The sequence below is a fragment of the Tiliqua scincoides genome, chromosome 1 (genome assembly GCF_035046505.1).
Source record: "Tiliqua scincoides isolate rTilSci1 chromosome 1, rTilSci1.hap2, whole genome shotgun sequence".
Classification (NCBI taxonomy): domain Eukaryota; kingdom Metazoa; phylum Chordata; class Lepidosauria; order Squamata; family Scincidae; genus Tiliqua; species Tiliqua scincoides.
The window spans coordinates 307360157-307432245 of NC_089821.1; the positions used below are offsets into that span (position 1 = coordinate 307360157).

General features: G+C 45.5%; 2 protein-coding genes across 2 annotated transcripts in view; one reads left to right on the top strand and one right to left on the bottom strand.

The window, feature by feature from the left end:
• Nucleotides 1-11534: 11534 nt before the first annotated feature.
• Nucleotides 11535-43795, bottom strand: C1H14orf39 (chromosome 1 C14orf39 homolog). Its single transcript, XM_066624240.1, has 16 exons — nt 43747-43795; nt 42778-42834; nt 41302-41428; nt 40616-40705; nt 38438-38625; nt 36153-36195; nt 32897-33017; nt 31463-31595; nt 26644-26723; nt 23151-23236; nt 22951-23015; nt 21544-21611; nt 18325-18359; nt 16094-16223; nt 13771-13828; nt 11535-11725 (listed from the first exon to the last, which is right to left on the bottom strand). The coding sequence occupies exons 1-16, from the start codon at nt 43793-43795 to the stop codon at nt 11535-11537; spliced, it is 1521 nt and encodes a 506-aa protein (XP_066480337.1).
• A 21475-nt stretch (nt 43796-65270) lies between these two features.
• SIX6 (SIX homeobox 6) overlaps nt 65271-72089 on the top strand; it is a 13428-nt gene continuing 6609 nt past the window's right edge. Inside the window, exon 1 of the mRNA XM_066613727.1 lies at nt 65271-65842. Coding sequence (XP_066469824.1) covers nt 65271-65842 — 572 coding nt within the window. The remainder of the gene's footprint in view (nt 65843-72089) is intronic.

Consider the following 72089-nt stretch of genomic DNA (forward strand, 5'->3'; position numbering starts at 1 on the left):
TGTGTTTGCCTTGTGCCTTGCCTTGTGTCAGATTCATTGCCAGGTCCTGTTCTGAAGATGGAATAAACTTATTGAGTTGTTATCTCTATGCCTTCCTTTATTTCGCATGGACCCACTATATAACAATGACCACTACCTTAGACAGTCTTCAAAGGGATGAGACAAATTTATGCCATCGTGATTGCTAAACAGAACTTCTGTGTTCAGAGACAGAGGGAACTGGGAGAGACCAAAAAGTTGAACACCAGCTCTGGATTCCTGTAGGCCTTCCGTAAACAAATGCCTCTGGAGACAAATGCTTGGTACATTGAACGAATGGCCCATTCCCAATCCACTGCCATAATTCCTCTTTTAGCATCATATATTTTGCACAGCCGTCATGCATATTGAAACTGCAAGTGCAAAAGGCCAAAGGCTCTGCATGCCTGCCTGAGACAGACCCAGCCCTTGTCAGAGCAGATAAGGGACCGGTGGAGACAAGTCATGGGCGGTTCAGGGGAGGATTGGGGAGGAGAGCAAGGAGAGCAGGGGCAGGAGTGGGTGGATCTTGGTGGCAGCAGCTCCTGCTGAGATCTTATCCACTTTTCCCTGGCACACCCCCTGCCTCTCTCGAACTTACACAAGCAAAATATTGTATAGGTCCAAGGAGACACAGTGACAGCCCGGCAGCCTACAGAGAGTAAAAATATTTTTACTTACATATTGCAACAGGTAGAAAACATCAAATAAGGCATTAAAGCATTGATTTTAATATTACATAGTGCAGTGTTTCTCAAACTGTGGGTCAGGACCCACTAGGTGGGTCACAAGACCATTTCAGCTGGATCCCCATTCATTTCAATATCCTATTTTTAACATATCAGACTTGATGCTGCCATGGTATGTGACTGCATTTGGGAAAATGTTACAGCTCTGTCCTTTTAACAGGCTACTACGTATATGCTTTTAACAATGATAAGTCAATGGGACTTACTCCTGGGTAGGATTGCAGCCTAGGATTGTGAAAACTATTCCTGCTTGATGGTGTCACTTTTGGTCATGACATCACTTCTGATAGATTCTCACTCTACAAAGTGGGTCCCAGTGCTAAAAGTTTGAGAACCACTGACATAGTGGAATGTAACCAAAACAGAGCAAAATCTAACAATTATCATTGGGTCAATGGGGAAACAATTAAGTCCAGGGAGGCAGTTAGGTCACAGCAGTATTTTCCTGTACCACTTCATTCATGCCAGCTCATTGCGCATACCAGTGGATGTAACTGGTGATGACATAATCATTATTATTATTATTATTATTTATTCACATTTTTATACCGCCCTTCCTCCAAAGAGCTCAGAGCGGTTTACACAGCTGCTCCTCCCCTCCTTCTTGTCCTCACAACAACCCTGTGAGGTAGGTGAGGCTGAGAGAAAGTGACTGGCCCAAGGTCACCCAGGAAGCTTTGTGGCTGAGGGGAGACTTGAACCTGGATCATCCAGATCTAAGTCCACCTCCCAAACCACTACACCATCCAGTTACTTCCAGGTTGGGAGGCTGCAAGACTGGGATACAATGATGAACCAAACAGTAAGAGGCTCAGAGAGGACCAGAGGACTTTTTCAAGCATGCAAAAACTGCACCTGGAGCGTCCTACTGGTGTTTGGTGCATCGCAGCCTGCTTTTGCTGCCTGGTGATAGGTGTCTGGGAGTACTGTGCATACCACAGGATACCACCTCCCACCACTAATTGAGAAATGGTGATCTAGTTCTCAACTGCTGTTGAGTCCTCAACTTCCACCCTAGTTGTTGTTAATCTTATTTTTCTTCACTGGAGTAATTATTGATTAGCTTAAGGCAAAGCTAGTGGCTGACCATATGGGGATGTCTGTTATCCGAGTGGATTAATGTTGGACTCTAACTGCCTTCCACATGACAGTCTTTAGGATCAATAGATGAGGCGGAGATGAGAATGATTAGCTTTGTAGCCTTCTCTTTTGCAAATCTTGCAGCATGGCATGGGGGGGGCTGCAGAGGTGAGGGGGTGACCTAATGAATGCTTTAATTTAGAGGCATCTTATATTGTCAGAAAGCCCATTGTTCCAGTTTCCCATAAGAGAGGGACATGTTCCCACAGCCAGCAAATAAAAGTCAACAAATCTAACAGCTTGAATATAAGTGATTTTATAGCAGGAATTGTAGTTTGGCTTGCTACAATGCCTTGTGCATTGTAGGTGTTTAATAGCCAGTCCTAAGAAATTTAACTGGAAGTGGTTGAAAGTGGCAGAGGGAGGGGGTCCAAGGTTCCTGTCTCCTACCTGCATTCTCTCTTCCAGCTGCTTTTCCCAAAGCCAAAGTTTCCAGGGGGAGGCACACTATGGAAGCAGTGGCATTGCTACTGGGGATCTGTGTGGCAAGTATTGCAGGTGTTGCAATACACCATGTAAGCAGCCTCTTCCACTTGCTGTGGGAGCCATTCAGGGTGCTTGCACAACCCCACATGCAGTATTATAGCACCACATGAACTCTTGTGCAAATTCTCTTGCAATTGTTGTGGAACAGTGCTAGCTGCGATCTTCCTTCCATTCACATGGTTCTTTGGATCCATCAAACCCACTGAATGAATTAGGGTTGTCCTCTGTGGAAAGAGTTTGGGTGGCTGAACCTTGCCACAAGTTTTTTTTATTGTCCTGCATTTTGCTAATGGTCTCTACAGCAATGATGGGTGGTTGAACATAATTGTCCTGCTTAGAAGTGAGTCCAATTCAAACAAATCCATGCACTGAACAACAACAACATTGTAATGATGCAATGACAGGTCTTGAGGTCACTAATCCTCGGAGCAGATGTCCAGGTCCTGTTAATCAAAGCAGATTGGCAGGCAGGCGTTAATGACACAGGAGCTGAATAATTGCTTGGCTTATCTAAACTGTTAGAGGAATGAGGGGTTTGTATTTTCTTTTCTTTTCTTGAGCAGGATAAGCTGGTTTAAATGATATTGTGTATATGAATTGAAAGCAGCACAAGAGCTGGAGCAATCCACCAACATTCACCAGCAGTTACATAAAAGCTGCCCACACTCACAGAGAGAGAGAGAGAGAGAGAGAGAGAGAGAGAGAGAGAGAGAGAGATATTCATATGAATGATGCCTCTGCACATAAGTATTGTCTCGCATGCTCAGGGGCATTCAGATGGGGGGACACAGCAGGGCTGGCCTATGCACCAGAACAAGCAGCAGCAACAAGCCAAGGTCTGATGGTGCCTCACGCAAAGTATGACACTTGGAAGTAGGTGGCAGGACAAGATGACCAGACCGGGGGGGGGGGAGCCATCCAACAGCAACACTCCACTCACCACACTCTCCTTGTGACACATGGAAGTTACATGGCAGCTACATAGAGAAGTGCCGGTTGCAGCTGCAGGTGCTCCACTCACTGCCCCAGCGTGGGGGTCCTTCCAGGAGCAGTGTCCAATTCAGCCAAATTGGTCAAATTGCCCTAAGGCCAGGCATTGGCTCTGGGGCCAGGAAATGTGTAATTTGCTAGCTTTGCAAGTGCTCAGATCCAGGTCTACAGAGCTTGCGTCCTGAGTACACTTCTGTACTGCAGCGAGTCATGGACTCTTCACTCACAACAGGAGAGGAAACTGAACGCATTCCACATGCGCTGCATCCGATGCATCCTCGGCATCACCTGGCAGGACAAAATTCCAAACAACACAGTCCTGGAATGAGCTGGAATCCCTAGCATGTATGCACTGCTGAAACAGAGACGCCTGCGTTGGCTCGGTCATGTCGTGAGAATGGATGATGGCCGGATCCCAAAGGATCTCCTCTATGGAGAACTCGTGCAAGGAAAGCGCCCTACAGGTAGACCACAGCTGCGATACAAGGACATCTGCAAGAGGGATCTGAAGGCCTTAGGAGTGGACCTCAACAAGTGGGAAATCCTGGCCTCTGAGCGGCCCGTTTGGAGGCAGGCTGTGCAGCATGGCCTTTCCCAGTTTGAAGAGACACTTGGCCAACAGTCTGAGGCAAAGAGGCAAAGAAGGAAGGCCCATAGCCAGGGAGGCAGACCAGGGACACACTACACTTGCTCCCAGTGTGGAGGGGATTGTCACTCCCGAATCGGCCTTTTCAGCCACACTAGACGCTGTGCCAGAACCACCATCCAGAGCGCGATACCAGCCTAGAAAAGAGACGCTTGAGGGGGGACATGATTGAGACATACAAAATTATGCAGGGGATGGACAGAGTGGATAGGGAGATGCTCTTTACACTCTCACATAATACCAGAACCAGGGGACATCCACTAAAATTGAGTGTTGGGCGGGTTAGGACAGACAAAAGAAAATATTTCTTTACTCAGCGCGTGGTCGGTCTGTGGAACTCCTTGCCACAGGATGTGGTGCTGGCGTCTAGCCTAGACGCCTTTAAAAGGGGATTGGACGAGTTTCTGGAGGAAAAATCCATTATGGGGTATAAGCCATGATGTGTATGCGCAACCTCCTGATTTTAGGAATGGGTTAAGTCAGAATGCCAGATGTAGGGGAGGGCACCAGGATGAGGTCTCTTGTTATCTGGTGTGCTCCCTGGGGCATTTGGTGGGCCGCTGTGAGATACAGGAAGCTGGACTAGATGGGCCTATGGCCTGATCCAGTGGGGCTGTTCTTATGTTCTTATGTTCTTATGTTCTTCCGAGACTGAAGGTTGCCAACAAGAACATAGTCCAGGCAAAGTCTCTTCTGCCGGCTTGATGTGGCACTGCCTGAAAATGATCTTTCAGACTCAGGCAAGCGCCACGATCTGCTGGTTTAGCGCAGGGCCCTCCTAGAAGCAGGGCCCAATTTGGTCAAATTGTCCTAAAGCCAGCCCTGGGCCATTGTCTGCCAGCTGAGCCTGAGTGAAGCATAAATTTCCTCAACTCTTATCCTACGTACTTTATTCATAGTTTATCATGGAAAAACAATGACCATCATCTGTCACTCCTGATGCGAGATTCACAACAGGGAGTGTAATGTTTCTGAAGCCCTGGAAAGAACTGCGGAGCTGGCAGCAGTCCCTTGTCAAAACCATCACCACAACCAGGAAGGCAGGCTGCAAAAGACAGAAAGCAGAAAGACAAAATCATTACCTTCCTTTCTGCCAATACTTGCAAATGATCCAAGTGTTTAACCCAGCCTTTGACAAATCTCCTTCATTCTGACAGTGTCATTTGCGATAAGCCTCAGCAAAAGGCAGGATGACCCTAATAGCTCCTTTGAAAGCTCTCTGTCCCTTTTTGAAAAAAAGAGACACAGAATGCTATAATCTGTACTAACTGCCACAAACCACACTCAGTCCAATACATAGTGGTCACACAGAACCAAGCAGACCACAAATACAGCTGCCTGCCCCAGGAGGAAGAAGAGTTGGAGTTCAGTGGAAGAGCACAAACTTGGCATGCAAAGGCCCCAGGTTCAACTCCTGCCATCTCCAGGGAAAACAAATGGTCAGGTAGCAAGTGATGGGGAAGGTCTGAATACCCTTAGAGCTGATGGCTTCTTCCTTGCCTGATCCTTGTTTCCTGTTTCCCAAGCTGTGGAAAGTTCAGGGCACACCTCTGCAGATTTGTTGCTGAGATAGTACACTGCCATAACTTTATAAGAGTCTTTATTTACAAGTCTGGTAGGCCAAAAGCAGAGGTTTATAAAGAGCTTCTTCAGCAGAGGCCTTCATCCATGTTCTGGCACTTGGCTGGGCACCTTTCTCTGGCTCGCTTCAGTAACTTGACTGAGTAGCCCAGGCCAAACTTCAATGGATCAGTTTCTTGTTACTCACACAGACTCAAAAATGCATAATTATTTATTTACAGAATTGAAAATAGTTACATATTACTGAAAGGCATTTAATTACTTGAGAGAATAGCACAAACACACAACGCTAAAACAATAAAGCTAAGCTAACAATAAAGCCACTTTTTCACCTGTCATACCAGGAGTGGTACAAGCAGACAACCATGATGGAATGACACAGAGCAGTGCTAGCGACTGGCTTTTTTTATAACTTGAAAGTAACTTTTGGGCCAATCAGAAGCTCAGGCCTGCTGAAGCTTCTGGACAATGACCTCACCGGCTGATGCAATGCCAGGCAAGCATGCTTACACACATCCCAAAAAACTGGAGATACTCAAATGCATCTTGTCGGCTTAATGAGAGACCTGGGTACCTGCATAGCTTATCAGACTTCCAAGCTCAGCTGTTGCAAGAGGAATGCTGAGGCTGCAGCCTGTCTCATTACATGCTGTTTAAGAGTGACTTCAAAATGGTTTCTGACCTACAAGTTGGAAGCAGACCTAGCCAATGATTTTTGCCATGTTCTTAACATTTCACACCCCAAGACAGAGTCAATGGAGCAGCACTAGACTACACTGAAATGCACTGGAATGGTTATGAATAAATTATTAACATTAGCAACTGCTAAGCTCAAGCCCCCAATTGACTTGTTTTATAGCCAACCCTGCTGCCCAACCATCCTGAAATCAGACCCTGATATGGAGCACATGTTTGTCCTGGCCTTCTCCCCCTGCCCCAAATAAAGCTCAGCAATGAGAGACCTCTTACTGTCAGATCCACACTGTGCACTCTAGTCTGGGTCTCTGCTCAGATTCGCTACTGCCCTAGCTCCTGGAGTTGCGGGGATTGCTTTGGAGGGTCTTGGGCAGGTTGGAGGGGGGAAAACTAGATGGTATGCAACAAGTCCCTGAATCTGCCACCTCCTTGAGTAGGGTACCTTTCTGGGTAGTGGTTGGGGGGGGAATCTCAGTGTTTCTTACTGCCCTTAATCCCCGAGTGCTAGAGCTGCCTTGTCCTTCAACATATTCTCTGGTTCTGGTCTGGTTCTAACAGGAAGATGAAATGTATCAGGTGAAGTTAGTTGGAACTCTTCTGATGAGCATTATTTGGTTTAAAGGCCCTACCAAATAATATTGGAGCACAACACCGGAGAACCTAGGAAAGGGGATGCTCTTGGGCCATTAGTCTAGCCCAGTAAATAAGCCTTGAAGATTTTTCTAGGGCATGGGGAAATAAGTAAATTTATGAGAGATCACTGTAGAGGGAGAAAAGAAAGAACCATCTAAGTTACCTTTTCAAAGGTGAACTGTTGCCAGTGCTCAAAAAAAGAGCACCATCTTCACATCAGATCAAGCAAAGGTAAGAAAAGCGGCATGCCAAAAGGCAATTTCTTGGCAAGATGTTAATATAGGAACACAAAGTGATGTGTCTGGAAGCAGAACTGTTGAGCTGCAGACAACCTGGGTGTGAGTCAGAGAACATTAGGACAGGCCCTGTCCACCAGGAGAAGAGACTTGATTGCATGTGACTTGTGTCAACTCTGGAGATGTCAAGAGATACAACATAGAAAAAGCCAAGGCAACAGAGAGATTTCCAAATGAGCCATTCAGCCTTGAAGGCAAGCAAGCTGGCAACATCTCAGATTCAGAGAGAAACAGTCAACCATCCAGGTGTGTTCGCCAGAGTCCGAACATCCATGCCTTCATTATTTAGTGACATTTTTTTAAAGTATGCATGCGTGCCTGTAACTCTGACACTTTATTGTAAAGTTGCTTCATTTTTAAAAGACCTGCACAGTTCACACTGACAACTTCTGGAGAACTGTATTCACCAGAAGTGGAGCAGGTGTCTGCAACTTAGGGCTCATTTAGATGGCAGCTTTCCATAGTCTGATATTGCAAAACAAAGCCAGGAGGATAGGAAGCATTCTAGAAAAGGCTGCTATCGTCATCTCAAGGATAAGTCTTGTGGTGAGTGTGGGAAGCTAATCAAGTCAACTGCACAATTTGGTGTTAGTCCTCTTATCAGGTAAATGGCTTTGGCCTTATGGACTGCTTTCTTTCCTATGTGTAATTGTGATTTTTGTATGTAGCAAAGAGTGCAGATTACAGGGCTGGGGCACCTTCCTTATGAGGAAAGGCTATGGCGTTTGGGCCTCTTCAGCCTAGAAAAGAGACGCTTGAGGGGGGACATGATTGAGACATACAAAATTATGCAGGGGATGGACAGAGTGGATAGGGAGATGCTCTTTACACTCTCACATAATACCAGAACCAGGGGACATCCACTAAAATTGAGTGTTGGGCGGGTTAGGACAGACAAAAGAAAATATTTCTTTACTCAGCGCGTGGTCGGTCTGTGGAACTCCTTGCCACAGGATGTGGTGCTGGCGTCTAGCCTAGACGCCTTTAAAAGGGGATTGGACGAGTTTCTGGAGGAAAAATCCATTATGGGGTACAAGCCATGATGTGTATGCGCAACCTCCTGATTTTAGGAATGGGTTAAGTCAGAATGCCAGATGTAGGGGAGAGCACCAGGATGAGGTCTCTTGTTATCTGGTGTGCTCCCTGGGGCATTTGGTGGGCCGCTGTGAGATACAGGAAGCTGGACTAGATGGGCCTATGGCCTGATCCAGTGGGGCTGTTCTTATGTTCTTATGCTCTGTGAATTATACTATCCATAGCAACAGTTATAGTAAGGTATTTAAAAAAAAAACCACCTGCTGAAGACTGACATATTTGAATAATAAACTGTTCTTGAAGGACAACTAAGGACCCAATCCTGCTGTCCCACAGCACCAGTCCTGCACATGCTGTCAGAGACGGCTATTGTGAAAGTGCTGTAAAGCACTTTCCAGCAGCCACAATGAGGGAGGCTCTGGGATTGAAGGCATTGTGGATGGGTGCCGGGCCTCCACATCGGTCAGAAAGGCCCCAGGAACTGTCAACGGTAAGCTTGCCGCCAAGCGGCACAGAGGCATTCTGGGTGGAGGGAGAGCAAAGTGAAGGCAGGGAATATGCAAAACTGGGTGGTGGGAGGGTGGTTTAGGCTCCAAGAGGGGAGCAGGGATGATGGCAGAAGCTGTCACCAGATCCTATCTACCATCCTGGGCCTGAAAGCCCTACATGGGGCTGCTTGGTTCTGCACCAGCAATTGAACTGGCATGGATCCAAGTAGACCCATAGCAACTGCTGGAGCTCAACATGGGATAAGGGAACAAATGTTCCCTTACTGCAAAGCAACCTCCAGCTGCCTTCCTGCCCATTAGGGATACAGCACCAGCCATTTCGATTGCACTGTATTGCGAACCATTTCATGGTCAACCTCACCTTAGGTACACTGGTGTTTTCCTGAAGTTTGCTGTGGAAAGTGTATGAAGCATGAAGGGAGCCATCAATCCCCAGTCATGCAGAACGCAGGGGTTAGATAAGAAGCACACAGGCTGGCTGTGGGTATTTATTGTTGTTAAGGAGTGTTTGCTAAAAATTTTTGCATTTTTTAATTCCCCATTTTGATTCAAAAGTCCTTTATTTGACTTAAATGTAGTAGTAGTAGTAGTAGTAGTAGTAGTAGTAGGCAACCTTCAGTCTCGAAAGACTATGGTATCGCGCTCTGAAAGGTGGTTCTGGAACAGCGTCTAGTGTGGCTGAAAAGGCCGATTCGGGAGTGACAGTCCCTTCCACACCGGGAGCAAGTGCAGTCTGTCCCTGGTCTGTCTCCCTGGCTATGGGCCTTCCTTCTTTGCCTCTTTGCCTCAGTCTGTTGGCCAAGTGTGTCTTCAAACTGGGAAAGGCCATGCTGCACAGCCTGCCTCCAAGCAGGCTGCTCAGAGGCCAGGGTTTCCCACCTGTTGAGGTCCACTCCTAAGGCCTTCAGATCCCTCTTGCAGATGTCCTTGTATCGCAGCTGTGGTCTACCTGTAGGGCGCTTTCCTTGCACGAGTTCACCATAGAGGAGATCCTTTGGGATCCACCCATCATCCATTCTCACGACATGACCGAGCCAACGCAGGCGTCTCTGTTTCAGCAGTGCATACATGCTAGGGATTCCAGCTCGTTCCAGGACTGTGTTGTTTGGAACTTTGTCCTGCCAGGTGATGCCTAGGATGCACTGGAGGCAGCGCATGTGGAAAGCATTCAGTTTCCTCTCCTGTTGTGAGTGAAGAGTCCATGACTCGCTGCAGTACAGAAGTGTACTCAGGACGCAAGCTCTGTAGACCTGGATCTTGGTATGTTCCGTGAGCTTCTTGTTGGACCAGGCTCTCTTTGTGAGTCTGGAAAATGTGGTAGCTGCTTTACCGATGCACTTGTTTAGCTCGGTATCGAGAGAAAGAGTGTTGGAGATCGTTGAGCCAAGGTACACAAAGTCGTGGACAACCTCCAGTTCATGCTCAGAGATTGTAATGCAGGGAGGTGAGTCCACATCCTGAACCATGACCTGTGTTTTCTTCAGGCTAATTGTCAGCCTGAAGACTGATGTGGAGCTTTCGATGGCTCCACATCAGACCCCTTTGACATCTGAAGCGGAGTGAAGCAGGGCTGTGTTCTTGCACCAACCTTGTTTGGGATTTTCTTCGCTGTCCTGCTGAAGCAGGCCTTTGGAACTGCAACAGAAGGCATCTATCTCCAGACCAGATCAGACAGAAAGCTCTTCAACCTCTCCAGACTGAGAGCAAAGTCCAAAGTCCAGCTGAAATGTCTGCGTGACTTCCTCTTTGCCGACGATGCAGCTATCACTACCCACTCTGCCAAAGATCTCCAGCAGCTCATGGATCGTTTTAGCAAGGCCTGCCAAGATTTTGGACTGACAATCAGTAGTAGTAGTATCATCTGACCAATATAGGCATGGACAGATAACAAATGATCAACTGCAATGAATCACATTACTAGGAAGATTAAACATTATACTGCAGTATCTCACCAGTTCTTAAACTCTTGGGCAGAGTTTGAACCAGTGAGCACAAAAAAATCCAGTCCAAATATCTGGTAGGCTGTGACACCAGTGATGTTAATGATTATAAAAACAATAAAATAAATTTATTGTCTGATTTTTTCCCTATGCTACAGCCATGTAGGATGGCTGTAGAAGTCATGGTTCTAGGATGGGAGGACCAGATAACAGTTGATCTCAGCAGCTTTTATTCTTATATTTCTTAGGGTTGGAAAGTGTACAAAATAGATACTCAAAAATTTGAAACACATTCTAAATGTGTAATTTTAAAAACACACACGGTTTTATTTTTATGAAACATGAACCAATTTGCAATATTCATAGAAAGTTCTATTTCACCAATGAGGACATTTGAAGAGATTAATGTTATGATAAAATGTTTATTTAAAATTTAGTTGCTTTACAGGGTATTAACCAAAAAAACACTGAAAACAAGTTACCTCTCTGACAAATATTCAGTGCAGCTAAAAGATACTGTAGCTTTAAACCCAATTTTTCAGTTTAAAATGTTTCAGGTATAGTTATGCAATCTGAACTGACCACTCAATTCTTAAAAAATTGCACCAAGTTTCTTTACAACAGGCTATTTTCAAATGAGCCTTTTGAAGCTTACACAGCATATGCTCTCTCTCTCTCTCTCTCTCTCTCTCTCTCTCTCTCTCTCTCTCTCTGTATTTGTTTTCATTGCCATCTTATCTGTCTTATGTAAAAAGCTGAAAATGTTTACCAAGGTCAAGCAGGAACCAAACTGAAATCCCAGTAAAGGAACATATTCAAAAAAGTGAAAACGACTTTCTGCTTTCTGCAGTAGATTGAAAGCCTTTCAGAGAGGCAGGCTGGGATGATCCAAAAGCAAAGGGAAAACTGAAGTCATCTTTCCCATCTTGAAAAGCCTGACCAGAAGAGCATGATGGAAACGAAAATGAAAATGAATCCTCAGGGTCCACTTTCCCAAATAAATCTCCTTGAAAGGAATAATGCACTGAATTAAATTTTGACTTTACACATAATATAATCAACTCAAATGACTGATTTTGTAAAAACAAATTTTGTGTCTGCCTGCGGAAAATAGTGAAAAAGCTACTTCTGGTTTCTTCATGAAAACTGGAAGTGACGTTTTTAATGCCTTACAAGGCATTAAGAATGTAACTTCTGGTTTTCACAAAGAAACCGGTAGTAGCATTTTTTTTTTTTTTTGCTATTTTCAGTCATTCTGAGTCTGGCACAGGCTGCAGGCAGATGCGAGCAGCCTCTGCTGGGCTCAGAAGACCCTCCAGAAGCGAGGGAAGCACGCTCCCCTGGCCTCCAAAGGATGGAGGGCATCCCTCAATATCTGTGGATTCTTATATCTGTGGAGGGTTCTGGAACAGAACCCCATAGATATGGGGGCATGCCTGTAATGGACTGTCAGTTGCTATTTTGATTGTGTTGTATTGATTTGGTTTTTGTCTTCTTGTGTTGATTTTATGATATCTGATTTTCCTCAAGCTGCCATGGGCATTTGTAAATGGAAAGGTGGAGTATAAATGCTTTCATTCAGTCCATCTACAATAATATAATAAATCTCAGAGTTGTGAATGGAGACAGGGAAAAGTACATATATCCCATATCTGATAAACATCTATAATGCACAAATATGTTATACACATTGCAGCTTCCTACTTATTCTACTTTTAGATCCCTGTCCTATCCAAATCCCTCACTGATGTACATGCACCAAAAAGTTGAGCACTATCTTATTGGGGGGGGGGGGGCAATTGGACAGCCTGCAGGAGGTCAGTAAAAACATTCTGATCTTACTTCCTGATCAGAAAATCATGTGCCTGATTTTCAATGGGTCTTCTCAGACATGCACCACCTATTTTGGTAGTGTATGTCTGAGATGAGGAAAAAGGTGGGGAGGTAGATCCCCATAAAGGAAGATCTAAGATCTGGCACACGCCACTACCGCTGGATTGATTCCATCCAGGAGGTCTAGAGGGTTGAGGTCTGGGCAGGAGGTCTGGTCTAGAGGGTTGAGCCTCCATTTGCCTGAAGATTAACATCCACAAGGTCGCCAGTTCGAGGCCACCGGCACCGTGCGACCTTGAAGCAGCTGGCAAGCTGCAGCTGAGCTGTTCCATCTGCTCGGAGCGTGGGAGGATGGAGGCCAGAATGTTAAACCAGATCGGAGTGTAACAGCTTGAATGTGGTGGTTCTTGAAAGAGAGAACCTTCTTTCAATTTGTAAAAATCCCTGCGTGGATTTAATAAGCCTGCCTGTGTAAACCGCCTTGAATAAAGTCTTGAATAAAGACCAAGAAAGGCGGTATATAAATACTGTATATTATTATTATATTATTATTATATCCCACCTCCTCCCAACCCCATTTCCTCCCCCTCCACCCATAAATTTCCCTGTTCCTCTCTCTCCCTGCCCCTCCCCACCACCTCCACCACCAACTCACCCAGTGCTGTCAGACACTATTGCTGCACCAGTGAGCATTCACGGTCACCACTGACCATGGCCTTGTTGTGTTTGCCAGCGATATCATCGTCAGCAATGATGTCATGCAATTCACACCAGAATCCAGGTACTTCTGCCTGGATTCTGGTGCTTCTGCAAGACATATTACCCACATACATTACAACTATATTGCAACTATTTGGTACATGACAGCCCAAAATTTCAGTGCTTTGTTCCATAGCACTTTTGACACTTAAATGACAAGTTTTTACGACTAAAACAAAAAAAAAATTCAGTTTCAAATGCTCAGAACACTACTGAGGGAGAATGATGAATGTGTGGGAATTGGGGGATTTTGAACCTGGACAAGTATAAGGGTAGGTAGAACTGGTAGACAGAGACCACTTGAACCCAAGACTGCCAGGATGTGATGTGAGGAAGAAGAGGGCTCATTTTAAACATTCTGGCAGAGAACTGAAGTCATGGGATTGCTCCCATATACACTTGCAATATATGAATGAATAGAATCATTGCCAAAACAATTTCTTTCTCTGTAAAGCTCACCGATATCTTTTTGAGGGGAAGCAGGATTTATATTTCCAGCAGAATAGCTTTCTATGGACTGTAACAGAATAGTTATTTTTGTGAATGAACCAGAAAACGAAGCAATAAATTAGAAAATGGAGGATTTTAAATGTACCGTATTTTAATTAACCAAATAAAAATAAAAATGACCCACCAACCCACTACACCATGCTTCACTCATGAATAAAATGGTCAGACGTACCATGCATTCTTTTACTGAGATTTTGGCTATGGGTTGGATCTGCAGCCACCCAGTTTTGTGAGGCACTTTAGTGCACAGTACAAGTGCAGTGTCGGTATCCGCAGATCTAGCATCCATGGATTTAACTCACCAAGTATGCCAGTGGATACTGGGGTCACAATTTAAATGCCTTTAAAATGGGGGGAAAGCACCAAAAGAGCACCTTACCTCACAAAGCATTCTGGGATAATGCTGGGAAGAGCAAGGAACAACCGTGTGACCCAGAAATGTATGTTTTGAGTTATTTTTAACCCTGAGAGGCTTGGAAACCAAATGCAATTTTCACACACACCCCCATTTTAAAGGTATTTAAATGGCAACCCCAGGATCAATGGATTTCAGTATCCACAAGGGGTTCCAAAATGGAACCTCCATGGATACCAAGGGTGGACTATATTGTACATTTAACAGAAGTGTGGGGAGGAGGTGAATCAGGTCCCAGGAGGAGGGCAGGATCGATGGCGCAGCCAATATCCTATCCCCCTTCCCAGACCTGATTCTGTGATGTGGATTAATATGGTCTTGAAACAGCAAACAGCTGTTGCAGGTCTGAGTAGACCTGTTCACACTATGGAAGACTACTTCTGTGGCAAGGGAACAATTGTTCCCTTACCTAGAGAAGACCTCTGCAACTTCACCCCCAGCACAGGATACAGTGATCACCATTTTGGTGACACTGCATCAATGAGGGAAGGGGATGGAAAGAATAGGATTGGGCTCAAAGTCTCCTATGAGATCCTTGTCAATAAAATGGTTCGATTTTGAACCTTGTCAATACATTCCTGACAAGCACAAATAAATTAAGCCACAAGAATGTGGACAAAAGTGTCCAGTGGGGTTCTATAGGGCTCTGTCTTGGACCCTGTGCTGTTCAACATTTTTATAAATTATCTGGATAAGAGGTAGAGGGGATGCTTATCAAATCTGCAGATCACATGAAGCTGTGGGGGATAGCTAAAACCATGGACAAAAGATAAGCTTGACAGGCTCGAACAGACAGCTCATAACAACACAATTGAGTTCAACAGAGATAAATATGAAGTCCTGCACATATGTACTAAAAATCAGAGCACAATTATAGGATTGAGGAACCCTGGATTGGCAGCAGCATGTGCAAAAAGGATCTAGGTGTCTTATGGTTCAATTCTATTTCAATGCTGCACCGATGGTGCACAGATGCCAGTGTGATATCTGTTATATCCTAAGCCTGACCTGGTAATGGCAGACTGACAGCACAAGGATGCTGGTGCTACAAGGATCAGATGCCAAGCATGTTCTGGCAAGTAATGATGGCAAAGTCAATCCTAGTAACACCCCCAGGATCCATGGAAACACTGACAGAGCCTGTTAACCATAGACTGACATCCTGAGAGCAGCGCATCATCAGCATGACATCAGTGCGTCAACTCTAAAATGTCAGCATGTGTGATATCCGTGTGTTATTGCCATGAATTTAGTGTGTCATCCATGTCATTAGTGTGTTATCTGTGTGACATTTATGTTATCAGGGTGATGTTCAAAGGGCCAATCACTGCATCCAGTCAGCCCAAACACTGGCAGTCAGAGAAACACTGCCAAGGTGAACTGAGTAGGGGGCAGGAGCAGCATTGGATGCAGGGCCAATGAATGGCCAGTGCTGTGGAGACACCCCTGGCCAGCCACCAGGAATGAGCAACACAGCAACTGGCACCACCCCCAAAACACAGGGTGATGCTCCAAGCCCCCTTCCAACTCTAACATGCTATGGCTTAATCCTATTCCTTCTTCACTGTGGCATTGAAAAGGGGGACAGATTGAGAGGCTTTAGAGGGGAAAAGGGATTTGAATCCCCTTACCCCTTTATAAAGATCCCAACCTGCAATGGGTCTGTCTCCTTGGACTGCATAGCCCAAAACAGAATAGGACTGGGCTGTATGAAAAGGAAGTGACAGGAAAATACTGTGGCAACCATCTAATAATCCTCACAGGAAGATCTGCCCAAACTTTCTAATTAACAACATTTTAAGACTACTGTTCAATTTGTTACATGCTATTGATCTCCTGCTGATAATTTAATGCTACCTGGCATGGTGAATTTTCAGCTCCAAATGCAGGAGAATCAAAGAAATTAAATCCAGGTGACTTTGTAGTGAAGCCCATAAGAAAAGGAAAGGCAGGTGACTTTGACACTGATCCACTTGTCTGAAGCCTGCTATAATGAAAGAAACAGATAAATTAAGCAGCAGTGGAAAGAAATGCCACAATTTTAAAATTAACAGGGAAATTTACTGATTTATATACTCCAGCAGCCTCATCAAGTTTAATGCATTGCCAGTGTTAGATTTTGGCAGTCTGTTTTCCAAACCCTTCTCATTCTCACCAAACTTTAAAAAGGGAAGGAGAGGGGACCCGGGAAACTATAAGCCGGTCAGCCTAACATCTATTCCAGGTAAGATGGTGGAATGCCTCATCAAAGATAGAATCTCAAAACACATAGACAAACAAGCCTTGCTGAGGGAGAATCAGTATGGCTTCTGTAAGGGTAAGTCTTGCCTCACAAACCTTTAAGAATTATTTGAAAAGATCAACAGGCATGTGTATGCGGGAGAACCCATGAACATTATATATCTGGACTTTCAGAAGGTGTTCAACATGGTCCCTCACCAAAGGCTACTGAGAAAACTCCACAGTCAGGGAATTAGAAGGCAGGTCCTCTCATGGATTGGGAACTGGTTGAATACCTGGAAACAGAGAGTGGGTGTCCATGGATAATTTTCACAATGGAGAGAGGATTGAGCAGTGAGGTGGCTATGTTTGCAGACGACACCAAGCTTTTCCAGGTGGTGAAGACCAGAAGCAATTGTGAGGAGCTCCAGAAGGATCTCTTTAAATTGGCAGAATGGGCAGCAAAATGGCAGATGCGTTTCAATGTAAGTAAGTGTAAAGTCATGCTCACTGGGACAAAAAAAAACTTCACATATAGGCTAATGGGTTCTGAGCTGTTTGTGACAGATCAGGAGAGGGATCTTGGGGGGGGGGTGGACAGCTCAATGAAAGTGTCAACCCAATGTGCAGCGGCAGTAAAGAAGGGTAATTCTATGCTTGGGATCATTAGAAAAGGTATTGTGAATAAAACAGCTAATATTATAATGCCGTTGTACAAATCGATGGTAAGGCCACACATGGAGTATTGGGTCCAGTTCTGGTTGCCACATCTCAAAAAGGACATAGTGGAAATGGAAAAGGTGCAAAAGAGAGCGACTAAGATGATTACTGGGCTGGGCCACCTTCCTTATGAGGAAAGGCTACAGCATTTGGGCCTCTTCAGCCTAGAAAAGAGGCGCCTAAGGGGGGCATGATTGAGACATACAAAATTATGCAGGGGATGCACAGAGTGGATAGAGAGATGCTCTTTACCCTCTCACACAACACCAGAACCAGGGGACATCGACTAAAATTGAGTACTGGGAGAGTTAGAACAGACAAAATAAAACATTTCTTTACTCAGCGTGTAATTGGTCTGTGGAACTCCTTGCCACAGCATGTGGTGATGGCATCTTGCCTGGATGCCTTTAAGAGGGGATTGGACAAGTTTCTGGAGGAAAAATCCATTACGGGTTACAAGCCATAATGGGTATGTGCAACCTCCTGATTTTAGAAATGGGCTATGTCAGAACGCCAGATGCAAGGGAGAGCACCAGAATGCAGACCTCTTGTTGTCTTGTGTGCTCCCTGAAGAATTTGGTGGGCCACTGTGAGATACAGGAAGCTGGACTAGATGGGCCTATGGCCTGATCCAGTAGAGCTGTTCTTATTTATTTTTCCTAAAAGCCTGTTCCTCATTGGACACAGTAATTTGCATGACAAAAGCCAACACAACCTTGGCATCCTAATTTTAGCAAGGGTTCCCTGTCAAGTTAGTAAGATGCGGTAATTCACATATTTCACATAATAGCCATTTGGCTGCAAGAATATCTGCCCCACAGAGCTCCATTTCACATTGGCTACTAGGGTGTCCTGTTATAGGGCCTGTATATCTGGTTCCACATAAGGCATGACCCCTTCACAAGAGGTCAGGATTTTGCAATGGCAGAAAATTAGGACAATTGTTTCATTGAGCTTCAATACCATCAACACAATGATGGGAGAAATGTGACTGCCCATATTTATTTTACTGGGATGCTGTAGGAAGCAAGGAAGTACATACTCCGACTGGTTACTCAAGACATACACAAAATCTGGGTTCAGCTTTCAGCTTGAGAGCTCTACAGAAAGGCAGTTCATTAAATAATACTTGAGCTAAAAATTCTTACAATTCAGATGGAAGTTTTTCTCCAAAATCTGGGGTCTTTGGAAACAAGTTAGGTTCAGAAGTTCTAGGAAAGTGTTCAGCATTGTTTCCTCCTGCATAAGAATTATGCTCACTTGATTTAACATCACATTCAGGCTCTCTGTCCTGTTAAAGGGAAATGTTAAATATTTTATTTTTTTATTTATTTAAAGAATTTATACCCTACTATTCTCCCACACTTAAGGCGTCTTAGAAGTTAAAAATGCAAAACAATGTATAAGATTAAAACAATACTAAAATGTTAAAACATGAAACAAATAAGAACAATAAGACATAAATATAAGTGACTTTATGTATTTATAGTTATGGCAACACTACCTTTTCACGTTTGGGAGTTTTTTAATGAGGGTAAAAATGTTTATACGTATTAGTGCATGGCAGATGTGAAAAAGGTGAATTCCATGCTAGGGATAACTAGGAAAGGGATCAGAACTAAAACTCCCAATATAATCACCATCACCATCATCATCTTGCATATCACAGCTGCCTGTTCTTTAGCTGGACTTGGCTTTAATTACTAGTCGGGCCCCACACAGACGCCTAGGGCGTCATAATATATTTGCGAGTGACGTATGCAGCAGGGTAGCTTTTTGAATTTGACCGATAGTAATTTTGTCAACATTCAGATGTTTTAAAGGCAGTTCAAGCATTTTTGGAACTGTACCCAGTGTACCAATTACCACTGGGATAACCACTGCTAGTCTGTGCCATAATCCTTGAATTTGGATTTCAATTTTTAAATTCTGACTAATCTTTTCATGTTCTTTTTTGTCAATTCTGCTATCAACAGTATTGCTATATTGATTGTGATCACTTAATTTTTTTATATTACTGTGATGTCTGATGTATTGTGCACCAAAACTTTATCAGTTTGTATTTGAAAATCTCACAAGATCGTCACTATCTCATTTTCTGTCACTTTTTCTAGTTTATCATTTGAGCCAGTATATCAACCATTTTCAACCACTGTGCCATGGCACACTGAAGGTCATTTATTAGTAGGGCCAATAGGGATGTGAGGTCCCCACTGGCAGCATGGTGTGCCTTGTCAGTTGTCAAAAACCTGATGGTGTGCCTTGACAATTTTAGCATCTTGTCAGTGTACCATGAGATGAAAAAGGTTGAAAATCGCTGCACTATATTATGTCTGGATTTATAATCAGTCTGTGCAATCTTCTTGCAAGAACTAGTATATGGTCAGTTGTTTCTTCGTATTCATTGCACAACCTGCACTTTGCATCATTTGATGGTTTCTCAGTTCTGGCCTATATTGTATTTGTTTGAATAACCTGCTTTTGGTCTGCTAATATTAATTATTCATTCATTCATTCATTCTTTCTTTCTTTCTTTCTTTCTTTCTTTCTTTCTTTAAGGTTCCAGATGTTAACCATAGTCAGGTTTTTTCTTTATCTATTTTGTCTTTGATCTTTTCCATATATTGGCCATGCAGTGCTTTTGTTGAGTGCGCAGAAGCGCCGCTGCTCCAGAGACCCAAGTTCAGGCAGTTGCTCCTGGGAAATAACAAGGCACAGACATGGCAGTGTACCACCACCAGATGTCCTTTTACTGAAGTATGTACAGTATGTACAGTGCCAAGGCAGCAGAGCAAAGCAAAACAGCAAAGATAGAACTTGCCACAATCTCCAATCACTAACTCCCATCCCATGATGCAACAGGGCTACACTGTATGCACTCAGGCCAAGACATCAAGACCTAGCCTTGCCCTATCCAGCCTGTAAATTCACATAGGCCTGGGGCATATATCACAACAGCTTTATTGTGGCAGCTTTCAGTTCTTGTTTTTATAGCATTTTTCTTATACTCCTGTTTAGTTTGCTCAGCTTTTAGTAAGTTCCTATTATTATTATTATAAACAGTATACCGCTTTTCAACAAAACGTTCACAAAGTGGTTTACAGAGTAAATTAAATAACTAATGGCTCCCTGTCCCAAAAGGGCTCACAATCTAAAAAGATGCTAAAGAACACCAGCAGATAGCCACTAGAAAAGACACTGCTGGGGTGAGGAGGGCCAGTTACTCTTGCCCTGCTAAATAAAAGAGGAACACCCACTTGAAAAAGTACCTCTTACCTAGTTAGCAGGGGTCAATATACCAATTTTATATCATATAATATAAAATCTATGCTGCAACTGCATTTGGAATGCTGTATACAGTTTTGGTTGTCCCATCTCAAAAATAATATTGTAGAGTTGATAAAGATGTATGGAGTGCCCGCAATGATCAGGAAGCTGGAGCATAAAATTTAGGGCTTTTAGGGCCAAATAGGAGCTGAGCTGCAGTGCTGGGTGTTGTAAGCGTGCTTTAAAGAGTAGGGAGTGCTGGCGCCAGGCCAGCGCCAATTGGCAGTGGGCCCAGTGCTGGGTGGAGGATGCCATGGAAGCAACCAAAGGTAAGCTGCGCCACTGGGAGGGGGTGCAGGTTTTTGGAGTGGAGGAGGGCATTCCCGAGCAGGGGATTAGGGCAGGGTCTATCTGTGGCTACTAGTAACAAGGACTATGTGCTACGTCCAGGTTCAGTGGCAGTGTGCCTCTGAATACCAACTGTAGGGGAGCAGTGGTGGGAGAGAAATATACCTTTCACTCCTGCTTATAGGTTTCCCTGAGGCAAATAGGCTGCTGAACTAGATATGCTTTTGGAGGTGTCACAATTTTAGTTTCTTATGTTGAGCTGACACCATGGTTTGGACAACCCAACTTCAACCTACATTTGCTTGTTACAACAAGGCTTCATAAATAAATTTAAATACAACTACTCTGGATTAATTAATTTGTGGTTTGGACTGATGGTATCCTCTTTCAGAGTTAAGAGCAGGCTTATTAGAAAACACTTTAACCTGCAGCTGTCCTGCTCTGAAAGAGTTCTTAAGAAACCAAATGTGAATCCTTTGCAGTGAAAGTCTCTGCCAACACTGACTGCTTTTTTAAAGGAGACCCTTCTCAACCAGCTGCCTTCAAAAGAACAGAATATAAAAGCATTTTAAACTTTCAAGAATACTTTAGCAACTGATGTAACATTATAAAGCATAAAACTGCAAAGTCTTCTATGTTAATACTGTTAACAGTTAATTAACAGTTAATTAACTGTTAATACTGTTAATAATGTTACTGGGCATTAATATAAATAAAACAATTTGATTAAACAAAAAGCAAGTAAAACTCACTTGAGATATAGAATCTTTTGACTTGTTTCTGTCTTCCCTTCTTGTGCATTCAACCTCTTTTTCTGATACTAAAAATTGGTTATATTAAAAATATATATTGTCATAGAATGGGAAATAATATTTAGAAATCCAATTTTATGATATTTGTGTTTCTGCACATACTAGTGTTATGAGAAGCACAGTATGAGTGTTCCATAAATCACTTAAAGCATCTTCTTGTCCTTACATCAACCTATACTCTCATCCTAAAGACACAGACTGTGGTTCACAGACTGATGTCTCATCCTGAAGACACAGACTGATAATACAGCAGAATACAGACAGTCAGGGCCCAATTCTGGGCTTGGCACCAGCACTTTCGCAAACGTGCCATAAGGCGCATTTGCGGGCCCTACTGCTGGGCAAGTGCCAGTGGTAGCCCAGCGCTGAAGGTACCAGGGAGGGGGGAGGCAGGCAGAGGGCGGGGAGGAGGCATTAAGGGGAGTAGGGGAGAGGGCGGGTGGAGGCATACCGGGGGAGAGGGTGCGGGACTCCACCGGATCAAAGCCTCTGTGTTGGGCTGACTGCCCATTGCGGAGCTATTCTCTTTACCCGAGGGAAGGGGAAAAAAGTCGCCTTCTCCTGAGGAGCCGCCGGCAGCTGCCCAAAGTGTACAGGATGCGGCGGCAGCCATTTTCAGCGTCGCCGCAGCCGCTCACCCCAGGCAGCTCAGGATTAGACTGTCCATGTGTTAGAAGGAACGCTACCATAAAGAACCATAAAAGGTACAGGGACAACAGGGACAAAAGGGAAGATGAAGGGAAAGATTCAATGACCCAGTCAGAGAGAACTGGTAAACAGTGTGGCCTGCATGCTGCATGTTGAGGAACCAAACTACAGTAGTATCCTATGTAGGGAGACAAACAGAACTAATCAAAGTGCATTACTTTGATGCAGTATAAGTGAATCCCTCTTGATTTGAGGTCTTTAGGATAGTACATAGATAAGTCATTTCTAGTCCCATTCTTGTCATCCTCTGCCACTGCCCACCTTGTGCAATGCTACAAATGGGGATGGTTGGCTATTCATGATTGAACAGGGATAACCCACAATTATGAGCTACCCTCACATGCTGTGTGTGATTGTGATAGTGGCACAACACCACAGATTCAACATTAGACCAGCACAGTGGTTGTTCTGACACATCCTCGCAATTAATTTTTTTGCACAACTCCCTATACAAACACCTCTTTTCATCCTTTAAAATCAAGAACTCCCATTTTATACAGCTTGCAGTTCACACAATAAGCTACTATCAGTAGGAAGTTCTGTATTCTCTTCCTTCTCTCCAGCTATGTAATTGTTTGGCAAGCACACAGTATCTTCCTTAACAGCATTTTCCATTTTAATGTTTCAATCACACTTTACCTATTTCTGTGGCCTCAGCCTCAAACCACTGCTCGCTATTTGTTTGCTTCTGATAATTCAGCAGTCTAAAATAATAAACCAGTTGATTACTTTGTGCTCATTTGTTCATTATTCATTAGTAGTTTGTAGCTAATATATCTTCATGCTTGATTTATAAACTATACTTTCTCTAATGAATGACTTGCTTTTTACAATGTTACCTGAGGGGTGCTTGGTTTTGCAAGGTTGGTACAGATGAAACCTGGATAGTTTTTCCATTATTACTTCCTGAAGTTTCATTACATTTCTAAAACAAAGGACATAGTTCAGATAAAGGCAAATATATGATAACTTCAGACATGTTGACTTTTCTTTAGACTGTAGGACTCTGTTGACCTCTATTGATAGGTCCTAATTTTCAAACTCCTTTTTGCTGTCATCAGATTCCTCATAGTTAGTTCTTTTTTTGTTCTCCTTTTTTAAAAAGAGCAAATTGGGAGTGTCATGAAAGGGGGGAAGACTTCTAGCAACCACCTGCTGATCCAAGCGCCTCGTGCCAAGCACTCACTCTCTTCCCACCCCCCAATCTTCCAATCGGTTTAGCGTGCAGCTTGGTGGGACTAAACTTGGTAGATCTAGTTCACTGCAACCAGCCCAAGAGATTCAGTTTCCAGAGGAGTACCCAGGGCAAAACCCCTTCCCAAGAATGCTATTTAGAATTGTTACAATGCCTTCACTCTGACAGTAGTGCCTGGAGAATGGGGAGGCGGACAAATCCACTGATCCCAGAAACGGCAGAGGTTTTAAGCAAAAAGGTTTTATTAACAAATGTGGGAACAAAATGTAAACAGGCTTGGTTCCTCACAGGTTAATGTTCCCTGAATGAGGCTGGCTTTGCAGGGAAGCCTCAATGTGCAGGCCCTGATGGACTAAGCCAAGAACCTGGATCCCAACTCGGCCTAACCTGAGCTGAGGGAATCAAGAGCTCCCAACATCTGGAGGGGGAAGACAGACCAACACAAAAAGAACCTGACACTCTTGTTTGATACTTAGTCCCTTCCTACTTCCCTGGGGCTCTCCCCAGCAGCCTTCCACTCTGCTTCCCAGAGAGCGGGCTCTCCCTTGCCCTGTTGTCTTGCCCTGTTGGAAGCGCACAAAAGAGAGCAAAAATGTCTTCAGGCTGGGCAATCTTTTTCCCAGAACCCAATTCTCTAATTGGCTTACTCCCCCTAGAACCCAAAGCACCTCAGAATTGGAGGGAAAATCCTCTACAGTGAAATACAGTGGTTAATTATTTAATCACAGGAGGGAAATGGCAACAGTGAAGAAATTTATAATTTACATTGTTATGGAATGCCCATTTAAGTAAAACGGTTTTGTTTGTTTTTTTAGTTAAATAGAGAAGTACCTTCTTCAACCAGAGCAGTAGCTCAACACTGTATGGCCTCGAGTAATCTAATGCACCCAGAGCCCGAAAATATCTCTTTTCATTATTATTTATTATTTACTGCCATTTTCAGGCTTTAACAGTCCAACTCTACTAGGTAATTTCACTGGCAGAATGAGCGTTCTCCATGCAGCCACTGCTGTATGGCAGTAATAAACACATCTCAACAGCATATGAAGTCATGTGCTGTGGGGCACCAGTGGGAAGACTGGAGTGGCCCCATGCATGGCTGCAGCTCTGTCAAAGCCCACCAAGTCAGTTATGTAAGCAGGAGAAGTGGAATAGGACAGAGGGAAGGTTGAACAGGGTGATGTCAAGGGCATGGGCTGGACTGGGTATGGAAAGGAGGTGGATTCAATGATAGCAGAAAACACCAAATCCAGCCCCCCTTCTAGGAGCTGGTCCTACAGCCTGGGTCCATGCAGAGCTGTGCCAGTCATTTCGCTGGCATAGGTTCAAGTAGACCCCTCTGCACCATGGAAGCTTACCCCTGGGTAAGGGAACAAATGTCCCCTTACCTAGAGAAGACCTACCCCTCTCTCCCTGAGGGATGCAGCACAGGCCAATAGCCATTTTGGTGCAGCTGCATCAGCAGGGAGGGGAGCAAAGGACTGGGCTGTTACACTACAATCCTAGACATTCATAGGATTTTGGTGTCGGAAAGTCTAAGCTCTGATTCCTAATCTCATTTACCTTATTCCAGACTCAACTGTGGCATTTAGGCTGCAATTATCTGGGAGTAATTCCCATTGAACTCATTGGGGCTTAATTGAGTAGACATGCATAGGATGGTGCTATCGTCACTCAGGTCAGACACCAGAGATCCACCTTCAGCACTAGTGGCAATGGTAGTGCTCAATGCATTATTATGGATTGTCTTGGAGGACCAAATGTAAGGATTTGTGAAGGCTCACCAGCAGCCTGGCACCACCATTATTCAGGTTTCTCTTTGGCAATAGATATGGGGAAGGACGCTTACTTCAACTCTTCCCATATTTATTCAGTCTTTTTTGAAAGTAGGGGCATTTTCTTGCACAGGTCCCCTTCCTCAAGTCTTTTCTCAGGCATACAGTTAGTTTCAAAATGGTGTTATTTATTTTATTCAGAATTAAGACCATTATCATGGAGGTTTTCTATCATACCAGAAACAAACACCTCTACATAAAGGAGAGTTTTCCTGAAAGCCTATTATATGGAATATATACAGATGTTATTATAGCTGAACATAGAATTGAAAGTGAAAGGCAAATTATTTCTCTATCATGAAATATCAAAAGAAATCCATTATATCAGTCCCATTTACTTCATTTATAAAATTAAGCACTGGCTTAAATCTCTTTAATTGAAATCAATTTGCCAAGCTGGAACTAACAGTAGCTCGGGGGAGTAATTTTTGTTGGGCTGTAAACTCCCTCCTGTGCACGAAGATCTAGACACTATCTGGGCTCTCCCACAGTGTTTTAAGTAGAAAAAAAAAGCATAGAGTCAAACAGCATGCTTAATGTAACCTGTGGTTTGGTCCTAAGAGCCCAATCCTGAGCTTGGTATGCTGTGTATGCTCACAATGTGCCGTGAAGCACGTTTGCAAGGGTTAGTGCTGGCTGAGTGCCAGAGTTCGCCCAGCACTGGTTGGAAGCCAGTGATCTGCTGCCCAGCAGTAACCTGGACCACTGTGTTCAGGAAAGGTGAGTTGGGGCGTGGGGAGAGGTGGAGAGGAGGCATTTTGTGGCAGGGGGAGGGTGGGGAGGAGATGTGGTGGGGGAGGAAGCGGGGAGGGAGGGGCAGGACCCACGAAGCCTCTCAGCTCAACACAGAACTCCATTACTCTATGCCTGCTCGTTAGCAGGAGCAGAGTTGAATAGCCCCATTGAGGGTCTACTTTCCTTATGTGGAGGAAGGTAATGCAGCAGCCCTATACGGATTGGGCTGTAAATGAGTTTTTGTTCTGTGATAACTATGAATTGTTGTTGAGGTGCTTCATTGCTGTTTCTAAAACATGTTGTTGCTTGGTTGGGTTGCTTGTAAATTTATTTTAATTATTTTTATGGTTTTACATATTGTTGTAAATCACCTCAAGCTTTAGAAAGGTGGAATATAACTATTTTCAATGTATGTGTGTGTGTATTAAACATTTAGATTCATATACGTATTTATTGGCTGTTTAATATATAAACTGTTGAAAGTATTTCTTTAAGAAATCTTTTGTTAATACAAAAATTGCTCACATTAAGCCTTCCATGACTTGCCAGGGGCCTCTATTTGCATACCTGTATTTCATTTTCCACATGGCTGAAGTACATACGGCTAACTGTTGAATGTTCTGCAGGATCTTTTTTCTCTTCTGCACCTATATTATTTAATAGCAGATTGAGATTATTAGCCTTACAACATGCTGTACAAGTGTTCCCCTCATCCGAAGATCTGGTATCCGCAGCTTCACTTGTCTATGGATCAGGGGCCCCCACGCCCATTACAGAGGGGTGCACCTGTAGTTTAGCTGCATTTCCAAGTACAGGTGTGCATTGCTTAATGATGGGGTACATTTCATGAACCCTGTCCTTAATTGACAAGGGCTACAATTCTAACCTCACTTTCCTGGGAGTAAGTCCCATTGAACACAATAGGAATTACTTCTGAGTAGACCTGGTTAGGATTGTGCCCTTGGTTGCTAAATGAAAATTACTTTTTAGGTGCCAGGATGCCTCATGGAAAGTCCAGGAGGCATGCTCCATATCACACAGGGCTTCTTATTGGAGCTCACCAGATAATGATTATTTTATCGCACGGTATATACATATATGTTCTTGGTTGCTAGTAAGCAATTTCTAAATCATCTACATGTTGCGTGTACACTAGGAGAAACAATGATGTACATGCAGCAGATGTGTGTACCACACATGAGTATGAAGTCTCAGGTGTGGCACAGAATGCTTACTACTGGATAACTAAAATCTGTGCTTCCCCACACCTCAAAAAGGCAAAAACAAAACCTCAATATATTTTCATGACAGATATAAACTACACCTGTCTCTTTATGCTGAAACAATGCCTTCAGAGTTGGTACACTTTGGACTAATTTATGAGAAATGCTAGGGAGATGAAATGGTTTATATTTCCGATGTTTCTCATTTAACAAATGTTGCTGATGACTCCCTTTGAATAAACTGAAAGAAAGAAAAGGCTACAATTAAAGCAAGCAGTAAACAAGATGTGGATGTAATGTGATAACCTTTCTGTGCCTTCTCCCATGAGGGGTGTTCAACATCAAAGGAGTAGAGAATGACATAGCAAGGTTGCATTGGGGACAAAGGAAGTCTTAAAAAAATTGTACTGTGGTCTAGATGACCGATGTGATATGTGGGAAAAAGTTTCCTCCATTACCCTGATGAAGCATATCCTATCAGCCTACACATAACATGGGCAATTTCTCAGCTGCTATTATTTCTGTTACAGCCTTTTTCAGAACTTTTCCAGTTCAGATGGAAATGAGAGGTAGTACTGGCAGTCATCAACCTATTGGTGACACCACATTCCAAATCTCTGGACAATCTCTCTCAGTTGATTCATATCTCAAAGAGCACTGGGTCAAGACAGAAAGGCCAAGGGGTTAGGCCCTTGTACTATCTTCTGGAATCTGATAAGCAGGAGTAGAGCCACTTTAAAAAGTGTTCACAACCCCATCCCAGCCAGGTGATCCAGAAGGTTAACATGGTCAATGGTCTAAGTTTGCTACTGGCCCAATCCTATTCTTCCCTCCCCACTGAAGTGGTGGTGGTGGGGAGTTGCAGAGGTCTCCTCTGAGTAAGGGAACAATCAGTCCCTTACCCTCCTCTGTGGTGTGGGGAAGGGTCTACTTGGACCTGCACTATTGAAATTGCTGGCATATTCTGCAAGGACCTGCACCACAGGACTGGGTCAGGAAAGGGGTTCGAATTTGGCAGCTGCCGCTGAACCTGTCCCCTGACCCAATCTACCAATCCCCATTAAAAACCTTGTTCTGTCCTTCCCGTTCCATCCTTCCCTCTCCCCCCACCCCTGCCTCCCCTCCATCAGCAGCGAGGTCCAACAGCCCATTATTTATTTTTTGGCAATTTTCTTGTTTATTTTTTTCACATTTTTTTGTTGTTTTTTTTTACAAAAAAGAGAAGAGCAGAAAGTGGTGTTATGTGTTTTAGCTCAGAATGCCAGGTGCAAGGGCACCAGGATGCTGGTCTCTTGTTACCTTATGTGCTCCCTAAGGCATCTGGTGGGCCACCGTGAGATACAGGAAGCTGGACTAGATGAGCTTTTGGCCTGATCCAGCTAGGTTTTTCTTATGTTCTTACGTTTTTATTTTGTTATCACAAAAAAATCAAAAATCACCAAAAAATGCCTAGAGGTGTGATTTTTTTTTGGGGGGGGGGTGATAACAAAATAAAAACACATAACACCATTATCTGCACTTCTCTCTTTTTTTGTAAAAAACAAAGACAACAAAATCTGTGAAATCTGTGAAAAATTAAAACTATTCTCTAACACTTCTTCATATTCTCAAACACCTACATGCACATTGCTGCATCTATGCCATATAGGTCATCAACCAGAATGACCATGGCTGCTTTGGACCTGTAACAAGTCCTAAAACTGGACTGAAAAGGCTCCAGATAATTAATTTACATTGGTTTAATAACCATTCCCTCTCTCTTAATTAATGTAGTTCTGTGAATGGGGTCTAGGGATTTGTAACATAACATTTTCAGCACTAAACTATAACTTCCCAGGTTTGCTGGGGGAGAGATCGCATTTAAATGAGTATAAACGGATATATTTGTAGTGCAGGTATGTCGGGTATGCACAATTCTAGCATTTGGTTCACTGCAGTTGTTCATGTAAAATTGATTTTAAAATGCTACCTTTCATCAAAGTTCTTCTTTGCCATTAGATTGTTCGCACTTTCTCTTTCTGTCATGTCAGGATCATTTTGATTGTCTGAAATTCTTTGAAGTTGCTAAAAGAAAGACAATGTAAAGAAACAAAATAGTAGCATCAAAACCTGCATTCTTTATTATGCACTACCATGTACTATACCAAATTCACTAAGGCAGTGCTTCTCACACATTTAGCTCCACTTTTAAAAATGAGAATCTGTCAGGACCCACCAGAAGTGATGTCATGACCAGAAGTGACATCCTCAAGCAGGATAATTTTTAACAATTCTAGGCTGCAATTGTACCCACACTTACCCAGGAGTAAGTTCCATTTACTATTATTGTTAAAAGATAGTTGCTTATAGCTCAATCCTGAACTGCCCAGAGCGCCCACGCTTGGCAGCACTGAAAAGGACTGCCGCCGAATCCTGCACCTCCCGCGCTACCGTGGGAGGCTCCTTGGGAGAAGGGGACGTTTGTCCCCTTCCCCCGAGTGAGGTAAGCAGCCCTGCAATGGGGCTACTCACTTTACCACCGACGGTAGAGTAAAGGCACTCATGTAGGGCGCGCAGGCCTGCACGAGCTCCCTGGATCCTGTGGAGCTCAGCTCCACGGACCCTCCTCCCACCCGCCCCCAGCATGCCTCCCGCCCGCCCCGCCGGCCTCCCCCCTCCCCGGAACGCCTCCCCCATGCCCCTGTCCAACCCCCCCCGCCTCGCGTTCCGCAGCCTAGTGGTCCAGGAGACTACCGAGCCATGGAACCTGGGCCACGGCCCGGCACTAGCCCGGCGTTGGGCTAGCACCAGCAGGAGCCCAGCAGTGAGCCCCACAAACGTGCCTGATGGCACGTTTGCGACAATGGCTGGCAGCACGGAGCTTTGGTGCCAACCACAGGATTGGGCTCTAGTAGCTTGTTAACAGTACAGGTCTGTAACATTTCCCCAAATGCAGTCACATACCATGGTAGCATCAAGTCTAATATATTAAAAATAAAATATTGAAATGAATGGGGACCCACCTGAAATTGGCTTGCGACCCACCTAGTGGGTCCCAACCCACAGTTTGAGAAACACGGCACTAAGGGATCTATGCACAAATGTCTGCTTTGTTGGCCTCTTTAAAGCTTGGGAGGTATCTTTCTATGGTTCACTTCCATCAACCAAGGTACAGGGCTATCTGGACTTCTCTGACTTTATTTAAATGCTGCTTTTCCACTTTAAAAGGCCCTCTGACTTACAGCAACAATAAAACCACAGCATAAAACAGCATTAAAATTCATCAGTTATGGTTGTTATGAACCTTAAAAAATAAAAAAAGATCAGCTACAGAAAAGTATAACGAATTCAGAGACCACAGAAAACCTGGTGGGAAGAAAAATTTCTTAACTGTCATCACCACCATGGAATAAGCCTTCAAATCGTATCTAAGATTGCAATCCTATACATACTTGTCTGGAAATAAGTCCCACTGAAATTAATGTTTATTTCTGATTCATAGGATTGCTACAAATCAAGTTTAATTGGATTCATTTTAAGGTTTCTTCCACACGCACTCTAGGTGTTGTCCCTATTACTGCATTGGCTATGATTCCACAATAATACAGAGAGATGTTTGAACTCTGGCAAGAAAGAGAGTGGATGCTGAGGAGCTACTATACCACATCAAACTACTGGGAATTAGTTCCCTGCTCCAAGAGTTTACTAGGGCCTTGACAGAGTAGCTAGCAGGGACATCTGAAAATGATCCAGGTTCATAAGGAGTGGGGAATACTTTTAACTGGTCCTGCACCCTTGCAGAGGTTAAAGGAAACAGTAAAAAGTCCTTCCTAGCGCTCTTTTTGGTTCTTCAATATGGAAAGCACAATAAGAAAACCAAAAGTAAGGGCCTTGTCCTTCCAGGGCTAAGTTATACCTTTACCAATGATAGTAGGCAAGATGTCATTAGCCTGATAGTCACTGTAGACTATGGATCTAGACTATACATCAACAGGTTCCATAGCTGTTATTGCTGTCATTACTGTAATTATTTATTCATTCAGTTTCGAGGCTGCCCTGCAATACAAATATTCTCAGGCAGTTCTCAGTGCAATGATAATGTATAAATTGGGTTTGAAAGCAGTGGCGGGGGGCAAAAGCCCAGATGCTGTGTCTGTGGGTTTTATGGGGTGGCACTCCCACACCTGCTGCAGCACTGCCTCCACCTGCACGCCACTGCTGCCTCTGAAGCTGCTCCAGGGGCAGTGCGACCTTCTCTTTGGTGTTCCAAAAGCGTTCTGAGGCTTCTTGAGCGCCCTTAACAGTACCTCCAGTTTTCTGTCAGAAAACCAGAATTACTTTTAATGGCAATCCAGAAGCCTCAGATAGCTTTTGGAGAACCAACGAGATGGTCGCGCAAGGCTCCATGCGGCCAGCTAAGTATTGGGGGCAGCATGTTGCGGGGGGGCAGCATGTCACAGACCTGGCCCTGGGCAGTACAGGGGCCAGGTCTGTAACTGCTTGAAAGTGAATTGAATACTTACAGGATTTATAGATGTTTGTGGGTGAAGGATGTTGCATGGTTATAGAAACACTTAATAAGATTTGTTAAGATTTGCAACCCCCTCCCCCATTGGTTGCATACTCAATAGACGTCTCTTCCGCATGGCTCCGGCGCTGCCTTCTGTTCCTGAGGATGACACTGACTCTTCTGTTCATCCCTTTGCAACCTTTCTTACCCCCACCTACCTGCTCATAGCTGTGCCACCCTCTGCCCAGTCTAAATGCACGAGCACATATTAGCAGAAAATGAGAAAAGATTTGCAGATAATGAGAGGTAGGTGTCAATTCTGTCCCTTGAAGATAAGTGAATTTGCATATAAAGAGAACTGACTGTATATAAACACAATGTGTATAATTCTGTTTTACTATCACATACCTTCAGATTCTGACAGCCTAAACCTTTCTTGCACTGGTGTGGCCAGGCAGCATGGCCTGTATTGTACCCAGCACAGGTTAGGAGGCAGCTGGAGGTCTCCTTGGGGTAAGGGGATTTTTTGCCAGATCTCTGCCAGCCATTCAGCCCTCCCCCAACCAGAAACGCTCCCTCTCTGCTCCAGAATGCCCTCCCGTCATCATTTCCCAGCCCCTGCGCTGCTCAGCAGCACACATATCTCCGTCTGCGGCTGGGTCTCTAAATGCAGAAATGGCAGGGTGATGTGGGCTGCTGCACCAGCACTGCTTACTCAGCTGGTGTCACAAACGCCTTAAGACATGTTTGCTACACCCTCTGTTGGCACAGGGGCTGCTGTGTCGGCTGATCATCGAGATAGGATTGCACAGTGGATGTCTCTGTGCTATAAACAACTGGAAAGGAGGCTACTGTGATGATTTGGGACAAATAATAATATGAGCCTCTATGAGAAGTAGACTATCCTCAATGCTCCATAAATTAATGAGGAAATCTGTTTCCCTTACTAGTATAAAATAACTTTATAATCCATTAAGAACAGGGAAATTACCAACTACCAAATTTGATTTATGCTTCACATAATACAATAGAGTTTATCAAGTTGTGGTGAGATAAAGAGTGGTATTTTAGAAAGATTGTAACATAACAATTAATAGGAGGTTTTTACCTGTTTGAAAGCATTCATTTTCTTTTCTATCTCCTCAGCTGTTTTGTCTAGTTCAAGTGATTGCTGCCTGAGAACTGCTGCATTCTTAAGAGTTTCTTTTGTGCTCTGTCTCAAAGAAGCACTTTCTTATGTTAAGAAATCAATACAACACATACAATAAACAAAATAGTAAACGGCTGAAGAGATTCACATTTCAATCTGCAACCATGTTAGACAGAAGTGCTCACTTGGATTTAAGTCAGTGAAATCAATTGAATTAATAATAATGATAATAACAACTTTATTTTTACCCTGCCTTTCTCCCCAAAGGGACTCAAGGTGGCTTACAACAGGTTAAAAACAGATTAAAAAACATAATTAAAAAACAGATTAACAACATAATTTAAAAACAGATAAAAGCTTATTAACACATATCATAAAAACAGTAGTCAGATAACAAGTAGTAAAAAGGTAAAAAGAGCATAGAGCAGCAAGTCATAAAAGAATCAGGCCTGTAAAAAATTAAAAGATGTTGAAAAGATGTTAAAAAGGCCGAGAACTCAGAAGGCTTGTTTAAACAGAAGGGTCTTCAGGCCTCACCGAAAGGTCTCAAGAGAGGGAGCCATTCTTAAGTCAAGGGGAAGAAAGTTCCATAGCTGGTGCCACTACTGAGAAGGCCCTATTTCTTGCCGCTGCCCCACGTACCTCCCTAGGCGGCAGCACTTGTAAAAAGGCCTTCTCTGATGACCTAAGAGGACAAGCCGGATTGTATGGGAGTAGGCAATCTCTAAGATACCCTGGCCCAGAGCAGTATAGGGCTTTAAAGGTCAAAACCAGCACCTTGAATTGGGCCCGGAAACGAATGGGCAGCCAATGCAGCCGCTGGAGAAGCAGGCTGACAAGGTTGAACCGCCTACCTCCAGTAACCACAAGGGCTGCCGCATTCTGCACTAGTTGCAGTTTCCGAACCATCTTCAAGGGCAGCCCCACACAGAGTGCGTTACAGTAATCCAACCTCGATGTCACCGAGGCATGGATCACCGTGGCCAGATCTGCACGATCCAAGTACGGCCACAGCTGGCGCACCAGCCAAAGCTGAGCGAAGGCCCCCCTAGCCACAGCCTCCACCTGGGAATCTAGGAGCAGCTACAAGTCCAGGTGGACCCCCAAGCTGCAGACCTGCTCCTTCAGGGGGAGTGCAACCCCATTCAGCGCAAGCCGATAGTCCAGCACCTGCATCGAGGATTTCCGAACCAGGAGAGCCTCTGTCTTATCCGGATTTAATTTCAGCTTGTTAGCCCCCATCCAGATCCTCACTGCCTCCAGACAGCACTCCAGGCCCTCAACCGCCACCCTGGAGTCTGGAGGAAAGGAGAGATAGAGCTGGGTGTCATCGGCATATTGATGGCACCCCACTCCAAACCCCCAGATGACCTCTCCCAGCGGTTTCATGTAGATGTTAAATAGCATGGGGGACAGAATTGAACCCTGTGGCACCCCGCACCTCAAGGGCCAGGGCGTCGAACAGGCATCCCCCAGCACCACCATCTGGGACCGATCCTCCAAGTAGGAGCGGAACTACCGCAAAACAGTGCCTCCAACTCCCAACTCGGCCAATCAGCCCAGAAAGATACCATGGTTGATGGTATCGAAAGACGCTGAGGGGTCCAGCAGGACCAACAGGGACGCACTCCCCCTGTCCAGTCCCCAGCGTAGGTCATCCACCAAGGCGACCAAGGCAGTTTCCGTCCCAAAGCCCGGCCTGAAACGAGATTGAAAAGGATCCAGATAATCCGCTTCATCCAAGACCCTCTGGAGTTGAGTCGCCACCACCCGCTCAATTACCTCGCCCAGAAACAGGATGTTGGAGACTGGCCGGTAGTTGTCTAACACAGTGGAATCCAGGGAGGGCTTCTTCAGGAGGGGCCGAACCACAGCCCATTTCAAAGCACATGGCAACGTCCCCTCCATCAAGGAAGAGTTGACCACCCTCCCCGTCCACTCAGCCAGTCCACCCCAGGCAACTCTTATCAGCCAAGCTGGGCAAGGGTCAAGCAGGCAGGCAGAATAAAAGGAATTCATCTCTCCATAGAGGGACTTACCATCAGCACACCCAATTAGACCCACACTTACTGATAACATGTGTGTTAGCCCCACCCCTGCCACCACTGTGATCAGCATTTGACTGCAACAAGAGCTGAACAAAGAGAGAACCTTTGATTGCTACCCAGGTATATTCCAGGGTGGCGATCAGAGGAAGAAGTACTTTTACTCATTATCAGACTAATGTTGATCACAAAGGGAGCACGGGCAGGGCTAACTAAGAGGTACACTCATGGGAAACCCCTTATGACAGTGTTTCTCAATGTTATTGAGACAACAGACCACTTAGCATGTGTCCTTCTACCTTGCATACCACTGGAAGTAACTGGCAATAACGTCATTGCCAGTTATTTCCTTGTTGGGAAGCCTGCTGCCCAAGAGCAAGGTAGGGACACAATGCAGCCGACACTGGTAAGAGGCTCAGAGTGAGCAGGAGCGTTTTTCAAGTGCGCAAAACTCTGCCCACCAAGCTCTGCCCACTGAGCCTTCTACCATTATTTACTGCATTGCGTCCTGGTCTTGCTGCAGGACAGCAGGTGTCTGGGAGTGCTGCTTGTGCCACTGGACACCACCCTGTGTACCACCAGTGGTACATTGAGAAACACTGCCTTATGGTTCATCTTCACAGGGAAAAAACCATCTGAACAAGGTTTTATGAGGATCAAAATACAGATTAATTAGATGTGTGAAAACTTGTGTGGGTGCATAACTATCTAATTGTGACTTGAGGTTCACAATTACTTGAATCTGTCTTCTGAAGAATTCAAAGGCTTGCTCACTATTTTGTGGTCATAATAAAGGTACTGCTTACCTCCCGTGGCTTTCAGACTTTTGTCTAATCAACCAGTAAGGCTACCTACTATTTTTGTATGCTTTACAAGTAAGTATTTAATAATATGCTCATTTACTGAGGCAATAGCTAATATGTCTTACTTATTTATGATTTGTGCTGACTACAATAATGATATATCCAAACCGATGAGAAGACATTTTGTCTTCGCCTCCAGTTATAATTATAATGAGCTCCTCTGAGAGCCGAAACATTGCAGCTACCTGGGTAATTTAACTGAAGTAACATTTTGCAGTTATCATCATAGTAAAGCCACCAAGACAACAGAACCTTCAAAGTACACTTTCTTCTCAAAGAGAATAAGTAATTTGTGCATATGGATACATCTGTAATGCCCAATACGAAAATGATTGAAATGGACCAGGTTCTGGAAAAAAACAAAGCAGCCAAGAATTAATCTCACTATGCATTTGAAATCAAAAGTACTATAAATTGATGTCAAAGGAATTGGTATACACAAGATTAATTTTTGAAAAAATTGGAAACTATCTTCAATATTGATGAAGGACAGTAGAAAAGCGCAATGGCTAAAAGTTAATAATAATAATTTTGGAGACAGAACAGGAGAAAGTATCCAAATACTGAGGTGAGGTATCTCGATTTGTGCCACATTCCGTTATCTGTCACCTATTGGGATTTTCTTTCTCTTTAGACCTTGCCCAGTGCTTGCCCATTGAAGATAAACATTTCACATATCTGATGGGCTCTAATTCATGGCAATGCAGCTCTGAGGTCAGGGAACAAACATTCCCTTATATTGAGGAGGCCTCTGTGAGTGACACCCAACTGCAGGATGCAGCACATGTCGCATTGGCACTGCTATGCCAGTGCTGGAAAGCACTGACATAAGGGGTTAGGATTCCGCCCTTAGACTTTAAGGTGCTACAAGACTTGTTTTTGCTGCAGTAAGCTAAGGCAACTACTGCTCTAGAGGCTGTTGGGTGTACCTCATTAAAGAGGCGCAATTGTCCTCAGAGTTTTCTTAAATCTGGATAGACTTCTTGTGCTGTTCTTATTCCCAGGCATTGTTCCCCAATTCCTCCTTTATTATCAGAATCTTTTTTATTTTTGATGTAATGAGGCTTTTTTTTTTTTTTTTACAGTTTGATTCCCCCAAAATCAAGCCTAGGTACCCAAGCCCTAGGTACCAGACCACAGGGGAGCAGCAGCATGTGGGGGGTGGCTGGGGCAATGTGCTCCTCCTTTGTGGTGCCCCAAGTGTTTCCCAGGTTCACCATGGGGGGTGCATGCAGTGTTTGTTGCTGGAAGCCCCGCCTGCCCTCTCTTGGGTCCGAACGACACTGAAATGGAGTTGTTCCAGAAGCAGGGAAGGGGCAACATGATGATGTGGGGGGAGTGATGTTTCCACATCACTGTACCGCCCAGTCCTGGGAGCCAGGAGGCTCCTGTATGCAGCTGCTCTGCACCCACATATCATAGATGACTTGTTAAATTTCTTCATCTAATTTATTTCAGTAGAAGTAAACCTACTTCTTGGTTTCAAATCTTTCTGCTTCAGCTCCCCTTTCCTTTGGAGAGCAAATATTCTTCACATTGCATCTTACTTGGGTGGATGTTTATGGGTAAATGTACAGATTCAGTATAATTTTAGAACAACCAAACAAAACCAAAACCACAATTTTGAAAGGAGAAAGTATATACAAATGGGAAATGTGCAGATTAGTATGGAGATAGCAATGGTCAAAAATTAAGGGCGCAATCCAGAGTCACCCTTAGACTGGTGCAGGTCCCTTGCGCTGGCCGAGGGTTGCTAACATGCCATAAAGCAATTTGCACTTCCTCTAGAGTCGGCTGGGCCAGTGCAGGTACATGTGCTGGCCCACAGAGGCTGAATCCAGCCTTCGTGTCGACTCGGAGCCTTTTTGGCCAAGCTCAGATGACTTGCTCTGGGCCAAGCTTTTTGGCCAAGCTCTCGGGTGAGTGGGGAGGAGATGCGAGGGAGGTGTTCTGGGGCAGGGGAGGGCAGGCAGAGGGTGGTCCTGGGGGCTGGTGGGCAGGAAGCGGGAGGCAGGGCTGGGACCTGGCAGTTATACTGGATCCCAACTTCCATTCCCAAGCAGTGCTGAGTGGCTGCAAGCTGTTCTGTCTCTCTTCTGACCTATGCCATCTCTTGAGGTGGTGCAAGTCCAAGGAGACCCATTGGAGCTGCACTAGCTTACCCAGGGGTAAAGAGAAGTGAATTGGACCCTTACTATTGGCTGAGCCACTTTGGGCACCTATCTTGCGCTGGATACAGCACAGACCTCCTGGCCTGCCTGTTCCAGTGCAAGATAGGATTCTACTGAATATGAATTTATATACAATGGTGCTGGTTTGAACACACCTTATGTGGGGGGAAAAACAGGAAGTACTGATCATTAACAAATGTGAAACAACAAAGGATGAAGTGTGGACTGTACCAGTTCATTGCGTTATTATTAGATGGATTGCAGGGAAACTATACGTCTGCGCATATGTTTAGAGAAAGGACATCCTGACTCAACAGTACAATGAGTTGAATTAACTTTGGGATCTCTACAGAGTCAGTTTTAGAATTCCACAAATTTTTATTTAAAGCAAGCTCAATTGACATAAAATGATTCTTTTACCTTGAAGATCCATAATTTCAGTCTCTTTCTGTTTCAGTAGTTCAGACAGTTTCAGAACTTTATTTTGGATTTCATCAAATTCCTTTTTTTCCTGGTAATATTCTTGGGCAGCTGCAGTTTCTAAATATTTTGCTTGGTGCTGCTTGAAAGTCTCTTCATACTGATTCATGTAGTCCTTGTACATTTTCCTTATAATATAACAAAATACATTGTCGAAGAGCCTAATCCAATTCTTCCTCTCACCAATGGTGCAGCCATGCCAAAAACAGGCACGCTGCATCCAGTGGGGGAGGGGGGGGGAGATTGAGAGGCTTCTGCAGGAAATTTAACTGCCCAATCTTATGCCCCAGAGCCATTACAAGGTACAGTGGCATCAAAATGGCTCCCTCTATATCCTGCAGGACCAGGACAGCCATTGGAGTCTCCTCAGGTTAAGGATACATTTGTTCCCTTACCCTGTGTTAAGCTCCACTGGCAGCAATGGGTCTCCTCGAATCTGTGCCTATTTAGCAGGCACAAAATCGAGGACACCCATGTCGCACTTCCAAGCACTGGAGGAGGCATAGGATTCAGTGGCAGACTCTGCTGCCACTCCCTTCCCTGATCTGATTCTCCCTTCAGTCTGCCCTCCCTCTACCCAGTTTCCCCTCCACCCACCCTCCCTCCCAGCCTGAAAAGCCTCCTCTGATCTGTGGGGTAACTGCCAGCTGCCCAGTGATGTAACATCCTTGTGCTGAGGCCCAGTGCCAACTGTGCTGGGCCTCTCACTGGTGGCAATATGCCTAATGGCACATTTGCAAAAGCCATTGCTGGGGCAGTGCACCAGCCATCAGTACTACTCTGGCTTAGGATTTGGCCCTAAATTTTCTTATCCCTGCATAAGCCTCCTGACCCACAATGGGTCTCCTCAGACTGCGCTAGCAATTTTGTTAGTGCTCATCCAGGGTGAGAAATGGTGTAGCAAGGCTGCTGCTGCAGGGGACAGGAACCAGCATGCACATTCGGCGCCAGATCCACTCCTTTTGCAGCCTCTTCAACCCATAATGCCCCCTCCTCGTTCCACCACTGCCTTAATTGCCCCAGCGGATGTAGACAGCTCCAGTAACAGCCCTGGAGCATTGCTGCCTCACATGGTAGAACTCCTAAAATGGCCACTGACTGAGTCCTGCACTCTCAGTCAGCAGCCATTTTGCAACAGCAGAAGAATTCGGTATGTCAGCAAAATCCTCAACAGGATTGGGCCCTTAGATGCTTTTTACCAGTTGTACCAGAAATTTTAAACTAACTGCCTTTTAAAATACAACCAATTCTCAAGACAAGTGCCCACCTCAAAATGTTGGAAATTTGGATGAATATTCAGGCACATTATATTTCATTAATTACTGCAATATCGTTGGGAATATTTCAGATCACTTGAATATTTTCCTATTACTTTTCGGCAAATCAGGGCCCAATCCAAATGAGCCCATACTGGCATGCAGTGTTGCAACATGCTGGAAGGCACGCCTGTGACACTTACCGCTGTGCTGGTGTGGACGCTGGCTCAGCGCAAGCCTGCGCTGAGCCAGCACCTGGCGGAGGAGCAACAACTGCTGCCTGGAACTCCAGGCAAGTGCTGGGTGGTGAACTGGTCAGATGGGGTGGAGAGAAATGATCTGGGATGAGGGGAGGGCAGTGGGAAGATGTGGCAAGGGGGGGAGCAGGGGGGAGGGATGTGGAGATGGTGGCAGGTCCTAATGCTGTATCCTAACCCCCCTCCTGGCCCAAGAGACTTGACACAGGTCTCCTTGAATCTGTGCCAGCACAGATTCAAGGAGACCCATCTGGGCCTCATGGGAATTACATGGGGCAAGGGAGAGTAAGGTCCCTGAGTAGACCCCGCACTACTTCCCAAGCCCATGGGATGCAGCAGAAGCCATTTTGGTGCCGTTGCAACCCTGGGCACTGGAAAACACAGGATTGGGCTGCCCATGTGACTTATGGCAATAAAAAATGACATAGGACTGTTGTTACACTCCAAGTACAATTCGCCATAAAAATTATGTTCTTATTTTTCTGAAACAGCATTTTTATATTCTTTATTTTCCCATCTTTACAGGTAATAAATGGAATGGTTACAATAACAATGTTTTATGAAGTTATTTTTAATATTTAAAAAGTGCAAATGTTCTTGCATACTTGTCTTTTTCTGTTGTTTCTTGGCAGGTCTGGAGTTCCTTCTCTAAATATTCCTCATGTTTATTAAGAATCATGTATGCACGTTTCCAACTAGGGCAACAAATTTTAATGTTATCAATTCATTAAAACTAACATTTCTAATATCATAAAAAGTAACAAAACCATCAAAATAATTGATATTTCTCATTCTAGATTTTTTTTCAACCTTTTCTACTTGAGCTCTCTCTTCCCAGCTACACTCCCAGTGTACACTACACTACACCCTCCAGTCTGGAGGGTATTCTAAAGCCTCCTAAAGGCATAAAAACGTCACTTCTAGTGTTCCCCTCCCCAAAAATAACTGGAAGTCACGTTCTCTAAGGTCTCCTGAAGGCTATGCATGGCATCCCTGTGCCTCAGAATACCTTCCAGATGCAACTGGAGGCACAGGGACAAGCAAGGGGGGTGGCCCTGAAAGGTGTGTCCTAGGGTGGCACTTCTTCCAGCTACACCACTGATGTGAAGCATTTTGAAAATTCATACAATATTATCTTATATGTATAATGAAATAAGTTGACACTTCCTCTTACTGGAAGTAAGTCCATTTAGCACTTACTAAATATACTGCTTGATTACAGAAATTACCCCAACTGTGTATTATAGTACAGTAATCTGTAAGTTCAGAAATAAAATTTTGATATACTTACACATTACAGTTCTCCTTATTGCTACTGCTGCATTTGTGGAGGTTAACCATCATCTCATCATCCTTGTTAATATCTTCTTTTAAATGACATATTTCACTTTTTCTCTGAGCAATATTTGCAGTGTATACTGAAAGAAATATACCACATTTCACATAATATAGAAATTAAGATCAGAATCGTCCACTGTAACACAAACTGTAAACAAGTCCTATGATTAAGGCTAGAGTCCTGATCCAGCAACTTCTTATTGGTAGAGGAGTTCTGTTGTGCATGTGAAGCTCCCCTACCTTTGCAACTGTTCTATTCATTTCAGGGAGAGAGCAGATTCTGGTCTTCTTTTGGGTAGAGGTTCAGAGATAGTCAGATTATAGCTTGCAGACTAAAGCCAGCATCACATGCAGGTTCCAAGATAGTTCAAGTTTGCAATACCCTTATTGAGGGTAAGAAGAAAACTTCTAGGTAGGAGGCAAGTACAGTGGAAGTGCAGAAGTGTATGTTTAGGTTTGGGTGCAAATGTACATTTTTTTGTTTTCCAGGCTACCAAGAGAAGGCTGACAGCTGATTAGTTAGCTGTCTGACTGCAGGCTGGTTAGCATGATATCCTTTTCCCTATTAGAAAAACAGGTGCAGGAACATTTGTTCCTGAGCCTACAAGAGCCTACAACCTGAGCAGAGGACTATCAAGGATTGGGAAGTGCCTGCTTAACCCTTAACCCTCAGGTTGTTTTAATGCTCAACCCCACTGCCTCTTCCCCAGGTACTTTTCTTCCTGTCCTCTGGGAAAAACAGTCCCAAGAGGAAAGAGTCAAATTGTCCTACTTCCTTGCTGCTGGGAGCGCAGCCTCTTGTGGCTGCTTTTGCTTTAAAAACAGCAACAACAAAAGGGTGACTGGAAGTTACATGTAATTGTAGCTTCATTGTGACCTCAGTGTTTGGAAACAAGTTGCATCAGAGAACCAGGATTGGCCGAGGCTCCCTGCTCAATGCACAATTCTGTTGTATAGTATGAGAAATGGTCCTGAGGGAAGACAGGGACAGCGACATATTTGGCTAAACCACCAACTAATCTGTGCAGAAGTCCCCATTTACTTGTCAAAAGGGAATTCAGTCTCTAGGAGGAAAAGGGTAAGTAGACATGCAGGCCCAAGAACAATGTGATGATAGCATGAATGTACAAAAGGCAAAGAAGCTGCTATAGAGAAAAACGAGAAATGGATAGTGAAAATTTATTGAGTCAATCCAGAATACGATACATCCACAGGAGATTCTGGGTGCAAAATGGCAGCCATACATGGCATGGCTCTTAATCATGACACTATGCTCTTCATGTAACATTAATCAGTTCTCCTCCAAGCTTCATTGGTTCTATATATTAATTTTTTTAAACCATAATATTAGCAACCTGATCCTGCTTCGGCCTTACCATATATTGGAAAACTAATGGACTAAAATATTCTGAATATAAAGACGACTTACTCTGTATCTGTTGTCTCACATGTTCTTTAGCAGAAGATGCCTGTTCAAGCTGAAAAACTGAAGAAATATACATATATTTTAATGTTAATATTATTGTCAATCAAATATTAAACAAGAAGATAATTCATATTTTAAAAGACAACTCAATAACTTGAATATTGATTTTATTCCAAAATTTGGAACAGCTTTTTAGGTATATCTCTTTTAAGACAATGTGTCAATTCCCCCACCAACTGCTTTCCCACAGTACCCCTCCAACCCCAAGCCACTTTTCCTTCTGCAAGGTTTCAGATATATATTTACCTCACAAGTATTTATCTAGAACCATGCAGAGAAGGAAAACTTGAGGAGAGTTGCAAGGGGAAAACAAGCCAATTAGGGAAGTGAAGCAAGCACTCTGCCACTTCTTTGCTATAAATTCTTCCTTTCAAAGTGCATTTGTTAGAAGAAGCAGCTGTTTTGGGTTTGACTATATGCATGTATTAATAGTTTAAAATTATACTATATATGTAACATGCAATTTGACCCTATGTAACCCTATCTTGATCCAGTAACACACCACTCCATATGCAAGAGGAAATTCTCATTTGTTAGCAATAGCAGGGGCACTCACTAACTGGCTAAGGGCCCAATCCTATCCAATTTTCTAGTGCCATTGCTGCTGTGCCAATGGGGTATGCACTGCTTCCTGTAGTGGGGAGGAAATCACAGAGGCCTCCTCAAGGTCTGGGTACATTTGTTCCCTTACCTCGAAGCTGCATTGCGGCTGCAGCGGTGCTGGAAAGTTGGATAGGATTGGGCCCTATGACATTTGAGTATAACCCAACTTCCTCCCTCACATAAAAGTACAGGACAGAGACAATGAATTCAAATGAACAGAAATGTTAGGGTATTGAGACTGAAGAAATTAGGGTTCTGTTTCATAGCTTGTTTTCAATGTTGAACTCCAGATCGCATTATAATCCATACCAAGCTGTAGAAGCAGCTTGTCCAAGTTGCTGAAGACACCCTCATTCATTTTGTAACCTACATTAATAAAAGGTGAGAGAGAGAAAATATATAAACTCACAACTGTGCACTAAATAACCAACTGACACAAAAAGAAAATTGCAAATATATGAAGAGTTGAATACAGTACCATCCCCTCTCCTCCCCCTAATGTCCCTGCAAATTCCAGGCCACCTGCACAGAGGGTGATCTACAAAAGTGTGCAGATGAAACTTCTGTGAAAAAGAGAAATGCCTGAATCTGCATCAGCAGAATGATGTGTTCTTGTAAACATCACTTTCCATTCACTTTCTTTTTTCTCTTCCTATTAAGTTTTCAGTCTACTACAACCCATCAAGTTATTACTACTGAATTTCTATTCACTGTTATTTCATATCAGATTTTATACTGCTTTTCTTCACTACTGAAATAGCTTAGGGCAGAAGTTCTCAAACTTTGAGGGAGCTTTACTCCCTCTGTAAGTTCTTGCAGGGGAGGGGCTAGGGCAGCCCCTGGGGATCTTGTGGCTAAGGGGGGGATGCTTTGCACTCATGTTATGTTATGTATGTTATGTTATGTTATATAGGCAGAGCTTTCCTCTCCTTCCCCTGCCCCTTAAAGGGAGGGAGGAGGTGTTACACGCACTGGTACGTCTACTCATAAGTAAGTCCCATTAGAGTCAGTGGGGCTTACTCCCAGGAAAGTGTGGATAGGATTCTAGCCTTGGAACCCAATCCTGGGCGTGTCTACTCAGAAGTAAGTCCCATTGGAGTCAGTGGGGCTTACTCCCAGGAAAGTGTGGATAGGATTCTAGCCTTGGAACCCAATCCTGGGCTGGTCTACTCAGAAGTAAGTCCCATTAGAGTCAGTGGGGCTTACTCCCAGGTAAATATAGAGAGGATTGTGGCCGCAATCGCCTTCCTTCCCCCTCCCCCACCGTAAAACACCTCAAGGCTTCCCCTCATGGGGGCAAAGCTCTTGGAGGGCCAGAGCACGCCTGGTCTGCAGCCCCTGAATCCGCTGCCTGCCTGACTGAGGTGGCGGGCGGGGGCAGCCAGTGCGCGAGGCTGCCAGGAGAGGCGCCCTCGCCCTCCCTCAGGCTTTCAGGGCTTCGAGAGCGGGCGTCGCTCTCCCTCACCTCCCCCGGGGCCAGGTGCCACTGAAAAGGGCGGGAAAACGTTTCCCGCGCTCTGAGGCGCCTCAGTGAGACACCACCCCTCAGCCGCCCTTCCCAGCCTTTACACGGTGGGCGGGGCGCTGCTGGCTGCCTTTCAAGGGCTGGCTGGGGGGGCAGGTGAGGCACAGCCTCCCCACTCGAGTCCTTCGAAAAGCACTGCTATCTTGTGAGGTGCATAAACACTCACAACCCAAGGGCAAGTTGTGAGTGTGTTGTGAGTGCTTGCGTGCCTCACATGGCAGCACCGCTTTTCGAAGGACTCTGGTGGGGAGGCTCGGCCTCCCCAGCCCGCACCTCACAGGCGGCTGCGCTTTCCAAAGTACTCCAGTGGGGAGGCTCTGCGTCCCCTGCCACCCTAGCCTGCACCTCACAGGCAGCGGCACTTTCTAGAGGACTCCAGTGGGGAAGCTCTGCCTCCCCACTTACCACCTCACACCTTTCGAAGGACTCTGGTGGGGAGGCTCTGCCTCACCTGCCTCCCCACCCTGCGCCTCACAGGCGGTGGTGCTTTTCGAAGAGCTCTGGTAGGGAGGCAGAGCCCACCCACATCCCTGCACATCCCTGCGGAAGAAGCAGAAGATGGGACCTGGCGGGGAAGGGGAGGACGCTTGCAGGAGAAGAATATGGCCAACTGAATAAAGATCAGAGGAAGCCATGACACCTTCATTAGGATTCTCCCCTCAGTCTCCAGAGTGCAAAACATTTGCACAGAAAATGATGCAAAAGCCGAGGAAGTAGAACTGAAGAAGTTCTGTTAATGTGGAAAGCTGGCACACTGTGTCGTGGCTTATCCCAATAGACTAGTGTTTCTCAGCCAGTGGTACTGGTACCACCAGTGGTACTTGAGGTGGTATCACAGGACCCCTGGACACCTGCTGCCCAAAATGTTTTTCCCTCCATAATATTCGGATTTTTAGTCATCTAATGAGATTGACTTGCAGGAGATTCAAGACAGGTGAAGGAACAAACAGTCTTGTGGTAAAGGCTAACAAATTTAGGCTGCAATCCTAACCACACTTTCCTGAGAGTAAGCCCCATTGAACAAAATAGGACTTACTTCTGAGTAGACCTGATAGGATTGTGCCCTTACTCTGTCAGGAGCTTCTAAGGGCAATAAATTGTTAGTCTTTTAAGGTGCCCCAAAAACTCGGTTCTGTGGGCTGCAACGCAAAGCCACCACTGCTCCCCAGCTGAGGGCAAAAGAACGCACTACTCCATAAATAAAATGATCACAACATCACTTTATGAACTTTCACCACCACAAAAAAAGAGGAATGAGACCAAATTCATGGTCTGTGACTGTCAGTGGCTGGTAGCTGTGACAACAAAGTGGAGCATCTGTGATCATAGAAAAAATGGAACATGCCCTATACCAATGATTCTCAACTAGTGGTCATGCCACCAGCGGTACTTGAGGTGGTGTCTGGTGGTACTTGTGGGACCCCTGGACCCCTGCTGCCTGGTAGTGAGACCAGGAACATGACACAACGAACAGTGTAGAAGGCATACCTCGGCAGACAGAGCTCCAAAGCTTGCTTTTCCGAGCTCAAAAAAGCCCTCCAGTCTACTCTGAGAGAAAAAATCCACTCTGAGCCTCTTACTGGTGTTTGCTGCATTGCATCTAGTCTCCCAACCCAGAAGTAACTGGTGATGATGTCATCGCCAGTTACTTTGGATGGTACTTTGAATAGGTAGACCATGTGAAGTGGTATGGAGGAGGACAAACACTGAGAAGCACTGCAACAGATGTATTGTTTTGCTGACCCTGTCACTTCTGTTCCAATGGGCTACGTCAGGGCTTTTCAAACTGGGGCGTCGTGATGCCCCAGCCTGTGGGCCCTGGCCTCTGCCCCCTTAAGGGGCGGGGGCGGCTGCACCACCCCCAGGATCAAGCCGCACAGGGGGCTGCAGGGGCTTGGGTGCACTTAGCCAATCCTCCTGCAGCCTCCCCAGGGTGCGGGGAGCCTGGTACAAACCTTTGGCAGGGCTCCCCGCAGCAGTGAAAGTGAAAGCAGAGCGATCGCGCTCCACTTCCGCTTTAGTGGAGGTGGGGTGCAATCGCTCCGCTTTTACATTCACTGCTGTGGGGAGACCTGCCAAAGGTTCACACCGGGCTCCCCGCACCCTGGGGAGGCTGCAGGAGGCTTGGGTAAGTGCACCCAAGCCCCTGCAGCCCCCTGAGCGGCTTGATCCTGGAGGTGGTGCAGCCGCCCCCGCCCCTTAAGGGGGCAGAGGCCAGGGCCCACAGACTGGGGCATCACGACGCCCCAGTTTGAAAAGCCCTGAGTGGCACGATCCTGGGGATCGTGCCGCTGCCTTCCACCTGCTCCTGCTGCCTCCCCCCCCCCCCCCCGAGAGCTTGAAAACCACTGGGCTACGTATAAAGCTACAACTTATTTCAGGATCCTCCCCTTGCCTACTACAGCTTTAGTCAACAGGCATGAGGATATAAGGCAACCTGGCTGACACTGTATCCTTGGACTGTCAAAAACGTTTGGACAAAGGCTGCTGAGCAGGGCTCATGAGAGGGAGTAAAGGGGGCCATTCGTACCAAGAGTTAAAGCCAGGGTTAAAAGGGGGACCCAAAAGCCAAAGGCGGGGCTCCAGAAATTTCCTGGGATCTTACATTTTCCTATCTCACCTGGACTCGCTGCCCATGCAGGATGCTGGGGATGCTACAGCGGGCATGCAGTGGTGGATGCTGCTACAAGTCATATGCACCAGGCTGAGGAACGCATACACGACACTCTTTAATACAGTGTAAAATCTGGGAGGAAACTGGCCTGCTACAGTAGCACTTTGGCTTGTCGATCTGCTAACCGTAAGTGTATAGGAGCTCAGCTGTGGGACTACAGCTGCTGCAGAAGTAAGTCTTGGTGCACACCGGACATTTTCCATTCTAGTATGATGCTAATTTCCTGCAATGATTTTCTGCATTTAAAAGATTTTACAGAGAAACTTAAAAGTGTGTTTGGTTTTCTGTATCACTGTATCTCGCTGTCGACACCGTGTGGGTGGGTAAACCTGGTAGATCTTGGTTCCAAAGACTTTTCTGGCTGTTCCCACAATCTGTTGTCTTGTTTTGCCCCCTCTCCACCCCCATTCTGCCCACCCCCATCACCACTCTCCCCTCATTCTGTTTTTGCCCCCACCTCTTTGGGAAAGTGTCCAAAAGAAACAGTGGACCCCCTGATATTCCTCTCAGAGGCCCTGGTTGAATCAACTTTGCAGTCATGAAATAAGTCTGCTCCATTGGATCCTAAACTCCATGTCAGGTTGGAAGGCCCAACACAGAGTCTCTCAAGTCTACACTGGCAAAATAGTTAGTGCAAACTTGAGAAGCTCCATTGCAAGGCTTCGGTTGGGGCTTTCCCCAGGGGAAGGGGATGAAAGTTCTGTTCCTCCAAGGAGACCTCTGGCAGCCTCAGTAGTGCTGCTGTATGCAGCAATAGCCATTTTAGCGCCATTGCACCTGGCGGAACCTCCGGCTTTAGGATTGGGCTGCGAGTCGCCTGTCTCTAAATCTGTCCTTCACTTATTGAGATAGCTCATGAGGTATCACTCACTAAGATAATTGTGGAAAGGCTAGCACAGGAACGTGTGCAGGACTTTATATAAGGCATTATGAGAGTATATTTTCTCCTTGTCTGTAGCAGTACTATAAAGTCAAGCCGTAAAGATTTCTGATCTTAGTATCAGTCTTCTTGTGACCATCTCAGCATATTGTACTCACGTTGTCAAACACACTACCTCAGAGATTGTTGTAAGACATAATGCCTTGAGACACTGACCAACTGACTGAAGGCACTAAAAATAGCCCTTTATTGTTTTCTGAATGAATCATCCCCCCACCCGCCATTTTCTTCAATACTCTTGTAGATAAGCAATGAAGATGCTCCATCTGCTGGAGAACTTGAGCAGCATACCCCCAAGCAAATACTATATGTGTCACAAATACATAGAAAATTGCTCTGGTGCTTTAAGCATTACTTTTTAAAATACTATTTATATATTCTATCTATATTTGCAAAATAATCCCATCTATATTTATCTATACTTTCTATCTATATTCAAATAATGTCGCCATTGTTGCAATTGAATTGTTTATTAAGGAAAAAGTTAGGTATTTTTATTTGATTTGTAGTCTGTCCCATTCCCAGTATTTAGGACAGCTTGCAAGATATGTACTTATTAAAATAAATATGTTAATGTGATTCTGATTTTTGAAATCAGTGCTGTATTGACGTTGGCTCTCTCGTGTCTCATCAGAAACCAAATGCTAAAACTTTATTTTGTGTCATTTGCAGTAATAATTATTTGGACTTTTCTTGAGCTTTTGGAAAATTTAAAATCACTTGCAAATTTGCAAGTTCAAGCCATGCCAACGGGGCACATGCTGCATCCTGTGGTTGTGGACAGGCACAGAGGATTCCTCAAGGTAAGGGAATGTTCAGTCCCTTATCTCTGGACTGCATCGCAGCTGTATCAGCACTGGAAAGTTGAATAGGATTGAGCCCATAGCTTACAAGTTTGTTGCAGGAATTACATTAAAATAACACATGTGAAGCACTTTGCACACTCAGAAAGCACTCTATATAAATGTTAAGTATTATTATTGCTTTCACAATGAAGTTGAACCCTAGTATTTTCGATATTTTAAGGGAACTTGGGCAGTTGCATAGCTGAGAGGGGGCACAGAGGTCACAGGATCTGGGCAGTGCTCTTCCGGAGTGTGGCAATACTTCCCCCCCACCACAGCCACCATTCTCCTGCCCCCCCCCGGTTGCTTGCCCCGTGTCCCCTCCAAATGTGATTGTAGCTGCAACTGAAAGCCCCCCTGGGCCTCAAAAGGCCTTCTAAGGCCTAAAATGTCACTTCTGGTTTTGCTGAAATACCAGAAGTGACATTCTAAGGCCTTCTGAAGGCCCTAGAAGGACTTCTGAGGCCCAGGAAGTCTGTACACGGCCTTCTCGGGCCTCAGAACACTCTCCGGATGCAACCTGAGCAGCATTTGAAGGGGGCATGAGGTCAGGTCAGGGGGCGTGCCCACGTCAGGGGGCAGTCCTGGAAGGTGTGCTCTGGGGTGGCACACCTTCCACCTGTGCTGCTGAACCTGGGTTGCACTTCATACTGCTTTGTTAGCACACAGAAAGAGGAAAGATGAAAAATTAGGTAATTCTCAAGCTACTCAATAAAGGTAAACAGAGAGACAACCGAGGAAAGAGACAACAACCAATAAAAGCATTCACTAGAAGTGGAATGTGGGCAAATGCAACAAATTAATTCTGCTCAAAATGTATGCTTTTGTTTAGTAACAGACAGAATCTTTTGCCTCAGGTAATCAAAATTCATGCATCAAGTAATCCAGGACCATGGAGGAAGGACTGGCTAACCTGACCTTAGGTTGCAATGTGTAGAGACACAAAATAGAGCAGATCACTATAATATAACAAATGACAGGCTTATAGATCATATATTTCAGATTCTTTTCAAAGTTCCTCAGATGTGGCATTCAAAACTCCACTGAATAGAGTGTTATATTGGTATCAGGCATCACCCATGCAGTCATTTCTTCATTTCATGTCAAATGTTTCTGCAGCATCATTTGTCTGTCTAGGGCTCCAATCCTATCTACTCTTATCTGGGAGTAAGCCCCATTGACTATAATGGAACTTACCTCTGAGTAGACATGCATAGGATTGGGCTCTAGGTCAATGGTTTCCAAACCTTTTAGCACCACTTTTTAAAACAACATTCTATCAGGACCCACGTAGCTTTATGAGACTTTAAGAAAAGAAAATATCACTTTACCACTTGTTTTTATCCGTTTAATCAGGTTCCTCCAAACCCCAGCCCAGGGCCAGATCTGGGGTTTGGGGATAGCCTTCCGCTCTGTAAGCAAAGCTTACTGTTCTGTTGTCGTTGTCGCCCCCGCGGCTTGTCTTTTGAGTAGATCTGGGCACCAGAATGCCCTGGGCAAGAATGCCCTATCTGGACATCCTGTTGCACAGCCTTCTGGGATGCTGGGCAATAGACACAACTTCCCAGAGTGTCCTGGTGCCCAGATCTACTCAAAAGACAAGCTGTGTGGAGGTGGAGCGGTAAGCTGTGGTCCAAATGGGGACCACATTTTTGAAACACAGCGATCATGAGTTTGGCAACTGCTGCTTTTTACTATGGTGGGGGGACCACCTAGAATATTTGTTGAGATCCACGTTAATTGGATCAGGGCCATTCTGGTGGCCTTGCATTCCCCTTTGCAAGGTCTTTGATAAAAGCTGAGGCACATCTGCCTTCTTGTGAGTAAATGTGCATATGTGGCTCAGCTTCATTTTTCATAGGACTCAGTACACTTTTCTTGTCAACTATCAGCTTGACAGTTTTGTGACCCACAGTCTAGGTTATTCTAGCACAATTATTTGCCACCTTACCTGGTAATGTCTTTTCCAATGTCTTGTAACCAAGCTCCTTTTTAATAGATGTCACAATTCGATAAGTTATTGATATCATAGGTCTCCAGACTAACACTGGAGATTTGTGGAGATTTGGAGATTCTCTAGTTTTAACAGTTTGTTTGTTTTTAAATAAACACCTGAACTTGGCTGGAATCATGGCTCATTCATAGACAGCAATGCCTGTTTTGCACGTAGTAGTGTGCCAGTAGTAAACAGTAGCACAGTTTTGTAAACAGAAGATCTTAGATTCAATCCACTGCATCCACAGGTAAAGGATTGCAAATAGTAGATGGTGAAAAAGGCCCGAGACCTTGCAGAACAGCTACAAGATAGAGGGGAAAATACTGGGCTACATGGACCAAAGATCGAAGGCAACTTCGTTTTAACAGATTAACTTTTTATTAGAGAATGTTTCAGTTTCATGAGCATAGAACAACTGGATAGCAAATATAAGATCCCAGAACACGGCTACATACTGTGAGAGAGTATTACACAGCAACTAAGCCAATGTCTGAGATAGGATGAGGTTCATTTCTGTATTCTCAAGACAAAGACTTGAGTACTCTTATACCTAGCTGCTAGGCAGATTTCAAAAGCTCAATCCTATGTTGATCTCAGGGTGTTGTTGTTTTTTTAAAGTTTTTAAATTAAATGTATCTGACACCAAATCATATCCCCACTAGCCCAGAGAATGCTGGGCTGCCGACAGCCAGGTGATTTTAAAAAGTTAAAAAAAACTTTTTACATACCTTTCTATAGGCCACTTGGCTTCCAATAGTTCTCTTCGGATCTATGCCAGCTCCTTTGTAAGGAAACTTCTGGGGCAGGCCAGGAAGGTGGGTAGGATCTTGGCATGTATTGCTGCTGCCAAGATCCTTCCCCTCCCACCACCAAATTACTCCTAATTCAGCCCACTCCCTGCCCTGGTCCTTCCTTGAATCACCCCAAACTGCCCTCTCACCTGCTATCTTAGGACATCTGGGAGTCACTGGCATGTGCACTGAGCCTCCAGCTATTTGGGGCTCCATGACACCTTACAGTGGTGTGGCATTTGCAGTGCTGCAAAGGAGCTTACACTGCAGCTTACAGAAGATCTGTTGCCATAGGAGCTCCATTGGGCTGCCAGTGTGTGATAAATGAGCAAAAACAGTGTTTTCTATAAAAAGAATAGGATTCTTTACTTTTGTTTGATACTGCATTCATCTCTCTACAACTGTATGAAATGCCCTGAAAGATAACTAGCCAAAGCTAGTTTTCACTCCACAAATAGATATACTGATAAGAACTGATGTGGTAATTCTACAAGCTCTGTTGAGGCTGTACTGATAATGCAATTTCAAAAGAGACGGCTATGAGAAGAAAAATTCTCAAGCTGGGAGACCAATAATTGCCGTCCAAGGTCAGATATGAATTGCAAATAATGTACAGCAAATTCATTGCTGGAGCTACTTATGATGATGATGACAGCATCATGAAAGTGCCAACAAAGAGAATCAATTGATGGTACTATCATAAATTGTTTTGATTGTCAAATGCTGATGATCAAAAACTAGAACCAAATAGCAAAAAATTACCCCTGATATGTTTGGCCAAGCAAAGTAATCCCCGCTATAAATGCCTTTGTTCTAGGTGCATTCAAAAAAATGGTTCATGCTTGCTTTATTGAGACAAGTCAGTGATCTCCAAGGAAACAAAAGGCTTCAATAGGCCTTTACCTATTGAAGTAATGGGTGAATGTTTTGAAAAAAAGCAGTTCTACTCACAACCTGAAGCCCAGCTGCAAATAGATCATCAATCTGTAAAGTATCTCAAGAATGGCCCTTTTCTCAGTACAGTATATGCAGCAAGTATAGCAAACAAGTAAACAGACAATGCAAATTACATTTGTATCATGGGCTATTTTCTATAATTTGTTCTGATTGCCCGATGTAAGATTTTCATGGGACAATTTGGGTTGCAAAAATGCACTTCACCATGATACACTGGAAAACAGGGTGCTGGACAAGATGAACTTCTGATCTGATTCAGTAGACGTCTTCTCTTATGCTTTTATACGTAGAATGATGTTCCTCTGGCCTGAGGTATGAGTGAGAGGGTAAGTTGTTCAGAAAATGAAAACAGTGAAAATATGCAATACTTGTATATGGCATTGTACAAACTACTGTTTATATCAACTGTCACCAATAGATTCATTTGTCCAAAGAAATCAGTGCCAAAAAACCATCCCATTGACTTTAGAGAGAATTTTTCTCCATCCATCACTGCCAGATTTGGTCTAATGAGCCTGTTGTATGATTTGAAAGGCAAGTAGGACTTATGGCAAGTCCTTAAGGCATGATTTGAAAGGCAAGTAGGACTTTAAAAAGTAGGACTTTTAAAGTATTAAATGTTTTATGAATGACAAAGAACACTTTCATTCCCTTGATACTTGTTTGCATAATACTTGACTTAGCATAATGAGATGCTGTAATGGAGAGACTACTTTTGGGAAGCAGGATCTGTGAGTTACAGGGCAACATTGTACTTGAACTGCCAGATTTGTCTGCACAAGGCTTATTGGGAGATGCTTAGGAACTGTAGATGTAGGAAAACTCTCTTTCTAGACCCACAAAGCAATGTTCACTTTGCAAAGCAGTCCCCAAGGGCAATGGACTCCCTTGCAAATTTTACTCAAGTCCAGAAGTGATCATTACAACAGGTATTGGCAACCTTCAGTCTTGAAAGACTATGGTATTGCGCTCTGAAAGGTGGTTCTGGCACAGCGTCTAGTGTGGCTGAAAAGGCCGATTCGGGAGTGACAATCCCTTCCACACCGGGAGCAAGTGCAGTCTGTCCCTGGTCTGTCTCCCTGGCTATGGGCCTTCCTTCTTTGCCTCTTTGCCTCAGTCTGTTGGCCAAGTGTCTCTTCAAACTGGGAAAGGCCATGCTGCACAGCCTGCCTCCAAGCAGGCTGCTCGGAGGCCAGGGTTTCCCACCTGTTGAGGTCCACTCCTAAGGCCTTCAGATCCCTCTTGCAGATGTCCTTGTATTGCAGCTGTGGTCTACCTGTAGGGCGCTTTCCTTGCACGAGTTCACCATAGAGGAGATCCTTGGGGATCCGACCATCATCCATTCTCACGACATGACCAAGCCAACGCAGGCGTCTCTGTTTCAGCAATGCATACATGCTAGGGATTCCAGCACGTTCCAGAACTGTGTTGTTAGGAACTTTGTTCTGCCAGGTGATGCCAAGAATGCACTGGAGGCAGCGCATGTGGAAAGCGTTCAGTTTCCTCTTCTGTTGAGAGCGGAGAGTCCATGACTCGCTGCAGTACAGAAGTGTACTCAGGACGCAAGCTCTGTAGAGCTGGATCTTGGTATGTTCTGTCAGCTTCTTGTTGGACCAGACTCTCTTTGTGAGTCTGGAAAACGTGGTAGCTGCTTTACCAATGCGTTTGTTTAGCTCAGTATCGAGAGAAAAAGTGTCAGAGATCGTTGAGCCAAGGTACACAAAGTCATGGACAACCTCCAGTTCATGCGCACAGATTGTAATGCAGGGAGGTGAGTCCACATCCTGAACCATGACCTGTGTTTTCTTCAGGCTGATCATCAGTCCAAAATCTTGGCAGGCCTTGCTAAAACGATCCATGAGCTGCTGGAGATCTTTGGCAGAGTGGGTAGTGACAACTGCAGTTAAATAGCTATTATGCATTTCCGCTTTATCTCTTGGTACTTGCCTGCTTCTGTGATCTCTCTCTCTCTCTCTCTCTCTCTCTCTCTCTGGTGATATATCAGGGTTCTTCCCCAGTAGATAAAAAATTGAAATTTTATGTCTGCATAGTCCAATGCATGGAATACTGGAAAATACGACAATTCCTACTTCATTGTCGCAACCAGCTGTTCATGAGAGAGAGCCACACATCTGATAGGAAGCAAAGCTGTAGTTCTTTTTCCTTCACACACCTCAGCAGTCTCCAGGTTGGAGGAGGGGGACTTACAGGGGCAGGCAGAATATCCTATACATGTGACATGCAGGATTTGGAGTTTTTTGCTTCAGTCTCTGGGTTTGCAAGGTGCAATATTTCTCTCCTGCCAACCTCCCCCCCCCCCATAGATTTACATGGAGATTAAGCCTAGGCATGTGCCTTTTTGCCCACCTGCAATGGCACCTGGCAGTGTAGAGCATGATGTACAGTGTGCTACTTTTACTGAGCTTCCAGGAACCACTGATACCATCCTAAACTCTGTTAAGTTGTGTATTTGGATTTCAAGTCTATTCTCTCCAAGCTTTTATTAATGAGTTTAAGCCGATCTCAATTCAAATATTTTGGCTTAACTGGGTCTTGGATCATAAGAACATCAGAAGAGCCCACTGGATTGGGCCAAAGGCCCAACTAGTCCAGCTTCCTGTATCTCACAGTGGCCCACCAGATGCCTCAGGGAGCACACAAGACCCCTGCTTCCTGGTGCCCTCCCTTGCACCTGGCATTCTATTTCCAGCTATTTCAAGGAAATAAGAGCTCTGGCTCCCAGTCTGGGGCATGTTGCCCATGCATCTTCTTGAGTTCCTGCATCCACAAAGTATAAGCAGCAGCACTTGTTTTTTTGTTGGGGAGGAGGTTCACATAAGACCTTAAAAAGTACTTTTGAGCCCCTCCCATCAAGTCAGCTTTTATCAGCCCGTTTTCACAGTCTGCTAAGGGCCCAATCCTGCCTAATTTTCCCAGTGCCAGTGCAGACATGCCAATGGGGCATGACCTGCATCCTGTGGTGGAGGGGCAGTCACAGAAGCCACCTCAAGGTATAAGAATGTTTCTTCCTTTACCTCTAGACTCCATTGCGACTGCACCGGTGCTGGAAAGTTGGATGGGATTGGGCCCTAAGTTGGCTTCCATGCCTGAATTTAGAGCGTTAACTGCGGGTTTATACCAGACTCCCAAAGGTCCCTAAGCCTCCCTTGTGGCGCTTTTGTTTTGTTTTCTCTGAGCAGGAGTGAATGCGAAATGAGGGCAGAAACGAGGAGCCCATTTTCAAGCCGTCTGTTCACGCGGGCCCACGTCCGGGTTCCGGGACCTCGCCCTACGCTGTAACAGGCGGCAGGTGTGCAGAAACGCCCGAACCTCCTAGTTGGGAAGAAAGTGCCGACTCCTTCCCCGTCGCTGGCAGTGAGCGCGGAATGCGAGGTGTTATCGGCTCGCCCGGTCTTGACTTGCAAGCGCTTTGCCCACAAGACTGAGGGACTCATCCTGCCAGGTGGTTGGAAACAGCGGAGACTTGTGCTGGACTTGGGTAGGAGTATCCTCGGCAGCTGAAACCGACGCTTCCAAATCCTCTTCCCCCCTCCTAATGATTTTTTAAAAAACTCTACACTAATTGCTTGCTGAGCATCCTAAATTAATTAACCCATTTCTACCCAGCCCACAGGTGTACACATTTGATCCCTGTTGCGTATATGCAACGTTGCATATACGCAGCAAGGATCAAATGTGTACACCTGTGAGATGGACAAAAATTGGTTAAGGAAAGTCAAGGATGGCCGTCAGAGAAACATTCCGTATGGTCCCACCAATTCCTAAGCCGGCACACTTCCTCGGAGGTAAACCTCACCGAGCTCTAGGAGACTTAGTGCTAAGTCAACACACTTGGAGCGCACTGCTAGATATATGAGAGGCAGACAGAACCATGCTGGCTTGGACCGAGGGTCCCTGTAGTAGCCCATCCTCCTGTTTCCCAGAGTGGCCGGCCAGATGCTTCCAGGGAGCCCGCAAGAAGGGCGAGAATACCCTACTCTCGCCACTCCCAGCAACTGGGAGCTTCTGTTTCACAATGGACACAAAAATGCCGTCAGACGTGGCGACGAGTCGCTGGGAAACCAACGCCTTGAAAGTCACCTGAGCCAGCCAGACGCACTCACCCTCTCAACACCTGGCGGCGAGGAATTCCAAGCATTAAATACGCATCGCGTGAAAAACGGGTGCAGGGTTGAGGCTGCAATCCTATGCATCCTTTCCTGAGAGTCAGCCCCATTGAACTCATTTACTTCTGAGTAGACCTGCATAGCGGGGACGTGCGGTGGGTGGGGAGGCAGGTGAGGCTGTGCCTCCCCACCGGAGTCCTTCGAAGAGCGCCTCCCATGGCGGAGGCGGTCTTCGAAGGACTCCGGTGGGAAGGCGCTGCTTCACCTGCCTCCCCACTACCCCACCTCCCTGCTACATAGGATTGGGCTGTAATTCTCCCCATAGGCAGCGGGCAAGTTCCCACTGCCAACTCGCCGTCAGGCAGGAAGGGAAGGCCTGTGATCAAGTCATTGCGTCTGTGGGTATTTGACGCGGGGCTTCCTTCCCCCCAGAAAATATTGGGCGCGACCCCTGAAGGATTCTTCACTGTTTTCAGTGACAGACCCAATCATCATTTCTCCTACTGAAGCAAACGAAGGGGATTTCTTAGGGAAGCGCTTAAGGGCCCAATCCTATCCAATTTTCCAGTGCCGTTGCTGCTGAGCCAATGGGGCATATGCTGCATCCTGTGGTGGGGAGGCAGTCCCAGAGGCCTCCTCAAGGTATGGGAACCTTTGTTCCCTCACCTCGGGGCTGCACTGCGGTTGCACCAGTGCTGGAAAGTTGGATAGGATTGGGCCGTGAGTCTAGCTCAAATTAAGCACTTAGGCTGGTTTATTTTAACGGAGACATTTCAGCAAATGCTGCAACATCGCACTACAATCGAGGAGATTTATGGGCACCAAACGGCCGGTTCGTGCCTACCCAGAGTTGGACGCAAACTTCCGTCTTCCACCCAGTCCTAAAAGCATTTACTTCAAACTAGGACTCGCTGTTTTCTGAGGTCGTGCAGCGCGATCCTGTGCATATTTCGCTGGAAACCCTATTGGTTTCCATGCATCTCACTTTCCAGGCAGTGTGGATAGAATTGCGACCTGAAATTCCCCATGAATTCCCTGTTTACCCGAAATAAAGTTCCACTGGAATTATGCCTTCTGAACGGATGCATTTGGGGCTGGGATTGTTTAGAATCGCAGCCTTAAATAATACACGCGCGGAATGGAAAGCAGACCCCGCCCCACTCCACTCAATCAGCTTCGGGTTAAAGATTTTCAGGGCGCACTCCTATCCAACTTTCCAGTGCTGAGGCGGCCACAATCCTGGAAGAGGCTTCCATGATCCATTGGCATGGCTGCATCTGCGCTGAAGAGTTGGATAGAGGATTAGGGCCCTCACTGAGTAGCAACCCTAGTTGGCTCACCAGTGTCTTCAGAGAGGAAGGAAACTAAAGAAGCGCCCAATTTAAAAACCAGTCCTGAACACATCAATCTATTGGGGCAGGGTGGACAAGCAGTGGCATAGCTAGAGGGGGTGCAGAGCACTAAGTCTTGCAGGAAGCCTCAACACCGCGTGCAAGGGACCCCTCCCCTCCCCACTGGACCCATTCGAAGCTCCAAGGGGAGCCCGGTGAGACTCCCTGCAAGACTTAGTGCTTTGCACCCCATCGAGCTACGGCACTGATGACAATCCTTTCCCCCCCTTCCTTAGGGCCCAATCCTATCCAATTTTCCAGTGCCGGTACAGCTGTGCCCATGGGGTGTGCGCGGCATCCTGTGGTGGGGAGGCAGTCACAGAGGCCTCCTCAAGGTCTGGGTACATTTGTTCCCTTACCTCGAGGTTGCATTGCAGCTGCACTGGTGTTGGAAAGTTGGATAGGATTGGGCCCTTAGTGACTCTCTCCCTCTCCCAAGCAAATTCATTTGGAAGCAAAGGCCATGACTTTCCGATTCACAACCGAGTTACACCGGTTGGGTGGGGGCCTGAGGACAGAGAAACTGGTCCGTGAATCCGCTTCATTTGCCTCAACGTGTGTTTACACTCTTAAGTCCGCCTGGGTGTGAGTCTCGTTGTGCACTGCTGGTTGTTTGGGAGCCGTCCATCCATGGCGGAATAACTCATTCCAAATCCACCTGGCTGAATGGGGTGGCCAACGTGCAGACGAGGAGGCGAGTCTCCTACCCCCACCGAGGCTGCAATCCTATCCATACTGAAGTAAGTCCCATTGACTGTAAGGAGACTTACTTCTGAGTAGACGTGCCTGGGAGCGGGCTCTAAATGGGCTCCCTCTTGGTGGCGAGTCCCAGCAGCGCCCCACGATTTTTTTTCCTCCTCCTCTCTCCCCCCCCCCTCTTGTCGGCTGTTATGAAAATGAGCAGTCTTGAAAGCCTTTCCGCCTCGCATCGATGCTGCAAATGGCTCGGAGGGTTTTCTCTTCTCCAAGTGAACTGTGGAGATCCGTGAAAATCATCTCCGGGTTTTCCGTCAGAGTGAACTTGGCCGCGTAGCCAGGCGTGCCCTAATCTAAGCCGACACTTCCAAAGCATCTGCGCTACGGATCCGCCGTCTGATTCACCGGCCCTTCCCGAGAAGGCGCAGCAGTGTGCTTGATACTAAAGGAAAGGCAGGCGAGGAAGGGGCAAGTCTCTCTCTCTCTCAAGCCCCAACAACGTTTTGCCCCCCCCCTTCTCTGTGCTGAGAAAAATGGCCGGAGAAAACTGAAATATGGTTAATTTCACTCCATGGGGCACGCCGGAAAATGATCTTCATTAAAAAAGAAGCAGCCCCGGAGCCTCCAATTAAGAAGGGATGCCTTTTGACGTGGGGGGAGGGGAGAAAGGGAGAAGGAGAGATATTAACAAAGAAGGCGTGGGGGAAAGAGGACTGCTTATGGAAAGACCCGGCTTGAAACCGAATTTAATTCCAGATATCTGTAGAAAAGAAATCGACCATCTTGTGTCTTGGGGTCCTTCTTTTCCAGGGTGACCTGATCCAATGGGGGACAGAGTGCCTCTACCTTCAGCCACTGTATAAGGAGAGGGAATCTTGGCGGAGCTTTCTAAGCCCTTCCATGCTGAGCTGAACCTGCCCAAATTCCCTCTTCTATACAGTGCTTAATGGTAGAGGCACTCTGTCCTCCATTGGATCTGGTCACCCTGCTCCTTCCTCGTTCTCTCTCCACATATAATTCCCAACAATTCTCCCTCTCCCCCTTCCCAACCATTTCAGGCCTCGATCCTATCCACACTTACTTAGGAGGAAGCCCCACTGGCTATAATGGTGCTTAATTCTGAGTAGGCATGCATAGGATTGGGCTCTCAGGGCCCCATCCTTGCCAACTTTCCAATGCTGATACAACCGCGCCAATATGGCATGCCCTGCATCCTGAGGTGGGGGGGGGTGCGCTCATGGAGGTCTCCTTAAGGTGAGCGAAGGTTTGTTCCCTTTTCTTGGGGCTGCATCGATGCTAGAAGATTGGATAGGATCGGGCCCTCAATCCGTTTGTGGTACTCTATTTTATTGGGCAATGGATTCTTTCCAGAATCGTGTTTCGTACTTTCTGGTTTTTTTCTTTGTTCTCTATTTAGTCTGTTTGTTTTTTACAGATGGGGCAGAGGAAGGGGGGAAACGAGGGGCTCATTGGAGGTGGAGAGTCAGAAATTATGCCCGAGAGCGGATCAATAATTGAAGAGCTGCCTCCAAGTTGCTCGTCCTGACCTACAAATGCCTTCTCACTTCTTCCCCCATGGCGATCGGGGGTGTTTCTTCAGCCCCGCTCAAGCGAAAACAATCCGGCTTAAAACGGAAAAGAAAAAAGAAATTAAAGAAGCAAATGAGGGAGGGAGCGATGCAGGGCCCAATCCTTTTCATGTTCATCCGTTATAGTCAATGGGACTTACTGCCAGGAAAGGGTGAATAGGACTGCAGCCGGAGGCGATTACGGGAGAGACGCCTGCTGTGGCCTGGGTGCGAAAGCTGGGGGGGCTCCTCCTGAATGGAGTTTCACTCTGAGAATGATGCTGATTTGGGTGTGGAGCACCCAGCAGGAAAACACCCGCCCAGGCTGATAACTGTGACATTGGCTCCTTTGACCCTGCGCACACTGACTGCAGGTGGAGGCTACGTCCCACTGAACCCGGTGGGGCTCACCACAAAGTAAACTTACTTAGGGCCCAATCCTATCCAACTTTCCAGCACTGTGCAGTCGCAGTGTAGCCCTGAGATAAGAGAACAAATGTTCTCATACCTTGAGGAGGCCTCTGTGACTGCTTCCCCACAACAGGATGCAATGCACACCGCATTGGCACAGCTGCACTGGAAAATTGCATAGGATTTAGCCCTTACTTATTTACAATTTATATCCTGCTTTATCTCCCAAGTGGGCCTTCAAAGCGTCTTGCAAGTCACTGAAATTATAGAAGACAATATGAAAATATAAAGAAACAATTCCCTTTAAAAAGTGTATAATCTAGACTCACAAAGAGTGTCTGGTCCAACAAGAAGCTGATGGAACATACAAAGATTCAGGTCTACAGAGCTTTCATCCTGAGTACACTTCTGTACTGCAGCGAGTCATGGACTCTCCGTTCACAACAGGAGAGGAAACTGAGCGCTTTCCTCCAACGCTCCTACCTACGCATCCTGCCTCCTACGCATCCTCAGCATCACCTGGCAGGACAAAGTCCCAAACAACACAGTCCTGGAACGTGCTGGAATCCCTAGCATGTATGCACTGCTGAAACAGAGACGCCTGCGTTGGCTCGGTCATGTCGTGAGAATGGATGATGGCCGGATCCCAAAGGATCTCCTCTATGGAGAACTTGTGCAAGGAAAGCGCCCTACAGGTAGACCACAGCTGCGATACAAGGACATCTGCAAGAGGGATCTGAAGGCCTTAGGAGTGGACCTCAACAAGTGGGAAACCCTGGCCTCTGAGCGACCCCCTTGGAGGCAGGCTGTGCAGCATGGCCTTTCCCAGTTTGAAGAGACACTTGGCCAACAGTCTGAGGCAAAGAGGCAAAGAAGGAAGGCCCATAGCCAGGGAGACAGACCAGGGACAGACTGCACTTGCTCCCAGTGTGGAAGGGATTGTCACTCCCGGATTGGCCTTTTCAGCCACACTAGACGCTGTGCCAGAACCACCTTTCAGAGCGCGATACCATAGTCTTTCGAGACTGAAGGTTGCCAATACAAATAACAAATCTATTATTGTTATTTTATTATTATTATTAATTGTTGTTGGCAACCTTCAGTCTCCCACCACCTCCATGGGTGGCAGCAACCATAGAAGGGCCCTCTCCAAGCTGAATTATCTGGAGGAACTTGCACAGGATCGCTTTGGGCGACACCTGTCACCTGCAGCTCAGAACAAGGGGCTGCGCCTTTCTCAGCGCAGTGAATGGCTCGCAAGACGCAGCCCCGAGTCCTCGCATTCTTACCCCAAACAGAAGCAACTGCCACAGAGTTCGTGAAGCTCGCTCTCCCTGGGAGAGTCTACCTAGGACTACTGCTGCCTGGTTTCAGGCCAATCCCTCCCTCGACGACAGGGGACAGCCCAAAGCTGGATAGAGAGGACAAGGCTGCAATCCTTTCCTGGGAGTAAGAATCATTGAATAAAATGGGACTTACTTCTGAGTAGGCACGCATATGATTGCACCCCAAAACGCTCCTCTTAGGATCCAGGAATCTGGATAAACTGGGCCTACGTCTTGTCCCAGAGCTCGAGTCTCCTCCTCTCCCCAAACCCCCTGAGACGCTCCCTTTCCCCTAAAGAGGCTTGCGGAACCTTTCAAGTCAGGTTCGCACCAGCTTCCGTAGACAGACAGACGGTCCTTTTCATCCGATTGCTGAGAGGGACACGTGAAGCGTGCGGAGCGTAACCCACGGAAGCTGGTGCTGCTGAGATGATGGGTTGGCCTTCTGGCTACCCCTCTGCGGATCGTGAATGAGGAACGTTAGAGGATGGACTGCGGGTGGGTGGCGTAGCCAGAGGGAGCAAGCACTGGGTTTTGCAGGCGCCTGAGAGCCCCAGCCTAGGCATGTCTACTCAGAAGTAAGTCCCATTAGCGGGACTTTACTCCCAAGTCCAGAATTACAGCCTAAATGTACTTGGAGCCGGCCGAGACATATCTACTCAGAAGCAAGCCCCATTATATTCTATGGGGCTTACTCCCAGGTCGTTGCGGACAGGATTTCAGCCTAAACCTACTTAAAGTCCCAGCCTAGGCATGTCTACTCAGAAGCAAGCCCCATTATACTCTATGGGGCTTACTCCCAGCCCCAGGTCGGTGTGGACAGGATTGCAGCCTAAACCTACTTAGAGTCCCAGCCTCGGCATGTCTACTCAGAAGCAAGCCCCATTACACTCTATGGGGCTTACTCCCAGGTCGTTGCGGACAGGATTTCAGCCTTTAGTATTGGCAACCTTCAGTCTCGAAAGACTATGGTATCGCGCTCTGAAAGGTGGTTCTGGAACAGCGTCTAGTGTGGCTGAAAAGGCCGATTCGGGAGTGACAATCCCTTCCACACCGGGAGCAAGTGCAGTCTGTCCCTGGTCTGTCTCCCTGGCTATGGGCCTTCCTTCTTTGCCTCTTAGCCTCAGACTGTTGGCCAAGTCTCTTCAAACTGGAAAAGGCCATGCTGCACAGCCTGCCTCCAAGCGGGCCACTCAGAGGCCAGGGTTTCCCACTTGTTGAGGTCCATCCCTAAGGCCTTCAGATCCCTCTTGCAGATGTCCTTGTATCGCAGCTGTGGTCTACCTGTAGGGCGCTTTCCTTGCACGAGTTCACCATAGAGGAGATCCTTTGGGATCCGCCCATCATCCATTCTCACGACATGACCGAGCCAACGCAGGCGTCTCTGTTTCAGCAGTGAATACATGCTAGGGATTCCAGCTCGTTCCAGGACTGTGTTGTTTGGAACTTTGTCCTGCCAGGTGATGCCGAGGATGCGTTGGAGGCAGCGCATGTGGAAAGCGCTCAGTTTCCTCTCCTGTTGTGAGCGAAGAGTCCATGACTCGCTGCAGTACAGAAGTGTACTCAGGACGCAAGCTCTGTAGACCTGGATCTTGGTATGTTCCGTCAGCTTCTTGTTGGACCAGACTCTCTTTGTGAGTCTGGAAAACGTGGTAGCTGCTTTACCGATGCGCTTGTTTAGCTCGGTATCGAGAGAATGAGTGTCGGAGATCGTTGAGCCAAGGTACACAAAGTCATGGACAACCTCCAGTTCATGTGCAGAGATTGTAATGCAGGGAGGTGAGTCCACATCCTGAACCATGACCTGTGTTTTCTTCAGGCTGATTGTCCGTCCAAAATCTTGGCAGACCTTGCTAAAACGATCCATGAGCTGCTGGAGATCTTTGGCAGAGTGGGTAGTGACAGCTGCATCGTCGGCTTATACTTATATGCATTTGGGCTTATACTTTCCTCTTACCCTGGGGGCTGGGGGCTAAGAATAGGCCCTCAGTTTGGCTGTACTTGTCGTAAGAGGCGACTAAACAGCCACCGGGTAGATGGGACTCGGATTTCAGCCTAAACCTACTTAAAGTCCCAGCCTAGGCATGTCTACTCAGAAGCAAGCCCCATTATACTCTATGGGGCTTACTCCCAGCCCCAGGTCGGTGTGGACAGGATTGCAGCCTAAACCTACTTAGAGTCCCAGCCTCGGCATGTCTACTCAGAAGCAAGCCCCATTACACTCTATGGGGCTTACTTCCAGTCCCAGGTCGGTGCGGCTAGGATTGCAGCCTAAGCCTACTGGAGCCCCGTCCTGGGTAGGCGTACTCCGAAGCCATTCCCCTTGGGGTGAGTGCGGCTTTCTCCCAGGTGAGCGCGGACAGGAGTGCAGTCTCCCCCTCCCCCCGGGGCCACTGGTTGGCGGCGCGGCGCGGCCCCCCGGGATTGGCAGTGACGGGCAGGCGCCGAGGCGCCAGCAAATCAGCGCCGCCCGCGGAGGAGGGCGCCCCTCCCTCCCTCCCTCCCTGGCGAGTGGAGGCGCGGGCGGAGCGCGGGCGGCGCAGTCCCGGTGCCGGCGCCGTCGGGTGCGCCCGCTCGGCTGGCGGCGATGTTCGGGCTGCCGCTGCTGAACTTCAGCCCGGCGCAGGTGGCGGGCGTGTGCGAGACGCTGGAGGAGAGCGGCGACGTGGAGCGGCTGGGGCGCTTCCTGTGGTCGCTGCCGGTGGCGCCGGGCGCCTGCGAGGCGCTGAGCCGGCACGAGTCGGTGCTGCGCGCGCGCGCCGTGGTGGCCTTCCACGCCGGCCACTACCGCGAGCTGTACCGCCTGCTGGAGGGCCACAAGTTCCCGCGCGAGTCGCACGCCAAGCTGCAGGCGCTGTGGCTGGAGGCGCACTACCGCGAGGCGGAGCGGCTGCGCGGCCGCCCGCTGGGCCCGGTGGACAAGTACCGCGTGCGCAAGAAGTTCCCGCTGCCGCGCACCATCTGGGACGGCGAGCAGAAGACGCACTGCTTCAAGGAGCGCACGCGCCGCCTGCTGCGCGAGTGGTACCTGCAGGACCCCTACCCCAGCCCCGGCAAGAAGCGCGAGCTCGCCCAGGCCACCGGCCTCACGCCCACGCAGGTCGGCAACTGGTTCAAGAACCGCCGCCAGCGCGACCGCGCCGCCGCCGCCAAGAACAGGTGGGGCGCGCGGGGCCCGCGGGAGCGGGGTGGCTGGAGCCCTTCGAAAAGCAGGCTGGGTGGGGAGGCAGAGCTTGCACACCTCACGCAGTGGTGGCACTTTTGAAGGACTCTGGTGGGGAGGCTCTGCCTCACCTGCCCCCCCACCCCCTATTGCCAAACACCCATCAAAGTCTTATCACCTCCAGTAGACTTTCTGGACCTGTCCTGGCATGTTTATTCCTTGGTTAATATACCATCACCCTTGGACGTGATGCTTGGCAAGAAGGAGAGGGCTGGTCTCTGCCTTGACAAGCTTACAGTCCTAAGCCACAAGGGAGACCAGCTAGGAACTGAGACAGGAACAAGGAGGGAAGAGAATGGGCTGCGTCCACTACCTGTCCTTAGGCAGAGAAGGCACTTGGCAAGCCAGGAGCGCATGATAGAATTTGATGGGCATGCGAGGTTACATTATTAATGGAGGTGTTTGTTTCCAGTGAGTAGAATAGGTTTACAGCCTCAATCTCACTGAATACAGTGGGCTAAGTGAGGTGAATAACACCGTTTTCAAACACCTCTGTTCATTTACTGCAACTTTATCCCATGTTTCCCCCAAAGATCTCAGGGTCCTGCCCCTATTTCATCCTCACAGGAATCCTGCAAGGTGGATTAGACAGAGACATGTGGATGGCCCAAGGGGACGTGGTAAGCTGCATAGCTGAGCAGACAGCCCAACTGGAGTTCCCCAGTTGTCATCGGACAGTCCACCCCTTACTCCACACAGGCTGAATTCTACGTATCCAGTTTCATATTACCCGTTCATTGTACAGAAAACTGCTTAGGCTGTAGCCCTGGGTATCCTTCTTCGCTTCCAGTGGGATTGATTTAGGGGTAGACATCTTTAGGATGGAGTTGCAGGGAGGCAATTCTAAGCATTTGTAAAGAAGGATGAAATTACTGAGCACACTTCAGTTCAGGATGTACACGACAAATCAAACCACAATTAAGATGGTTGGATTTCCACATTTGCTGTGTTTTCATTGCCTCTGAAGCAGTGTTTCCCTTTAATCCTGTTAGCACTACCTCTTCTCTTCCAAATGGGTTGATACAGACTGCATTCTCTTTTCCAACCCTCACTTATTTATCTGATTCAGTATATTGTTAGTTTGGTGATTAGCCTCTAAAAAAGGGATAAAAAAGATTAATTATTAGGGTGAAAATTAATTTTCAGGTTTCCAAAACCTCCCAGCCATCATTGTTTGGCATGACTTCAGTGGGTCTGACATCCCTGATCCTAATGACAAATTTTGAGAACCTCCTCCATTTGAAATAAATGGATATCACCTCATCTTATTGTGCCGGTGATTAGACATGCAAATAGAATTGCAGCTTGACCTGCCTGTCCTCAAACACATTAACAGTGGAGGAATGCCATGTGAGCCCTGTGTCTAAAGCTTGGTCCTAAATGCAATGACAAAAAGTGAGTATCAAGTTTTGCAATTTATTGTCCTTTTGGAATTATGATTGGGCCACAACAGACATCAGGAAGGGCGAACTGTACTTAGAAAATTAGTTCTGATTAAATCAGTGAGAGGGATTGTATTTCTGAGTATATTGAGGATCGGAGAGGTTATTATTTCAACCATCAGGATGAATTTCCTCACTATGTAAATCTTTGATCTTACACATTCAGGTCAGATGATGCCAGATTTCACCTGTATTCATTTCTGCATCTTTTTGGAGGAGTCTTAGGGCCCAATCCTATCCAACTTTCCAGCACCGTTGCTGCTGCAATGCAGCCCCAAGGTAAGGGAACAAATGTTCCCATTCCTTGAGGATGCCTCTGTGACTACCTCACCACTACAGGATACAGTGCACAGTATGTACTGGAACAGCTGCACCAGCACTGGAAAATTGGATAGGATTGGGCCCTTAGACAACTGCAAACCAAGTTTTCAAAATTAAAAGAAAAAAGGGAATGAAAGCAGGGGAAAAAAAGAAATTATATAATACAGATTTTATTATTTTATAATCCTATAGATTCTGTAGCAATTTATCTACAACTACAGCTTTATCTCTCTATCCATAATTAGACACAGGCAAACTGGTTTAGAATAGGCATATATCAAAATACAGTCATGACAGAGGGATATCATTTATTAACATCGTATTATGCTATGCTTGCTGTCACCCATCTATAGACATGAATATTTTTATACTGTAAATACTCTCTGATACATAGATGAACACACACACACACACTCTCTCTCTCTTCATAATATTTTTAACAGCCCAGATAAACCAAGCGGTTTGGCTTAACAGGATGGTGAGTCAGGTTGATGGCTCCAGTCTTAAACACAGCACTATCCTAATCAGGTTTACTTGGAAGTAAATCCCCTTGAGTCCAGTGGACCTTATTTCCAATACGATTGCATTAGGTTTGGTTTTAATGTAGCTTACGTTCAATAGTGAGGTTTAAACTTCCAATCTAAAAGCAATTGCTCCTGAGTAAATATCTTTGATTTAAAGTAGGCTTACTTGTGAACAAAGTGTTTGAGCATAATTCTACCTGTGCAGAGGGGCATGCAAAATGCTATTTCAATGGATTTGTCTGCCCCCAGATGCATTCATCTAGTGTCCATCTGTAAAGAATATAGATGAATAACACAATACAGTGGTCCTTGATTGTATTCTGTATTCTAATGCATATGGATACAGCTCTATGAAACATCTATATTCTTTGTAACTGATAACTCAAAATAATAATGTCTCATAGAATGGAACCTGTGTGTGTATATTTGCATGTTATAAATATTTTAGGATACAAATTTAGGACACACAATTCCTATACAAATCCTGTCAGCCTGTTTTCACCAGTATCTTTTCTTTTGGAGATGGCGGCTTTGTTACAGTTGAGATATATTTAGAAAAGTTGCTCAGAGTTGTCATATTGTCATTGCTAGGTGTGTGTGTGTGTGTGTGTGTGAGAGAGAGAGAGAGAGAGAGTACAGTATAAGTTCTCTTGAAAAGAAAAATCTAAGTGAGGAGAAAGCATTTCTGATGTCTTTTAGATGCATTAATTAGCATGAGTGACCTATATTTTAGAGGAGGCGAGTAACATGGCCCAATTCACAACCCTGTTACTCCAGAGTACTTGAATGTAAATAGGTTTAGTTGCAATGACTTCGACAGGATTACTCTCAGCTTAACTCCAAGGGATACGGCATTTGTTGCAAACAGAAGGCTGCAATCCTATGCACACTTATCTAGGAGTACCCCCCTCAAATGGAGAGTTACTTCTGAGTAAACTTACTCAGGTCTTCATTGCCTTCCACCATGCCATATTTGGAATGAAGCTTAAATTAAAAAAAAATGTTAAGCAAGGTGAACATAAACCTGCCTATATTTAGTTAATAGTATTTTTCTTGGTAAGAAATGTAGTTGGTTTCCATGGAGTGTTCTTCTAAAAATGGCAGCAGACCTGTACATCTTGACCTGGGAGTATGTTCCGTAGAGAGAAAATTTGGCATGGATCATTCACACTGCAGTGAAATATAACTTCCTAAATCAATTATCCATTCCAGAATGATGATCAAAGAGAGTTTTGCAGCAAATGTTCAGTATACTCTTATGCAGTGGCATAGCTAGAGGGGTGCAAAGCACTAAGGAGCTAGGAGCCTTGGCATACAAGTGGCCCCACTCCATCTGAGCCATTCCAGGTGGTGGGAGCAAGGAGGGCAAGCCCCCCTGCAAAACTTAGTGCTTTGCACCCCCTCTAGCTATGCCACTGCTCTTGTATATGCTTAGGAATCAAGTAAAGACGGGGGAAGGGGGGAGAGAAACCTTCAGCATACAACACTTAACAATATAATAATATCCATATTCCTATTCTTGCTTGTGCCTCAAGTATTTCCAAATATAATCTAAGATACAACAGGAAACAGGTCCTTCAAAATTTGCTTCTTTAACAGCTTGGTTGAGAAAACACATTTTCTTATATTATTATGTGAATATTTGTGGACCGTTCATTAACAAACACAAAACTGCATACAAAGTATAAATCCCAGCAGAAGAAAATTCCCTCTTTCGAATTCCAATTTCAGTTGCATTAGACCTATTTTTTAAAATTACTGGAAAGGGTTGGAACCACACTGGCTCGCACATTTGGATTCTGCTGAAAACTCATCCTCCCTCCATTGTAATGTGATCATGGTTAAATTGGTTGATGGGAGGGGATAAACCACATTTGAAATGGGGGGGAGGTTAGTGGCCTCAAATAAGGGACCTAATATATATTTCTCAAAAAAGCTGCTGGAACACAATAATACATCAATTGTCATTACACGTTATAATCTGCAGAACTAGAAACTATAATTTCATTACTGAATTATGGAGATTATGCCCAATTATTTTATTTGTTTTAGCCTGGGCATTTTAAACCACCCATTTCTGCCAGCTTGGCCTAATTAACATTGTTCTTTCCTCCTTTGTTCTAAGATCAGCGGTCAGCTATATAACAAGGAGCCTGGTCACATAAAGCAGAATGATGTCATTGTTATTCATTCTTATTGTTGTTATTATTATTATTATTATTATTATTATTATTATTATTATTATTATTATTATTATTATTATTATCGATATAGTACACTTCAACCGTTCAAAGTGCTTTACAGATGTAGTTTATTTTGGTTTTAATCGCACAGTCTTGCTGAAGGTATTATATACAGTAGATTAAAAACCTTGCAGTGTTTCAAACCAGCAGTGAGAAAGCAGACTGTATTCTACTGATAGATCTTTGAGTGATTTGCAATAGAGATCTGTGAGGGCTTCTGACTCTTTAACAACAGCTAAATGGCTCTTTTTTTCCTTGCACTGTAAACATACTGCTCAAAGGCACCCTATTCCTCAATTCTAAGCGTATTTTGTTCTCCTTTTCTAGTTGCTGGACCTCAGGGTTCTAGTCCAAAACAAAAGGAGATGCCACAAACCTGAAGTCTGCCCACTCCTGTTTTAAACCGTTTTAAAACCCCAGTCTTACATAGATTTAGCAGTACCATTTAGCTAGGGAAAGGTTGTCTCTCCCTCTTTTGTACCACATGTGCTTTTTCCTCAGGAGCATTTATGAATCAAACTGGGTCTTGCATACTGAATACTGTAGCTATTATTCTGTACAATTTACTGGGCTCTGTATGCATGTTAACGGTATAAATTCCTTTGCTTAAACACAAAAAAGGTGTGTGTGCCTATGCGTTTGAGCTTGACCCGTGCAGATCACACTTGTAGTTATTGTAAGATACAGTAAAAAAAAAAATAACCAAAACAAATGCTTTTTAAACTGAATGGACTTTTTGGTATTTTACCTTGAATGTATTCAGGAGTAGGCTTTTTGATCTTGCTGAATGTTACACCTTTTCCCTAATTAAACCTGAAATGGCATATAATTACAAAGTCCTATGATTTCAATTATAATTATATTCGAAGAATTCCCCCTTCCCATTTGATGGATTATGTGGAAATGACTTCTACTGGGGAAAAATGAAACTGACTTACGGGAAAATAAATAAATGGGACAGAATGTCTCTACCTTTAACCATTGTATAGAAGATGGAATAATTTTGGCAGGTGCAGCTCAACTTGGAAGGGTTTAAAAAGCTGCACCTGCCAAAATTCCCTCTACAATGATTAAAGATGGAGGCACTCTTTCCCACCGTATCTGGTAGCCCTATATAAGATCCAAGTATGTTTAGGTTGCTGCTTTTAGGGCTCCACAAAACTATATTTTTCTCTCATTCCATGTCTGATTTCATATGAATTTCATACGAATGAAATCATATAACTTACTGCACAATCCTATTCGTATTTACTCAGAAGTAATTTCCAGTGTATTCAGCGCAGCTTACTCTTAAGTGTGTATAGGATTGCAGCTTGAACATTCTCAGAAAACCACAGCAGAAAGGGTTAAATTTATAGTATGTGAAAGAAAGCTGCAGTGCTGGGTAAGAAATGCCTTCTAACAGATACTACTGCCTGAGTTATGCATCCATAACTACTACTACTACTACTACTACTACTACTACTACTACTACTAAAATCTGGAAGTGTAATTTAAGTGCACCATTGCCTCATTTCAGTCACATGGATTATTGTATTGCCTGAGTTTTAAAGCCTTTGTGAAGATGCAAAACTGTAGTGTGGTATACACACATGCACACAAACACATGGTGGTTTTGCATAATGGGCTGTGTGAACAGGAGCTAACCCCTCA

What these genes read in the sequence shown, in the direction of transcription:
- C1H14orf39 (XM_066624240.1), bottom strand. Translation starts at nt 43,795, where the DNA reads ATGAATGAGGGTGTCTTCAGCAACTTGGACAAGCTGCTTCTACAGCTT. An exon ending in TGGAGGCAGTGCTGCAGCAG is followed by an intron (nt 26,724 to 31,462) that starts GTGTGGGAGTGC and finishes TAAATAATATAG; the next exon opens with GTGCAGAAGAGAAAAAAGAT. An exon ending in CAAAACCAAGCACCCCTCAG is followed by an intron (nt 23,016 to 23,150) that starts GTAACATTGTAA and finishes TTATTATTTTAG; the next exon opens with ACTGCTGAATTATCAGAAGC.